Source organism: Aedes aegypti, chromosome 3 (assembly GCF_002204515.2).
Source record: "Aedes aegypti strain LVP_AGWG chromosome 3, AaegL5.0 Primary Assembly, whole genome shotgun sequence".
Classification (NCBI taxonomy): domain Eukaryota; kingdom Metazoa; phylum Arthropoda; class Insecta; order Diptera; family Culicidae; genus Aedes; species Aedes aegypti.
The window spans coordinates 17,248,845-17,320,933 of NC_035109.1; the positions used below are offsets into that span (position 1 = coordinate 17,248,845).

A 72,089-nucleotide genomic window follows, 5' to 3' on the forward strand; every position below is an offset into this window, starting at 1 on the left:
GCATTATTCCAAAAATTGATAGATTAAAAGTTTTGATAAGCAGTTATAATATAGATTTGTTTTGTTTAAATGAAACTTGGTTAGCGTCATCCAAATTCTTTCATGTGTCTAAATTTAATGTTATTCGTAAAGATAGAGATTCTTCGTATGGAGGAGTTCTTATTGGAATTCGTGATAATAAAGAATTTAAATATTCAGATTTGTCAATACATTCACAAATTCAATATATTGCTTTTTCTGTAAAAAAGGAAAAGTGTGAGTTTTCAGTTATTTGCTTTTATATTCCTCCTAATACCACCTTTTCTTTATCGCAAATTAGAAGTATATTGAACGAAGTTCCTTCCCCATTTTATATATTAGGTGATTTCAATGCACATAATTTTGCTTGGGGTAGTGAGAAAACGGATGGTACAGGTTCATTGATTATGGAACTAATTGATGACTTAAATTTACATATCCTCAATGATGGATCTTTTACTAGGATTGTTGTACCACCAAATCATCATTCGTGTATTGACTTATCTTTATGCTCTAATAGCTTGTCTATGAAATCTTCTTGGAAAACTATTGACGATCCTAATGGTAGTGATCATTTACCAATTTTAATTGAAATTCAAAATCCTGTCCAAGATAATTTTGTCCATGAATTTAATGCTCCTGACCTTTGTACAAATGTAAATTGGACAAAATTTTCTGATCTGGTATCTCTTTCGTTAATTAATATTGTTGAATTGTTATCTCCAATTGAAAATTACAATAATTTTTCAAAATTATTGATTGATTGTTTGCATAAATCTCAAAATAATAAAAATAAGTCATGTTCTATTAGAAAAAATCGCCCTTCTTTTTGGTGGGATAATGAATGTTCCATTGCTTTGAAAACTAAATCTGATGCTTTTAAATTATTTCGTCGATCAGGCTCCAGAAACCATTTCTTTCTATATCGTAAAGCTGAGGCACAATTCATAAGGCTAACTAAATCCAAAAAGAGAAATTATTGGAAAAATTTTGTTCAAAATTTAGATAGAGAAACTTCTTTATCTACCTTGTGGTCTGTTGCCAGAAATCTAAGAAATTATGATCCCACCATTCCTAATGTTTTAGAATATTCGGAAAAATGGATACATGAGTTTGCTTCAAAAATTTGTCCTGATTTTGTCCCACGTTCCATTAAATTTAAAAATAGTTCACTAAATTATTTTCCTGAACTTTGTGGTTCATTTTCATTAGCTGAGTTTAACTTAGCATTATCAATTACTAAAAATACTGCTCCAGGTATTGATAATATTAAATTTATTGTGTTAAAAAATTTACCGGATGATGGAAAACTCCATTTACTTTCAATATATAATGCTTTCCTAACTCAAAATATTATTCCTTATGAATGGCGTTTAATCAAAGTTATCAGTATTCTGAAGCCTGGTAGAGATCCGTCATCAGCTGATAGTAGGAGACCTATTAGTTTATTATCTTGTTTGCGTAAACTTTTGGAAAGAATGATTTTGAATCGTCTTGAATTGTGGGCCGAGAATAATAAAATTTTTTCATCTTCTCAATTTGGATTTAGGAGAGGTCGAGGTACTCGCGATTGTGTTTCACTATTAGCTTCACAAATTCAACTTTCATTCAATAAAAAACAGGACTTAGTTTCCACTTTTCTTGATGTTTCTGGAGCCTATGATTCTGTTCTAATCGATTAATTGTTCGAAAAGATGCATAATTAAAAATTCCCAATATGATTTCTAATTTCTTATGTAATTTATTTTCTTTCAAAATTATGAACTTTTTTCACAATGGAGATTCAAAGTTATTAAGATATAGCTATTTTGGACTTCCACAAGGTTCATGTTTAAGTCCATTTTTATACAATTTATTTACCAGTGATATGGCATCAATAATTCCAAATGGTTGCTATTTGCTTCAATTTGCTGATGATAATGTTATTTCTATCAGTGGCAAAAATAGAGAAGTCATTAGTCATTTTATGCAATGTGCCTTAAATAACATTGATTCATGGGCTCATGAAAACGGATTTTCATTTTCAGTTCAGAAAACTAAATATATCATATTTTCGAGAAAACATTCGAACATATCCATTAATTTGTATCTTGATGGAATCGAAATCGAACAAGTTAACGAATTTAAATATCTTGGTATATGGTTTGACTCTAAATTAAATTGGAACATTCATATTAAACAAATTCAAAAAACATGTTCGAAACGAATCAATTTTCTTCGTACTATTACAGGTACTTGGTGGGGTGCCAATCCATCTGACTTAATTACGCTTTACAAAACAACTATCCGTTCAGTCATGGAATATGGTTGTTTCACTTTTGGAAGTGCTGCACATACACATTTTGTCAAACTTGAAAAAATACAATTTCGTTGTTTGAGAATTTGTTTGAAACTTATGAATTCAACTCATACTCAATCAACAGAAGTACTCGCCGGTGTTGTACCACTTAAAATTCGTTTTCAAGAACTGAATTGTAAATTTTTGTTTAATTGTCTCTCGAATAATCATCCAATTATTGATATTTTGAAGTCACTATTCGAAATTAACCCAACGAGCAGAATATTGGAATCTTACATTATTTGTTCAACTGAAAATGTTGCACCAATTTCATATAATAGTTTTTATAATTTTGAAATTAATATTCACACTTATCTACCTTTGATTGATTTCTCTCTATTCCATGAATTGCAACAAATTCCAAATCATCTATACTCTCATTTTGCCAATATTCTATTTATGCGTAAATTTGATGGAATCACTTCTGCACAATTTTATTTCACAGATGGATCCTTAGTTCAAGGCATCGCTGGATTTGGAATATACAATGAGTATGTGGCTCATTTTTTCAAATTAAAATCTCCATGTTCCATATTCATTGCAGAATTAATTGCTTTATATTTTGCTTGTAACTTGATAAAGGACTGCCCACCAAATATTTACATTGTATGTTCTGATAGCTTAAGTTGCCTTCGTGCTTTGGGTACCATATCTTTCAATTTTAAAACTCATCATGTTTTATTCATGTTGAAAAAGTTATTATTTGATTTACATTGTCAAGGATTTATAATTAAATTTTTGTGGATCCCTGCTCATTGTAGAATATATGGTAATGAACAGGCTGATTCATTGGCTAAATTTGGTGTTGTTCGGGGTATAATTTACGATCGTGATATTTTTCCTTCTGAATATTATCCTAAATTGAAAACACATTCCCTTGATAATTGGCAAACTTGTTGGAATTCCAGTAATAAAGGGAGATGGTGTTATTCAATTTGTCCAAAAGTCAGTAATTTTCCTTGGTTTAGGAATATACCAGCAACTAGAAATTTTATTTGTTCATTTTCACGACTCATTTCAAATCATTATATTTGTAATAGTCATTTATATCGTATCAATATTGTGGATTCTAATTTATGTGAATGTGGTGAATCTTATGAAGACATTGATCATATTGTCCTTCAATGTTCAAGGTTTATTTTACCAAGGACTACATTATTTAACACTTTAATGAATTACGGACATTCAATACCAGTATCTATTCGGGATATATTGGGTACGAAATGTTATCAAATACTTAAACTTTTATATAGTTTTTTGAATGAGATTTCATATACTATTTGATATTTCTGCTGGTGTGTGTGTTTTTTTTTTCTTGTTTTTATTTGCAGATATGAAGATGGACTCTTTTTTGGTAGACCCCCTCCCTCATCCTGTTTTGGAAGCCACCCCATACCCCATTACTTCACTTGGATCCATGTTGCAGTTTATGGCTCTGCTATGGTTAATTTTTACCGTATGAGCCTTTAGTTTTAATTTTTCTGTTATAACGTTATAAGAAAAGATAAAGAGGTTTTGTGCCTCTTTGAGAAAGATTTCGAACAGATATCACTCAAAGGGGTTTTTCCCTCTTTCAAAATTTTGGTTAAATAAATAAATAAATAAATAAATAAATCAAGTGGTCTTCTACAAAATTGCAAAAAATGCTGTACGTAATTCGTTGCAGAACTCGATCTTAACAGCACTCGTCGTAATTATCCTACTCGGCAAGCCTCGTAGGATAAATTTACGACTCGTGCTGTAAAAACCATCATTCTGCAACTTGTTCCATAAACTACTATTACCGAACACATACTAAGAGATGAAACCCAAACATATTCACAACTATTAGAATAGCTTTTTTAATGATATTGAAAAGTTTATCGCTCTATTTTCTCCCAATTTTCTCCCAATGATATCCATGTCGGCGGCGAAGGAAACACATTGTCCAAATCTCGTGAAAATCGTGCCTCGACTGTTAAGTCCGGCTCTCCGCATGACACTTTCAGGTGCAATATTGAACAACAGACACGTGGTCGTGGTCAACGCCGAGACTAGAACGAACTGGAATGTTCGTCAGAGATCTTCACGCAGTTTTGCACACCGCCCATCCGTTGCTCTTGTGAGCTTCCCGGGGAAGCTGTTCTCGTCCATGATCGTCTATAGCTCTACACGGTCAAAACTATCTTATGCCGCTTTGAAACCGATGAACGGGTAATGCGTAGGACCTGGTACTCACGGAATTTTTGGAGAGGTTGTCGCACTGTCCGTTGTCGAGCGGGCGTCGATGAAACCGGCTTGATAACTTCCCACGAAGTCGTTTACTATAGGTCATAGACGACGGAGGATAATCTGGGATAGCAATTTGTAGGCGACGGGTGCAGGTCGTTAGGCCGAATGCCGTTAGACCGAATGTCGTTAGGCCGAAAGCCATTCAAGCATGTGAAAATTCACTTACTCACCCGAATGCTACCGATAAAATATCTGCAAAGTATCTGCTGCCACCGAATGTTCAGTAACTGCCGAACGCTACTAGGGTGAGCGCAATCCTGACGAATCGCAAACGATTGAGATAAACCGAAAATGAAAAGATATATGGAGCGGAGAGAGCATCTATCCGCTCTTAAATGGGAGACACGAAAGAACGCGTTCGCCATTCAATCACTGAATGCTTTCTGCGAAATGTACAGATTTTGCGTTCACTGAATCATTTCGCCTTATGTATTCCTAGTCAGTGAACGCTCTTCAGCTCTCAAATACGAATGCCACTCGTGCGGAATCGGAATGTAAAGAATCATTCGCTACTGCAATCGGATGCCTTCGGCACACAGAGTCAGTGGTGAATCATTCTGTTGCCGTTTTTGTCTAACTTGTCGTTCGGCGAACAAGAAGAAAGCGCATTGGAAATTGAAACACTCAGCTTGGTTGGTGAAACGCAATCTTGCTCTTGACCGCTTGTGGAAGTGAGCGAGAGAAACGCAATATTCGAGTGAATGTTTCCCATGCTTGGCCATTAGGCCGAATCCCGTTAGGCTGAAAGGGCCATTAGGCCTAAAGGCTTGTTAGGCCGAAATTGCATTTGATTGTAGTAAATCTATTTAAAATGGCAAACACATTCATCAGTGTTTTTTTCTTCTTCTTTCGATCAAAGGCTTTTCTATCTAGTTAGTTCTAGCTGTTAAATCCCTGGTTATCCTGATCTAACAACCAACAATCCATCCGACCTGTAAATTCAGCCAGCAGCTGCAAATTTTCCTGATCTACCGCCGGTAATTACCCATTCGACCTTACGGTTCATTAGAACTATCGGCAATTTTCGACCTAACGACTCTTTCGGCCTAACGGAATAGAACCTTAATGTACAACATAATTATGCATTTAAAAGAATGCATATTCGGAAGGGATATGTATCATTCTACCTGCTGGTTTAAGTTACACTATACTCAGCATTTCAAGGATCAAGTTCAAAGTCTCCGATGACCAAATTCTGTTTTTGTTTGCAGTTCTTTCTAGTTTTATACCTTTCCAATTAACAAAAATGACATTTTTATGTGTCTCTGGTAGATTTGGGTCTGCTGAATCTAGATCCGTTCTCAGAAATATTCCAGCACGTCACAATTTTTTGCTACATGTCACCAAAGTTGTATAAAACACTGGTTTCATTGATGTTTACATAAAATTTAAAAAATTGTGATCTGATCCATCGAGCATGTAAAGTAAAACGATAAAACTTTAACAGATATAATTTGGTTGAAATTCCACGAGAAAATTTAGATGAAATCGATTTTTTGACGACCTGACTTTCTAGCGTCACTACCCGCAATCATTGGAAAATTTCGTTTGTACCGGTATGCTTATCAAGGAAATGTTCCACTGATTCTTTATCCGACCTCAAAATTGACAGTTCCAGAGGTTCCTGTTCAGAGAAGATCCGCAGCAAGAGCCAATTACGTACGTAATGGACGTAGCCATACATAAAAAAACTTGAACGCCAAGGACTTTGAAGCAAGTTATCCACGAGCAGCTGAAGCCATTATTCGTCGCCATTACGTTGACGATTACCTAGATATTTTTGGAACATGTGAAGAAGCGGTAAGAATTTGAGACAGGTGAAAGGTATTCACGCTGAACTTCTTGTCCAACGATCCGTCAATAGCAGCTCTGGTCGGTGATGAATCACAAGAAGCTGAAAAAAGTTTCCGTGGGGAAACATGATCGGATCGAATCTGTATTGGGCATGACTGGTATTGATTGGGATGACACAATCGACGACAAGATCTGTATGCAATGAAAGAAGTGGATAGAGTATATTCCAACATTGGGGTCCCTTCGTATTCCACGCTGCTACATTAGTGGAGCTACAGAAAGCAGTTACTCCAAGCTTCAGATCCACGTATTCGTAGATGCAAGCCAGGCAGCTGACGCATGCGTAGCGTATTTCCGGGTATACTCCAGCCATTCCCCAGAATGACATTCTCCAGAACATCATTCCCCAGAATAGTACATTCCCCAGAAAACCATTTCCCAGAATGGGACATTCCCAAGAAAAAAAAATAACAAGAAATTTGTGGGATGTTAAAATCCAGGTAAATGGTAAATAATAAATAGTGAATTTTAGAAAAACCAATTTAAAGTTTTCGAGTTTTTAACGATTGGACTTCCGATTTGTTGCAGTCTTTCATTAATTGATTGGAGTTTTGGAAAATAAAATATTCAAGAAACTCATCGCATACCGCCACTTATTGTCGGCAATGTATTTTATTTATTTATTTATTTATTTATTTATTTATTTATTTATTTATTTATTTATTTATTTATTTATTTATATATTGAATCGTAAAAAAGCCCCTGGGAGTGAATCGTTTTAACGATTGTTATACATTTTGACTAGTTTCTTCTTACAAACTTCAAGCTCTCCTTAGAATTGATGGATTCTGTTCAAATTTTTACATTAGTTTATTGTAGTCTTACTAACATGCGCACAGACTACGATATTTTGTAGCTACAGTCGAAGCTCGTTATAACGACAAGTTTTATAAGGACAAAAGCTCTCCATAGCGACATTTTTCGGCCCCATGAACAATATATAAATGTTATATCTATTCTCTATAACGTTTTTTCTCTATTGCGACGGTCCCTTGCGATGTCGTTATAACGCGCTTCGACTGTATTAAGTTTTGCTGTAAACCTACGAAGAACAATATACTATGAAAGCAAAAAAAAAACAGAGTCGATCAATCTATTTTGCTCATAGAAAGAATCTTACATCAATACAAATCATTTTTTGAAAATACAATAAAAAAGAACAGCAAATTTTGAAACAAGGAAGAATAACTATGAAAACAAAAATAAATTCCAATAGCTTGGGTCAAGTTTGATCATAAAACATAGTATGACATATGTAAAGCTTACGTTAAACAGTTGTGTTACTTTTCTCCGAATGTCGGTTTCCCGAATGTCGGTTCACCAAACGCCAGTTCCCAGAATGCCAGTGCCCCGACACCTCGTTCTCCGCAAAGTTGGCGAACAAACCGGTCATCTGATATGCACCCTTCTTTACTTGATTGGCAATTCTTTCAGATTTCACCATCATCGGCATTTTTGGCAAGGTGTATTTAGTCGAGGATAACTTTATAATCTATTTTATCTTCTTGTTTTAATTGCTTATAATTCTTTCTAGTACAGCACCCAGTCGCTGAAGACTATTTCTGCACCTGTTTGAACTGCATCACTTTTCGGGGAAACGAGTCATTCGGGGAAATGTCTTTTGGTGAGCTGGAGTTCAGGAAAACGACAGTAGCACAGTCATGTTAAGCAGATGTAAAATTTTTAAACAGCATTTTCCCCTTAATATTTTGATTGGGTCTGGCCATGATCCACAGTTCTTTATTTTGCATTTTCAAAGCCACCTCCTTCCCCCTTCGTGATTTGTTGTCCGTATGAACGTTTTGAAATTTGTATGGGCTGTGGTCTTTGGCCAAACCATGCCCCCCATAGATGACTATGAACGGCCCCTTAGATGGTTTGCCTGAGACAAGGGAAGCAAACTCTCGCTTTTTAAAAGGTTTTTTTACTCAATTTCGATTTTATTCGCTTCAGATCCATAATGATGGTTTTGACAAAATAATAGGCGAATTAACGTCTATGTCCGGAGTTCAAAGTGTGGCATCCTGGTTTGAGTTAATAGATAGATGGGGGGGTTGAGTTGAGTGTGTGAACGACGGTGTAGAGGCAGGAAAATAAAATGAACATTGTTCGAATGTTTCAAGTTAATTCCTGGTTCTGTTATTAGTGAAAATACCGATTATCACATTGGCGATCCTAGCCATGATGATCAAGTATTCTGGTAGTGAATAAGTAGGTGGAATTTCGTCTGCAGAGTGAAAAAGGTATTTCGAAAGTTTTGATTAGGAGCAAAAGCAAAACAAAGCGTTGAGCCGGTGTAAGACCATGGCCAACAATCAAGATTTTTAGTCGGTGTAAGTGCGAGCCCAAAAAAAATCCAAAGGAAAACATTGAGCCGGTGAAAGACCATGGCCAACCAGAAGATGTTTGCATCCGCAAAAGATCGTTGCCAAACGAATAGAAATGTTGAGTCGGTACAAGACCATGGCCAACGATTTTTGAATTTCTGTGACTAGAAACTAGTGACTGATACTGGAAAATGTTGAGTCGGTGTAAGACCATGACCAACAATTTTCACAATTTATTCATTAAGGAAGCGCAAAAACAGTCTTCCCAAACGAACACCGAACACGTTGGTTCAGGCGATTTCGGTACTCTCCTTGTACTCTGTTTTCGTGTGCAAACCGAAACGCTCGAAACTGAACCTAAACCCAAACATGTGTAAAGTGAACATCGGTGCAAACGCCGGTTCGAAAACCGGTCCATTTGTACCTCGATTGCAACCGCGGTTCAAATTTTGGTGCAAATCTTCGGTTGCATTCGAGCTTCAGAACGATGACACAAACGGAGAGACAGAAAATTGTTCATATCCACGCTTATCAATTTCTACTTATCGTGTCTTGTTGTTCGATATAGTAAAATCCTTGGTTTTTCCATAAAGTTACCACTGAATGTTACTCTAAGTATTGATCTCAATTGATCTGCTTAAATGAAACATTTATTCAAGCCTCAAGGTTCTTGCGATTTGAACCAAGAAGTTCCATATATGATCGTAGAAATTTATCCGCGTGGATTTCAACCGTTCTCTGTCTGCCTGCTTTGTGCCATTATTTGAACCCAAGTTTGAACCGAAGTACACATGTACCGGGTTCGGTTTGATACACTGGTACAGAGACGAAGCGCGTTTGTGGTTCAACACAAGTTGCAATGTTCTAACCAAAGTTGCACATCGGTTCGGTTCATGGGAAGACTGCGCAAAAAAAAAGGGAGTTGAGTCGGTGCAAGACCATGGCCAACGTTTTAATGCAATGATGCTTAAGATAAGGTACGGTATACATAAAATACAAACTACTGTGCGGCATACGTGACTTTTCCTATCAGGTTAGTAAAAAAAAAAGTAATGAATAAATCAACATACAACCATCATGCAATTACTGATTTACTTATAAGAGAACTTTTCTGTTCTACATACTATTCTATATACTATTCTATATTCTATATTCTATATACTATTCTATTCTACAAGATGAAGAAAATAAATAATTGAATAATGCCATACCTGTATACCTATACCTCATTGCTAACAAGATTGTGGATCCTACACGGAGCCACAAATCAACCTAAATTTGAATTCATTTCACCCAACCCAGCTCTTCTGTGAGATAACCCAAATTTGGCTTAACTGGCATGTAGTATTGAGTAGGTAGTTTTTGGTTGACCACAGTAACTCAGTGCGACATTTTTTTCTAGCCTGAGTTAACTTTCGAAGTCTACCTAGTGGTTTACAAAAAAAAACCTAAAAATAGGGAAACTCGATAAAACCCTAATTTTACTTATTCGACGGGCATTCATCGCTGAGTCTCTCTTTTTTATTTTAAAACATTGCTATTGCGAGAGAGGTGAAAAATCCCAACTGAGGATAAAAATTAAATGCGGTATACTCAAATCTGAGATATTTATTTTTTTTTGGGTTGTTTGTTTTCTCCGTGCTTGTTTTGCAGATAATAACGTATGTCTGGTGTTAAACCACCAATGTTTTTTTTTTTTTAGCTGTCATCTTCTTGCATCATAATCAAGAACGAAAAGTGAGAAATTGTTTGGCAAACGGTATTCTCTAGTGTATCGAGAAATTAGATTAAATTCACGAAAAATGAGCGGTTATTGGCACGAGAGTGATGTTTCATCTTCGGATTCCGATCTGGATGGTAAATCAGCAGCGGTTACAACGAGTGAAGGAAAATCCAAAGCATTATGTGTTGCTGCTGGCTGCTCACCAAACGATGGGGGTCAAAAGCGAATGAAAGCAGAATGGTTATCCGGATCATGGCCATTAAAAGCATTGGACGGATCTCTACCTACACATAAACGGAAAGCGGAATGGGTGCGATTTCGGGACCAATTCGAAAGGATTGTCTCGTGCAAGGCCACTGTGGATCCTGTTACCAAGCTGACGGGTATGAAGATTTTTGCAGGAGATTATCTGTTGAACATCATTGAGATGCAGGAGAAGCTGGTGACAGAACAGGCAACCGATGTTTATGCAGGTACAATCAAAGCTCTTGATAAGTTCTTCAACCAGACGTGTGATACCAGCAAGGAGCGGATGATTTTTCGTGAGATGCGAATGGATACCACCGAACCTTTCGTCGATTGGGTGCTTAGGTTGGAGAAACAGGCTAAATTCTGCGAGTTTGGAGAAGAACAACGAAAAGAAGAGTTCATTCAGGCACTCATAAGGCGATCAGTTCCTGTGATTGCTGAAAAACTGTATGAAATGTCGCACATCTGGGATAACGATATGGAGAAGATTGTGAACTATGGAAAACATTTGGATTATATGAGAGCTGAAATTAAGGAAGCAAGTGACAAGGCTAAAACGAGCTCTAACGCTAATGAGGCAATGGATACTGACAGCGAGTCCCCGTATAAGGCAGTCAACGTTTTGCACAACCGAGGACACAAGGCGTTTTCGAATCGCTTCGAGCCATATCGTCGAAGGGAAGTCAACCGTTCGAGTATTCTTCAGCGTAGGACGAATCTACACACTGGTCGCAGAAGTGATTCAAGCCGAACTTCAAGATGCAACAAATGTGGAACATCTCATCGGCCCCGAGACTGTAAGGCGTTCCGAGCCAAGTGCTTCAATTGTGACATGGTGGGACACTTTGCTGAGTTCTGCCGGGAACCATCCAGAAGTGGGGATAGGTCGAGGAGCTTGAAACCAAGTTATCGTACCGACTACATCAAGGAGCAGGCCAGCTCAATTAATCAGGTATCTTTTGAAAACACCAATGACTAAATACACATGTACAATTACACTTTTTTGTTCTATTCGAATTGCAATGATCTATCTGAAATTGTATACAATATGTTATCAATAAACCGTAGAATCAATATCACGCATCCGTTTTCATTGGGTTATTTGCTTCGCTTGTTTTTCATTATTATTTCAGTTGATTACTGGCAGTACCATTCCTCCAAAACAAGATGATCCTAGATTTGTTCGGTGCAGTATTGGGTCCGAACAACTCAAGTTTTTGATTGACTCCGGCGCTACTGTCAATACTATCACAAGTTCGTATTGGCAAACAATCAAGCGCAACTGTCGAACTGTTATCCAAGATGTTACAGTTTATCCTGAAGATGTTCTTCAAGGGTACGGCAGCAAGAAACCGCTGGATGTAGAATGCTCTTTCAAGGCGTATATTTCGGTCACGGGATGTGTTAAGCCTATGCAACTGGCGAAGTTCTTCGTAATTAAAGGTATTTGTCATTGCTAGGTTACGACACAGCATGCAAGCTGGACATTCTGTGCATTGGACCATTCGAACCGATCAATTTTGTGGCGTTGAATACAATGCATAGTTCTGCTAAACCAGAACTATTCCCCAAAATACCTATTGATGCGGTAAAGTTCAAGGTGAACGATTCTGTTACGCCGAAACAAATTATCAGGTACAACATTCCTAAGGCATTTGAATCGGCAGCGAATCTACGATTGGCGGATATGGAAGCACAGGGAATCATAGAGAGAGCTGATAAGGAGCAAGACGTGATCTCTTTTGTGTCTCCTCTAGTGCTGGTTCCGAAAGGATCGACAGATTTTCGCATTGTCGTTGACTACCGCGCTGTAAACAAAGCCATAGTACGAGAACCCTATCCTATGCCGAGCTTGGAGAAGATTTGGACAACGATTCCGAACGGAGAAGGGACATTATTTTTTACGAAATTGGACCTGAAAGACGCCTACCACCACATCGAGTTACATGAGCAAGTTCGGCACTATACAACATTTATGACAGCTAATGGTTTAATGCGATTCACGAGATTGCCGTTCGGACTTTCCTGTGCACCAGAGCTCTTCCAGCGCACTATGGAAAGATTATTAGCTAATTGCAAAAATGTTATCATATATCTAGACGATATTTTGATTTACGGTAGAACCTTGGAAGAGCTGAGGAGTTGTGTGGCGGCAGTCAAAGTTGTTCTAAGAACCAGCAGTTTGACAATCAACGAGCAAAAATCGCAATACGACAAAACCGAGGTCGACTTTCTGGGATTCACTATCGATGGTACTGGAATTCTTCCAATGAAAAAGAAAATCTCGGATATTCTACTTTTCAAGCGACCCAAGGATACTTCCGAGTTACGCAGTTTCCTCGGAATGATGACATTCATCAGTCCCTTCATCAAAAACTTCTCGCATCAAACGAAACCACTTCGTGATCTCGTCACCGCAGATGCCCAATTCAAATGGGAAAGTTGCCACCAGGAAGCGTTCGAGAGCTTGAAGATGGCAGCTGAGAACCATTTGGTGAAAAGGGGATATTTTGACGAACGGGATAAGCTGATTCTGTATACAGATGCGTCACCGTGGGGCTTGGGGGCGGTTCTAGCCCAAGAAAAAGACTACCCATATGAAAGACGAATCATTGCCTGCTCATCGAAAAGCTTGACTGGTGCAGAAAGTCGATATCCACAACTACATCGAGAAGCGTTGGCTATAGTATGGGCCATGGAGAGATTTTCTTATTATCTGCTGGGACGAAAGTTTGTATTGCGCTCAGATAGCGAGGCCCTTCTGTTCATGACTAAAAAGGATCATAACAGAGATATTGGAAAACGAATACTATCCAGAGTTGAGGGATGGCTACTGAGAATGGATCACTACCAATACGAGTTTGAGCATGTGATGGGTAAGGACAACATAGCTGACGCGGCTTCAAGGATTGGTGGTAAAAGAGAAGATCAACTATTCGATAACGGCGAAGAGCTGCATGAAATTTGCGCTGTAACAGCCGACACGAAGGAAATCAACAGTCAGTTGCTGGCATTGACGAATGTACAGGTTAGAGAGGAGTTTGCTAAGGACAATGAACTTCAGGAAGTCGCTCAGTGGCTGAATGAACTGAAGAGATGGCCCAGCAACATTGCCAAGTACCAAGCTTTTCAGCAAGATCTGTACATGCAAGATGGACTACTTATGAAACGAGAAAAGATAGTGTTACCAACTGAATTACATAGTCGTGCTCTGTCATTGGCACACCGTAGTCATCCAGGAATGTCTACGATGAAACATTTCCTAAGGCAAGGACTCTGGTGGATGGGTATGGATCGTATGGTTGAGGAGTTCGTAGCGAGCTGCCCAGAATGCCAATTGGTTACTAAAACAAGCAAACCGCTTCCGATCAAGATGACTGAGCTACCGAAGAATCCGTGGGAGTATGTGTCTATGGACTTCGCATCGGCATCAGATTCCCACAATTGGAAGGCACTGGTGCTGACTGATAACTATTCCCGGTTCCTCGTAGCTATACCGATGGACAAAACCGATACTGATGCCGTAAAGAGAGTACTCAGGAGAATTTTCAATACTTACTACGTCCCAAAAACCTTGAAGTCTGACAATGGGCCGCCTTTCAACAGCACAGAGCTTAAAGAGTGGCTGAAAGACCATTGGGGTGTGAAACTGATCCACACTACACCATTGAACCCGACTGAAAATGGCCTTGTTGAAAGAAGCATGCAAGGCATAAATAAAATAACGGCTATTGCACATCTTCGGAAGGATAACTGGAAGGAGGCACTTGCTGATTACGTGGTGGCGTATAACTCGTGGCCCCATCATGTCACCAAAATACCACCGGCCGAGCTAATGTTTGGAAGACCAGTAAGAGGTTTGCTACCAGATATACGGGCTGATCATCAGCAAATGGATGATGACGAATTACGCGAACGTGATCGAATAGCTAAGTTTGGCCGGAATATTCGAGAAGACATTCGCCGAGGAGCTCATGATCTACAGATAAGTGTTGGAGATACAGTTCTTGTAGCCCACCAGAAGCGTGATAAAGCAGAGGCAGTGTACAAGAATGTGCTACATAAGGTAGTTAAAATAACTGGAGAAGGTCGAGCTACACTGGAAGATATGACGACGAACAAAACATTTGATAGGAACGTTAAGCATTTGAAGAGATTCATGGAAAGACCCCCAGCAAAGGAAGTAGTAGATAATGTCAAGGGTAAAGTATGATAATGATTGTTACTTTAAAGCATGGTCCTAATATTAGAGATATCTCATGTGTTTCCATTATTTTTTTTTTTTTTTATCCGCAGAGACACCTGAAAAACAGAAATCAAGCGACTCGGTAAGGCGGATGGATGAGAGCTGTGAAATGGAGGAAGGAGAAGTGGTATGCGATACAACGGCCGAGATTCAGGCTGAAGAATCGATTCCTAAACGCCGAGCATACCGGATTATCAAGCGTCCGCAGCGATACCTGAATAATGTGAATAATTTTGAAAATATGTAATACTTGCAAAACCATTTCATTTCTATTTTGTTCATGGGGAGGATGTGGCATCCTGGTTTGAGTTAATAGATAGATGGGGGGGTTGAGTTGAGTGTGTGAACGACGGTGTAGAGGCAGGAAAATAAAATGAACATTGTTCGAATGTTTCAAGTTAATTCCTGGTTCTGTTATTAGTGAAAATACCGATTATCACACAAAGCTTCTGGGAATTTGAATCAATTCAGTAGGTACATTTTTTAACGACAAAAAGAAACTAAATAATCAATTTTTTTTTTGACTCTTTAAAAACGTATAAAAACGATTCTTGGGAATGTCCTATTCTGGGGAATGGTTTTCGGGGGAATGTCCCATTCTGAGGAATGGATTTCTGGGGAGTGTCCTATTCTGGGGAATAAGATTCTGGAGTATGACTTTCTAGGAAATATCCTACAACCGTTCCAACGAGACAGAATTTAGCCGATGACGCAACGAAGTGGGGCTCGGGACCGAACATCAGTTCCTCTAGTCGATGGTTTCAAGGACCGGACTTTTTTCGACAACTTGAAATGTTCTGGCCAAGTGGATACGAACATATTGACTCCACGGAAGAGGAGTTAGTATCGTGTATCGTTCATGGAGCCGAGGTAACATCAGTCGTGGACATTGCCAGGTTCAGCAAATGGGAAAAACTCCTCCAATCCATTGCATACTTCCATCAATTCGTTCAGAACTTACATCGATCTCGTCACCAAGAAGAACGGAATCTGGGGGCTTTGTCGCAGGAGGAACTGGTGCTTGCTGAGAGATGGTTATGAATACTAGCACAAGCAATAGGGTGATGTGCTAGTATCCATCGTATTAAGCATTGATCAGTTAGAACTGCAATTTTCCCAGTATTGCAGTGAATGATGCTGATTCAAACCGATGCCAAACAATTCTTTCTCAAAACGGCTTTAGCATTGTACAATAACATTTTGATAAATATTGATCTCTTTTTGTAAATAATGCAAACAAAATGCATCTTACCGTATTCTCAATCCGTCGTATCGTTTTCAACTCCGTCGCAATCAGTCTTCAGATTTGTCTCACAACTTATGGCTCACTGTGTGTATTGAGTGGTTAAAACACAACATATCAACGCTATAATAAAACGATTTAATAGAATATATAGATCTACGGGCATCTCTCCATTCCTTCAGCATGATAGTACTAATACTAATTTCCTTTAAAACTAATTGTTCGTCATCAAAATTCATCCCAAACATATGAACACAATTCCTTTTGACCGTACAATTATGGCATTTGCTCACAGTACAGCGAAAACAACACAATCAAAGGAACCGTATTTTTACGTCGAGCGTCGCGCACACATTGATGCGCACAAGCTTTTTTTTTCTCAGTACGACGGATTGAACTTTGTTTACATTCTCAATTATACGCGGCGGTTGAGGAAATTTTGTAAAATTTGGTGATTTATAGAACTTTTACGGCGTGTGATTGGAATGAAATCCTTCAGTGATGAAGTACGAAGGTTTTCCATAGTGAAAATAAGTGCCTGGCGAAGTAGGTAACCCACGGGGGGCGGGAAGAAACTTGTGTTGGAAAGTGGTGTGGCTCAGTCGATCGCTAAGCATTTCTCTCAAATCGTGTTCGTCCATGCAATTTCGGTGAAAAAGTGCAAAGTGGATAATTGAACTGAAGTTATTTACCAAAATACAGTAGTTTTATTTCACGTTTAGTGTTCAAGTGTACAAACCATAACAGCTTTCACAAAATTACACTTGGATAATGGATCAATGTTGCAGGTAAGTTTAAATATCCACCGTGGTGGAACATTTAAAGTTTGATACGACGAATTGTAGCGCTTACGACGGAGTAGAACAAAACCCTACAACGGAAATACAGCTGTTGGAGAACACTAAAGGGATTCCGCACGGCGTCCACGGAGTCCTGCTTAAATCAAGCACCTTGTATAAGATGTGGCCGTTTATTGATGAAGCAGGGATGTTGCGGAGACGAAGTCGTCTAAGCAATGCAGATTGGATGGCGTTCAATACCAAATATCCGGTAATTCTTTCGCGTCAACACCCAATCACTTCTCTTCTGGTTGACTACTACCATCGTAGATTTTGCCACTCCAATTGCTAGACTGTTGTAAACGAGATGCGACAACATTATGAAATCCCAAGGCACCGTTTATTTGTGCTCAAAGTGACGGAGAAATGTATAACGCGTAGGATTCGCTGGGCCACTCCTAAACCGCCTACTATGGCACCTTCGCCTAAGGTCAGAGTGACTCCGTATGTGCGTCCTTCCACGATGGAAGGTGTGGATTATTTTGGTCCGGTGCTGGTGAAGATGGGACGCAGCATCGTCAAGAGGTGGATAGCCCTTTTTACCTGCTTGGTAATCCGTGCCATACACCTGGAAGCTGTGCATAGTTTATCCAAAGAGTCATGTGTTATGGCGGTCAGGAGATTTGTCTCAAGGAGAGGAGCTCCAACAGAAATCTACAGCGATAATGGCACGAATTTTCTTGGTGCAAACAATCTGCTGAAGCGAAAGGTTGAAGAACTTAACCACCATTTGGCGTCCACCTTTACCAATACAACAACCCGTTGGTCTTTCAACCCTCCTGGAGCTCCCTACATGGGTGGAGCATGGGAGCGCATGGTTAGGTCGGTGAAGGTAGCAATCGGAGGCTTACTGGAAACGCAGCGACGACCCGATGATGGGACACTAGAGACAGAAGCGATGATAAACTCACGTCCACTAACGAGTTTGTGTAAGCGGAACAGGAGTCACTAACTCCAAACCACTTCTTATTAGGAAGCTCAAACGGAGTGAAGCAGATGCCGGTGATCTCAACCGACTATCAAGCTACGCTGCGAAATGGGTGGAAGCTCGCACAGCATTTGTCGGATAGAATGAGAAAAAGATGTATAAAGGAGTACTTGCTGGTGATCTCAAGATGGTCGAAATGCTTCGATGAAGTGAAGGAAGTGGAAGTAGGAGATCTGGTACTGATCGTGGACAGTGCAATACGGAACCATTGGATGAGAGGAAGAGTGGATAAGGTAATCACAGGAAAGGATGGAAAGGTTCGTCAAGTATGGGTGCGAACAGCGAACGGCGTGCTGAGAAGACCTGTTGTGAAGATTGCCCTAGTCGACGTCGTAGATAGTGGAAAATTGAAAGTGAGCAACAGAGGTTTACGGGTGGTGAAATGTGACGACAATTTGTTCTGGTTCTGTTCTGGTGTGCCAGTAGGCAGGTGTGATGGGAGAAATGTCACGATGAAGAATGAGAGATGAAGCAAAAGCAATAGAAATTGAATAAGAAAAGAAGCGAACGTAGTAGCTATTGGAACTTTATTGAATTTCTCAGGTTGTTAAAACGGTAAAAACAAGTATAATTTGTTTAATTGAACTTGTAAAACCTAAAGTGAGTAAAATATTTTAAGAAGTTAATTAAATTTAATTCTAACGAGTTTCCTAAACTTAGATACTACAGAGACAATTGCTAATTGAAACCAGTGTTGATAGACTCACACTCAAAATCTCAATCAACACGCTCTCCCATGAGAGCAAACTCATTAGAGATCCGCTTCGCAAATCTCACGCTTGAGATTTTGATGCAAAATCAACTTAATCAACTCAAACCTTTAAAAGTGATTTAGTCACAAAACCCGGCAAGAACTCGTGAAATACAAATGTTGCTGTTTACGTTAGAAAGGATTACTATAATTTTACCAGACTAACAAGAAATTATTGCCGTGTGTGAGTAAACAGTGGAAAAACGAGACAATGAGGTCAATTTTAGATCTTTTGTTATCCTAACTATTGAAACACTTAAAATAAATCTAAATTTACAGCTAAAGCTGATCCCTACAAACTACGAAGTTTTGTACGGGCTGCTAAAATAACAGTTTCAACATTATGAACAGAGTTCCTTGTTTCATTGCTTACAATCTAAAAAAATAATGAAAATACCTTAAATCCCACATCGGCTATCGAACAATTTGGAAGTTATTCCATCGCTTCAGCAAACACATTGCGTACACAATAAAAAACCATCGTTCCCACTTTCGTAGGAAAGGATTTCCTCTCAGACAATAAACTGAATGCGTAAAGGGTTGCTCTGGAAAACACGTCATCTCTTCTAAATGCATCGTCGGCAATTCCAACTGAGGACATGCACATCTTATTTCATCTTCAGAGCTAGAAGAATACGCGCGGGATTATAACTCGTTTTGCATAAATTAATCAATTGATATGGATTGCGCCCGATTATGGTCGTTTTACTGTGTGAGTGTCGCTGAATCCGGTGACGACAACTGCCGTTTCGATCAAATATCAAGGCGCAGATAAAATTTGAATAGAGAGCATCGCCGGAGAAGAAAGGGGCAGTTTTTTTTCTCTATATCGGTTGGTCGATGAATCTCAATCCTTTCCCTTCGAATCTGGTCACGCAAGTTGGCAGCAGCTGGATGCAGTGCTGGGCAACGTCCTGCAACGCACAGCAATTACGCGGGAAAGGGTTCGGAAAGGATTAGATTAATGGTGACAGAAATTCGTTTCGATACCGAAATCAATTATAATTTTGTTTCGTCATAAATCGCGCCTGGGATGGTCCAAGTTGGAAGTGGAAGGGGTCAGAGTTTTGTTTTTTTTTTTTTTTTTTTTTTAAATCTTTATTTGAGTGTATTTTAACGCACGAGGGCTAGTTCTACACTTGTCAGAGTTTTGTGCTGGCAATGGCCGACAGCTGAACAAAATTATAAAAGAGTGATTCGAATAGGATTCTATATGCAAATAAATCAGGGTGGATTTGAGAAACGGTCAATGAAGGGTCGATACGAAATATTTGGGAGGGTGAAAATTATGAAATAGGACAACAAAACACATCTAGAATATTGTGAATTGCAATAATCATCAGCAGTTTACAAAACCAATATACGACATTCTTTATAAATTGTATGGATATGATTGTAAAATTTCTTACATTACAGAATATGGAAAATTAAAAAGTAAGAGGTAACAAATATTTCGATTGAAATTTGATTTGCTTCAATAAACGTCAGAATTAAGAAACACGTCAAGATTTCAATACTAGGCGTTTGCTTGCAGTTATGTTCAATTTATGATTTTTGTTGATGTTAATCGAAATTTCTTCAATATTCAGATACCAAGAAACATCGGCATCTCGATTTAGTCGTAATAGCCGGATCCGATAGTAAACCTCGTGCCGCTTCAATATTGCTTATTATATTGATATGCATAAAAATTCGATCCCATATATTTCGCTTCCTCCAGCCCAGCAGAACAATTTCGAATATTACCACTCAGTGCTGCGAATGCAGAGAAGCACTTTGGAATGGATTCGACCGCAGTAGTGACATTGACTTCGAAGAAATTTCTAATATAACCCCAACCCACACGTCCATCCGGGCTCTTTCTGTTCTGTTCTGTTTGAGTGCACAAGAATCATCCAGCATAGTTACTGCTCCGCAAGCAAGAAAGTATAACTCATATACGCTCCTTTTTTACGATCGAACGAGATGAAATTCATATCGTATTCAAATAACCGCTAACCCCCCTCTCCGGATGTCACCACCACAACATAGTGGTTTAAAACGAAAAAAAAATTAAATTTGTGTACGCCTTTCTCCATCTAGCAATACATAATTTTAGGACAGCGCCAGAAGCCAACGATTGAACTTGTAAAACCTGAACTGCCGTGAATCGCAAGTCAGTCCCATCTGCATTTTCGTCAAAATTGAGTTGAGTTCAGTTTTCAACATATCTTCCAATGCTCATCCAGCTGCAAAACGGAAAAATTACGAAAAAACATCAAGTCAAATTGTCCCATCATGACAAGTAACCGATTGATTGTTTTGCGTTTTGAACCACTGTGCATGCGCGATTCTTGCAAGCAATCTCCATCGAGAAGGAGTCAAACCGTGAAGAGTTAGATCCGAGACGAGAGCAGCACGTAAATGGCTCCGAAATGATTCAATCTAGTGAAGTGCAGAAAAATACGATCACTTTCGCTGTGTGTCGCAACTGGCGAGCAGCCCGGAGCAACTGAATTCTAATCCACTCCGTCAATAAATCAATGCTAATGATTCCTCCGAGCGGAGAGAGAGACTTCGAGTCGGGGGTCGAAACGAAATTGGCAGATAAAATTTCCATCGCATGAGAAAATCCACTGCCAGAAGAGAAAGGGTTGATTTTTTTTGTTTCGAGGGGAAATTACGACCCATACCATCATTAGGATTATTGCCATCTTGGGCAGTGGAATAAGTGAGTCGCATTTTAGTTGATTTCATTTCATGCGACGGAGTTTCGGAAACCGTTTTTACGATGCACGATCCATCCGGTCATAACCAAAATCGGACCTTAGGAAGACGAGAGCAAAAAAAAACTGGGACCCCATTTTGATTACCCTAAGCCCCGGCAGCAGCGACTTTCATAAATGTGACATCGCGATGTAGTTTTTCGTTCGGATCTTGTCCGAATGGTTTTATGAAATCCATTAGGGTACAATTTTAATTAGATTTATCTAAGCTGGGCTGGTTGATGGCTCGAAGGCACACAACGATGACCAAAACCGGGCGCTTTCCAAGATTAGGTAATGAGCAATTGGGCGGCGAAATCATCATTCGTCAACGGCGACGACGACGTAGGCAAGCATACCTACCAAATTTGGGCCACTGCGGCTTTCTTTTAATCAGAAAATAAGTTTTGGAGCGGATAACAAATATAAAAAGAACCACAACTAGGAGGGGTGTCTTTCCGTACTGCCGAATGTCTTATCTAAATTGGTTATATTTTACCGGTAGGTAGCATTTTGCTGGATCGTAAGGAGGTCGGAAGTTAAGCTTTGCTAGGGCATAAACCGTTAACAGACACTAATGAATTTTACGGATGCAGGAAACAATCGAAGTTGCATTCCTGTCTAATGAGCAAGGCGTCGGATTGGCAGTAGAAGTCAGCGGGTTCGATTCCAGATTCTGCTGAAGAATTTCATATGTATCATTTTTTCTCAAATTCCGAACAGTAACGAGACGTGGGGTAAGAATTTATATTTTACGATTCGTCCATTGCGGCTACATAATTACGAAGATTATTTTTTATTAATGAATCAAATTTACTTTATTTCACATTATTGAAAATTTCCCGAGATCCAGAAATTCCCCGAGAAATAACGATTTTATTTTCCGTTTCCAGGAAAGTCAAATCCTGGGAAAATTGGAAATTCTAGTGAGCATACTAATTACAAGAAACGGATTTGCAAGTCTATTGGTGCCTGCAATTATTGTTCTATTTCTGGTCGTCAATACTATGATATGATTGTACAACACTTAAGGGGACACGGGAGACCGTGTTATTTTCCCTATCTTTTGTCTCACTCTAACAATAACATCAAAATTTTGTGGAAGCAAATCTCGAGTTTTAGTGAACCGATGAAGCTGAAAATTTATCGGGTTGTGCACTACATATATAGAATCATAGTGATACATTTTCGCATCAATATATGGAGTGGTTCTTGGGATTTGCTTCTTGAAATGGATAGGGTGATTATGATGACGTCCCGTGCGGCCTTAAGCCACTGATGTTTTATCAAGGGCACAATACATACAATGTCAGTCGAACACCAATTGCATAACTAGGTTACGCTAAACAAAAGTGCCTATCATCGGAAAACTTCGATTTACTGGGGCACCGATGATTGAATTCATTGCATTTTGCTGACTCCGAACCAGTTCAATCGAAAAGTGCACAATCGACGAAAAGTTCGAGCAAATCAAAACAATTCGTCCACGCGAGCTGGTAGGTCCCACCTTGTTTACCGTTTGCCAGTTTAATTTATTTGATGTAAACTTTTTCGCCCACCGGACAGAGCAGATGTTTTGTTTGGAACGAAATTCGTAAACACCAACAAATGCTAGACCGGTGCCATACCCGACCACACAAATGAATTAAGATTGTTAAAGAAAGTGTTCTTCTAATATGATTTTTTATATCAACAGATGTTATAAAACATGTGCCGTTAGTAGTTTAAATAACAAAAATTGCAATAAAATTTGCACCGAAAAAAAAATAACAAATTCTATAATGTTGTATATTATTATAGAATTTGTTTCAATAATGTTACAAAACATCTTAAATATTTCAAATTATGTTAGTGATCAGAACATCGGATGTTGTTTACAACATACTTGCAAATGCAGTATAACATCTAACAAATGTGAATATTGTTAAGTGATTCTGATCGGGTAGTGGTGCACCTTACATAGATGTAAGCGCGAATTCGAAACAAAACCAGAGCGCCCAAATTAGGTCATATTATGAACGGAAAAATGATTCCGAGACATGTTCTATCGTCGTTTCGCGTTTAGTCAAGAATGTGGGTAAGCAAAGTGCTTCAACGAGACCCAGACCTGCATTCGGAAATGTGGACAGTGGCCAGCGCGGAATGTATAATGCGAAAAAACGGTACCCTTGCTGTTACAGCACAATCAAAGCGATGGTCACCTACGTTAAGGGTAACTGGCTCTCATCAGTGGGCAGACGTGGCGGATATTCGACACCCGTCATTTGCGTTGCATCAGCAAGGTTGAATGCAGAAAAATGGAATGGTTTTCCCAACTGCTGTTGTTTTGGTTGATGAACAGACCTAATTTGTATAGTTTTTTATATCATTTCAATCATTACATTCATTGTGTTAGGAATGCCAGCGATGAATGGTTTACTCATTTTTGGGAAGAGATCCGATTTCCAACAAGTACCACATGATTGATGATCCTGCATGACATGTTCACCGTCACTTCACTGCAGAAATGCAAATATCAATATTTCAAGTAGGTTCCATTCCGAATCCTTTCTTTCCGTATGTCAGAGGAACACGAAAAATCAATAATCCACAGAACTACAAAAGCCAGCTTCACGTCATACATAATCATAACCTCCAGACACGCATGCTAGCCAACCACAATGAGTGCAATGGTCCCGAAAAAAAATGTTCTCCTGCCAAAATATCATCATCAGCCAAAATTGCACGTTCTGCGCGCTGTCGATCCCTATGACGAGCGAATGCACAAGCGTTGAAAGATAATTTTTCATTTTTAATGATATGGTTCTGGTGGAATTTTGTATCCCATCGCTCCGCACCGCGCGCTTTCAACCCATTAGTGTTATCAATTTCAATAGAGCAAACACACAAAACTGTTTCGAATCCCTTTCTGGTTTCCTCTCTCTCACCAAATCTGAGCAAATGGACAGGCCCAACAATTCCGAAGAAAGCCCATCAGAACAGCCTGACAGCATCCCAATCCCGGAGAAAAGTATGACAAATGGAAAAAGTACATTGATGAAATTGATTCCCCAGATCCGGGCCCGGAACCCTTCCGCGCGGACTAAGGCTAATGTGATTGCCGGAAACGTTTCCCGTCTGGATGAGGAATATTTAAATCAACTCACGAATGTTTGCTCTTCTCTTCTTGCGTCGGTCGGCGGAGTTGAGGAGAATAAGCATTGATAGGAAAAAAAAAGACAACCTTTGTCATGCAGATGATCGCTCGGCTGTTGAGGAACAAACTTCCGAATCGACAAAAAACGACCGCTTCCGAAACGTGATTAATATGCTCGGGGTGCTGAGAAATCAATCGATTGAAAGTGAAGGAAGAGTATGTGACTCATTTTTTATCCATTAGCAGTTGGTTCCCATGGGATAGTTTGTTACCAGTTGACTGCTTTCAGGTTTCCATGGTTGAAAGCATCTGTATTTCAACGAGTCCTTTTATCATACGTTTACTAAGGTTTTAAGGAAATGTTACTCTTAAGTATAGGGGGATTTTTTGCCCTTATCGAGTACGCTACTTCAAGGTAAAGAAATCTTTGGAACTGAGGATGAAGAGCAGTGTTTGCTCCTTTAACCTTGTCGCTTGCTCCTGTGGGGGCGGGCGATGAGATCAGGGTCAAACATGTCGCGCGTCGTTCACGAAGTTAAGGCTCCCCCAAATCTACGCGACTTTTTACGGCGACAGCGACGAATAATCGTCGCGATTTCGTTGTTGTGTCGCTGCAAGCACTCTTCAGTGGAATCATCTTGACTAACACGATGCGAATCGCAGCAAAATCGCGTCGCTGTAGCTAAGGCGCGCTCATCAAACAGTGCATGCAGCGAAACATCAGCGAAATCGCTAAGATTTTTTGTCGCTGTCGCCGTAAAAAGTTGCTTAGATCTGGGGGAGCCTTTAAGTTAAAAAAGTGTCGCAATACATTGGTAGTGTATGATCTTATGACACATTCCAGCGTAACGCGACACCACGAGGAACCAATTTTCTTTATAAAATTAGGCCTGTTCTCGGAAATATGACTTGTGACCATGTGATTAAACAGGTTTTATATTTTGCATATTGAATGTACTTGAAGTTGCGACATTCATTTTGAAACATTACACTGTATATATAGTAACTAAAATCAGTTGCATTTCGTAATGCGACACCAACGCTGAAATGCACTTTTTCAAACATCACTCTATAATCGCCTATATATGCTCTGCTATAAGTTTTACTATCCGGGTTTGTTCTAGGCTTTCCTTCTGTGTATTGTTAAGAATCAAGTGTGACTTCATTGAATATTGAATATGAAATATTGAATAATTGCAGAATTTCATTGATTTCATTTTATGAGCGCCGCGTTACGTTTATCTTCCAACAGGGTTCTGCAAATGGTGTCGCGTTACGCAAAAAGCATTTTTAATTTTTTTGACAAAATCGGTAATGTTGCTTTCAGGTTTTGGAACAATTTATATCTAGTATTGTTATTTGTTTAATACATTTAGTTCTGCCTCACAGTGGAGTAATTTGATCCGACACTGGTTAAAATTAATGTAATGTTTCTGTGAAACCTTTTGAGGATGTCATGCTTAGTAAAAGCGTAGATGGCGCTTGGGGTCATCATATAAATTTGACTAAATTCTTTGCAACAACATATAGATGTTTCTGTGATTTTTTAAAAATGTTTTCGGTACAGTGCCTTCGGATGGCGGCGCGAACAGTCTTGAATTTTGACAAATGGTAGAATGATTGAATTTGGTTGTAAAATAAAACTATGTAAACCATTCAACGATATCCTTTCAAAAGTATGCTTTCAACAAAATCGACAAGCAGACGTTTATGGCTGTCGGAACTAGCTGAAATTCAATAACACAGTGGAGTTAATGGATCTGATAAATAGGTAAAATTATTAAAAAGATTCAATAAATTATATTATGAATATTGTTTTAGAAATTTGTAGAAGTCCATAATAGCTTCCTAATGATGGGACGAAAAATCTGTAGAGCTGCTGTACAGTGGGGTAATTGCACTTTTTTTTGGGTTAAATTTTTTAACCGTCCTTAGGGTAAGAAAAAAGCTCTCTCAAAATTTCAACTTAATTGGTTGCTCCACCAGCTGGCGCATTCAATCCAAAGTTTGTATGGGATATTCGTTTTAAATATATTGAAAATTGACCCTATGTCACTGTTTCGTTCCGTATACTAGTTGATCGAATTCAATCGAGCCCAAAAATACAAATACACTATCCTAATGAACATAATTGTAGAAGGTTTTATCTCAATTAAAGCTCATTTTCATTAACATTTCAGTTGTTAAAAATTAGGCTTTGGTCAGAACTCACGTACAATCACATATACACAATGCGCCTTGTGCACTAGCTCGCCCTGCGTCATAGGTGGCTATGATGCGCCTGATGGCTGCCACCATGCGGTTTTGAAGAAATACAAAGCAATATTAATTGTACTTAACAAATCTGCTTCAGATAGTTAAAACACCAACTTTTTCAATTTTAATCATGATACAACCTTCTACAATATTGTTCGCTATTATATCAAGTAGTGTTTTTGACATTCTGGGTTCAATTGAACGCAATCAACAATTTGCCTGACCCAAAGAGTAGACGACGTGCTGTTTCCCATATGTTTGAGCTGAAAATCTCATATTAACTTCAATTCAAATGCGCCAACTCATGGAAGGTGGTAGGTCATTTGGCATAAAGTCGTTTGGCATAAAGCCGTTTGGCATAAAGTCGTTTGGCATAATGGTCATTTGGCATAATAGTCGTTTGGCATAATGGTCGTTTGGCATAATAGTCGTTTGGCATAATAAGTCTGAAATCAAGAATTTCTTAACATGACATTCGTTTTTAAGTTTCAATTGAATTTTTCTGATGCCATCAGGCTTGTTGTAAGGTCAATTGATACAAAATGTCACTTTATACAACAACCATATGCTCTTGAATAAACTAAAGCATATTAGGAAAGTTATTGCCAATAGTATTTTATTATTTATCCAGAAATTACCCTTCTTTCAAATATTTATTATTTTTTTGAGTTCCGCTATTGGTATAGATTTTTGCACAGAAGATTTTGATATATTTAGCACAAATTTACCCTTCTTTCAAACTTTTTTTTTCTGAATATGATGTAACCATAATTATCGTCATAATCAAATCAGGTATATAAACTGATTTGAAATTTAAATAAATTTCACCTTCTTTTATACTTAGGCTGTTCTTTGGAGCTACTTTTTTTAGATATTGTTTTGCTTCCAACTGACAAAAGGGTGGCAAACGATAACATTGATCTGCTCAAGTAATCAGCGAAAAGAGACATCGATGATTGCAGTTACACATCTTCCCAGAATGTCAGTTCCCCGAATGTCGTTACCCCGAAAGCCAGTTCCCCGAATGCTAGTTTCCTGAATATCCCGCTTCCCCGAATAGCCTACTTCCCCGAAAAGTTTGTGGACTCATAATTATCGTAACTTTATACATTTCAGGGTGGTGAACGAACTGGCCATCTGATATGCATCCTTCTTTATTTATTTTGCGGTTCTTTCGAGTTTTTCCGTCTTTAGCATTTTCGCCAACATGTGTATAGCAGAAAATGACAGAATACATCCTTTTTTAGATTGCTTATCGTTCTTCTCGTTCACCATACAGTCACTGAAGGCTATTACAGCACCTTTTTAAACTGCACCACTTTTTGGGGAAAAGGGTCATTCGGGGAACCGGCATTCGGAGAAACGACATTCAGGGAAAAGTGTCAAAATCATTTCAATGATTTTTAACGCAATTATAATCCGTTTTTTTATGCCGCAATAATTTTTGGCATCTAATCTTCTATTGGTTTTATAATTAATTTTGCCTTCTTCTAATAATAGGCTGTTCTTTATATTTATACTGTTTTAAATTTTAGTATTTAGTTAAACTAATTGTTAACCTATTTTTTGTGTTTTATCAATTTTTGCAAGACGTGCTGTTGGAATGATAGTTAGAAGACACTACACGTTAAAAGAAGAAGTAACGTGCCAATATAGAATATATAGATAGAACGTGCCAATATCCATCATATTTTTTTTGTTTTGCAAACACAAGATTTCCTTTTGAGATATGCTGGAAAAAAATTCAATCACAATTTTTTCCTTCTTTCGATAATAGACAGTGTTTTTGATGTACACTTTCAAAATTGAAATTTATATAGAATCGTTCAAAAGTTTGCCACAAATATTTTCTTTTTTTTTTTTTTTTCAATAATTTGTTGTTCGTTTGAGTTATGCTGTGAGAAGATATTTTTCGTTAGAGCCTTATATATTTTATACGAAAAATAGCCTGCTCTCGTACTTAGGCTATTTTTGCAGTATGCTGCAATAATAGATTTATGGAAAAGAGCTTTTAATATTTTGAATATAAATTTTCCCTTCTTATACCAAATAATTTTCATCCAGTGTTACGTCCAAACTGGGACAGAGCTTGATCTGCAGAGAAATATTCTATGCGCGTTCCCTTTATTAATAACTGCGAACTTTCTTTGTTCATTGACTATTTTCAAATATGTATATCACAATTAGCTCAACGATACTCTATGTTCTGGGATGTTGATTTTTTTTTATTATTCCGAAAAGATCTTCCACCAGAACCGTCACCAGTTTTATTTAGTCATGCTCTCTACAATTTTTGACATTCATAGCTTGGAATATACCTGAACGACCACCACGCTTTTTTTTGCTATGGGGTTGGTGGTGTTGATCTCGGTAAAAGCTTCGAGAATGCCGATATTCATTCTAAGTCAATCATTATGCCAAACGGCCATTATGCCAAATGACCATTATGCCAAATGGCCATTATGCCAAACGACCATTATGCCGAACGACTTTATGCCAAACGGCTTTATGCCAAACGACCTTATGCCAAACGACTTTATGCCAAACGGGGTACAATCTCATGGAACGACCAAATGAGCTGAAATTTAGCTCTAACACTAAGGAACAAACGTGGAGGGTGCCCCGTGGAATTATACAACTTTATTTTTCTCCCATACTGAGCTGGGCCAGTCTAATGTATATGTGCGTTTCGTGACGATTTGCGCTCCAGATGCGTTAGTCTGGAGCATTTTTACCAGCTGTCAGTCGTTCCAACTAACGGGTTGGATTCGTTAGATGGTAGGCAGTCGTGTTCCCACCAGCGAATCCTCGCTGTATCGGGATTACCCATGGATTGGTAGTAAAAATCATCCAAGACCACTGTGCGTATTTTTTTAAATACGTGAAAAGTCATAATTATGGAACATATAATATATAAATTAAAGACCATCTTGATCACCGAAGTTTATTGCAAAATTAATCAAATTCATTAATATACAACGTAAAGGATGAATGTCAACATTGACAAATTTTATGACAAGACATCCAGAAGATTTGAAAAAAAAAACTACGTGTGCCTAAGTTGATTTTAACGAGATGACCATTTTTTCGGTTGCTCCAGATCCTCTTAGGAGCTTTATAGTGGCCACCTATATCCAAGAACAATCCCAATCATCCGTTATGTTTAGTAATTGATTTCTGATATGTTTGGAAAAAACCGCAGTGATCTCGGATGTTTTTTCACGAAATGATTATTTTTACGGATGTTCCGGATCTTTCAGAGGCCGTTATTGTGACCACTTAGGTCCATGAACAATTCAAATAATCTATCGCGTTCTACAATAAGAAATTCTGATGAGTTTGCAAAACATCGCAGCTGTCTTGGATTATTTTCATGAATTGACATTTTTTTACGGATGTTCCGGATTATCCACCGGAGAATCACGTTGTTTACCATCGAAGCCAAGTATTTCACAACATGTAAGAGACTATTCCTGAACTAAACGGCACCTGTCTGATAAGATTGTGGTCACTAGCCTCGTTATTCAAAAACCAGAGCAACCTGATCAGATTTGAGTGAAAAACAAGAAAAAACAGACATACTCACATCTCACAAAAACGGGGAGGGTTTTAGCGGGGCGGCACCAACGCTGAGAGCTAGTATGATTATTTCCTTCTACTATAAATCAAAAATTTAAGAAATCGGTTATAGCATTGTTGAGAACGAACATTTTGAAATTTGTAGTTTCATTCTGAAAATTTACGGTTAAAATTAACGTAACGCGACACCATAATTTTGCACCTAGTGTAACTTTTCGAAGAATGGTCCGATTTTAAATCTTTTTTTATGGAAACACGTATCTTGACGAGTAGGAAGAGAATCCAAAATATGAGAGTTCTATAAGAAGTATTTATTTTACAATGTCAAAAATTAGGCAATTTTCGTAACGCGACACCATAATAATGTGACTATTTGAAAAAATACGTTTTCAAAGAATTAATAATGCGTTTGAAAAAACAAACCAAAACATAACAATGTCATCAAAAACCCTTCTAGTTGACAGATAAGACAGTCATATTACACTTAATAAACTATGATACAGGGCTTTTGTAAAAAATGTTGTTGAATGTCTCAATTTCTCACCAATAAAATATACAAACTTCATATAACTTTTCCGGTATGATTTTTACTGTATTTTCAATCAAATTTTTGTTTTTTATACAATTTAACAAATACTTGATACTTGTTGGCCCATGTGCACAGCCTACTCCGAAGTCTATGGCCTCGTCCAGGTTCTCTGTTGAATATTTACCTTGCTTGTCGTTCTTCCGCCATACGGACAACGTGACCAGCCCAACTCATCCTCCGAGTTTTATACGCTTGATCCACCTCTTTATACTCTTGGTACAACTTGTTATTCATGCGACGCCGCCAAATGCCATTTTTTTTTATTTACCGCCGACTATTGTTCGCAGCACTTTAGCACAGTTCCGAGCACTTTTAGAACTGATTGCGCAAATTTTCTTCTATCTCTTATGGTTACAGAGTTATCATAAATTTTCTTCGAAAAAATTGTTGTTTTCAAATGCCGATACAAAAATCTCCCAAAGGCGCAATAATATCTTTCTCTGTTTATGGTGAGAAAATTGTGAGGACAATTTTTGTTTGAAATGATTGACAAAATTTCAAAAATAATATGTTTTTAAACGAAAATCGTCCATAACTTGAAAAATAATCGAGATAGCTCTTTGGTGCCTTCAGCAAAAATGTACAAAATTGAAAGTTCTGAAAGTGTTTCATACGAAGTATTCATAAAAAATCAACGCTAAAAAATATATTCACCAAAAACCGAATTTTATATGGTAAAGAGAGCGAAAAAAGAGATATTTGCTGGAACAACCGAAATAACTGTATGTAAAGTCATTTAGAATTGAAAATATATGTTATTATATAAGATCGATCACAGTAAGCGAAATCTTAAGAGTTAGGGGTAGAAAAGTTAATTGCTGAAGCAGTTTTAACAGTGATCCATGGAACATTAATCCATAAACGAAGTCTTGTTATTTCACGCGACATAAAGTTTGTCCAGCTAACCTATGACGTGGTTGGTTATAAATTGCTACCACTTCGGCTTACTAAGCAGAAGGTCATGCATTCAAACCTGTCCCGTTTATTATATTATCAACCCAAAACGATAACAAAACGTATATTTCGAAGAATTCCTTCAAGTTACCAAAACCTTACTTCCCGTGATATCCTCTCATACAAATATAGAAGTATCTGCTATTATTCTATCTGGACATCCAACAAATATCTCTTTTTTCGCTTACTTTACCATGTAGGGTAAATGATGGCTTCGGCACCCTGAGGGTATTTTCGGCAGCACTAACTTATCGTCCTTGTTTAAATTTATCTACGGAACAAGAGTTAACTTCAATGTACCCACCATATTCCTTGAACTATAATCTTCCATGTGAATCTCATCTTTCACAAAAATATTATATTACATGGGTTTAATCTTTAAAAGAAAAAAAAATGCTTACGAAATTGTCGTCATTCGTGAGCTGCCGAATAAAACAACACAAGAACAGCTTAAGAAAAACTCACCACTTTAACGGTCCAATTCTCCGCTTCAATTCCAATTTTTTCACAAAAGCAACGCACCGATCACTTATGCACTATTGAACTTTCGATTTGTATATAAAGAACTCCAAAATACTTAATTTTAATGCTTCAAATCTCAAATTGAAATTAATGCACTTTGATTTCCTTGGCAATCACTTTTTATTACTGGACAAGGTTGCCAGGAAACCATATTCAATTGCGATGTATTTATTATTCACAATTTAAACTCATTGAAAAAGTCGAACACAACTAATCAATTTATTGGAATTAGGCAACAAAGCATGCATTGGTAATAATTGAGCCTATCAATACTTTCCTTATCTGCGTATTGTAGCGCATAAACATCAATATACTGAGAAACATATAAAATATACGTCTTTAAAAAGGTTAACTACTTTGGCAACACTCCTGTTGTTCTGCAGGCAATTCGCAACCACGAAGCAAAAAGAGATTCCACAAAGCACTCGCACCAACGGAAAACCTCGTAAGGAACTGTCATCATGTGCGTGAAGAAAAAGCAAAAAACATCTCTCCTTGTTTTTCTCACAGAAAATAAAAGAAAACATCAGCAGCTTCGTAGTCGCGAATCAGTGGATGATATTTATGTGTCAAGTCTTAAGTAAATTGATTTGCAAAGGGTCTATTATGATTTTCTCATACACTGAGAATAATATGAACGCAAATAAATTTTACTGGCACAGTTTGGATTTTGATCCGATCAAACAATATTCGGAGAGTGCTAATCATAAACTATCAAAAAATCGTGAAACATCGCAACCGGATTTTTTTTTTAATGTTACCATTCACTCTCTCGGTAATAACATGGTGATAGAGCATTCAAAAGCAACATCCTTTACAGACCACAACCATATCGAGCCATTCAGCGAATATTTCAATTCACGGTGAAATTATTTACCTTTTGCATTTAAAGAAATTTGAAAACAACTGCGCAAGTACCGTCGTTGGGGGTGAGATTTGGCCAAAAATGCGTAAGTCCTCATTTATTTTTACACAACTTTCGCAATTTGCATGGTATGTTCGGCTAAATATGAGAATACTTTGCAAATGCTGAACAAATTATTGAAATTTGATTATTTTCCTTCAAATAAGAAACCTATGAAAATTGGCACAAACTCACCCCTTCGAGGGGGTGACATTGGGCCAAACATATTACACTCAGGAAAGTGAACTATCGATAAACATAGGAATCCCTTATGAAAATGCGCCTCAAGACATCGGATTGAAATTCATAAATTTACGTAATAAAACCGAAATTTGAAAACAAAAATAGTTTTCGCGGCATCCTGGAATCGAACCAAGAACCTTCCGATCGATAGGTTTGTACGCACTCCCCTTGTCTATCGACGCCTTAATGTGGGGTGATGCTAAAACGATACCTCCAACTTTCGTATTGCAATAATCGTTCCATCATTCTTAAGGCAAAATATATGAATTTCTATAGTCCAGTTCGCTGCGTGTAGAATTGATACGTAATAAGAACAAATCAAGAGAATCGTTTTCCTTTCAAGTTTTCCAGAGCTTTCCAATATAATGGATGATACGATGGACAGGAATGTGAGATTTCAAAATAGTATTCGTACACTTTAAAGCGAGATTATCTTTGAAGCCTCAAAAGTGACAATTTAAAAAGGCCTTTTTCAAGCTTTTTTCGAAGATGTATTAAAAATAAACTACTAGTTCCATGAATCTATTATTTTGATGGTACAATCAAGCTTCGTTCGTTGCGCTAAACCTATAGCCCACTTAGTGCAAGACTTTGACTAATCGGGCTGAGTTTCGAGCCTTCAAATAACAAAAAAACGGAGATATCAACATTGATAAATTGCGTCTTATTTCAGAAAATGACGTTTGCTTTCTTTTTTGGTGGGCTACAGCCCAACTAACGGGAGCTCAATTGAAACGTAGCCCACTTACAGATAGTGCAACAAACGAAATTCGACTGTCGTTGTAGATAATTTCAAGGACTAACGTTTACAATATTGAGAAGGTGATATATTCCGAAAACTGACAGCTACTTGATTACGTCATTCCTATCTATCTCGAACAAATTTGTGAAGAAAATGATTTAGTGGTCCTAATGGTATATAGTACGATAGAAGTGACGTCACATGTGTACAACCAAATTCGAGTTTACACCAGTAAAGAGCCTGCCTTGTTAATTGTTATGCCGTGAGGAATACTACATTAAAGTTTTTTTTAATATGCCCAATGCTTGCTGAGATATTTCAGATTATAATTTGGCCTAATGTCACTCTCGACAACAGTACCTGTAAACTTTGACAGGCACTGGTGCCGTTGTTTTCCGTTCTTTCAAAGGAGAGGAAACCAGTGTGTAGCGAGTAATGAGTTACAGTCGTCTGCACTAACTAGAGGACAGTATGTCCATCTTTTCCTCTTTTATGATTTCTTCCTTTCGTGACGACAAAAGTCATGCGTGTTGTTTGAATGCGGACGGATAGTGTGGATCAGGAGCGAATAAAAGGGATAATATTCCGGCGCTAATTTTAAATCAACATCAAGCGGTGGCAGTAACGCGCAGACAATATAAATTATCCAATAATTAATTGCGTTCTGTGGATTTTCCTTGCAGAGCATAATATTGTGAACCAATTAACAATGACGTCACGCTGCAAGTTCTTGTTTGTTTGGTTGGTTCTTGGTTAGAATCGCACCTGCTGCAAGTTTATAACCATGGCATGTCAATTTTCACAGCCAAAATGCTGCCACAGTGAGACTTGATAAAACAATATTCGATGAAATAAATGGAAACGAAAATAGGCAGCGTCCATTTAGGGATGGTACACAAATTATGTCACGCTAAATTTCGACTTTTTTGACCCCCCCTTTTTTCACGTTTTTTTATATGAGTTCTTCGAAAAATTTTGTAAGGCTTGACACACTCCCCCCCCCCCCCCCTTGGAGCGTGACATAATTTGTGCATGACCCCTTATGATGTAACGCTAAACTGTTCAATTTTCGACCCCCTTCCTCCTCCGTAACGGTCTTTGTATGAAAAAAAATGTATGAGCCGCAACATTTGAGCGTACTTCACATCCCCCTACAGCGTTACGTAATGTGTGGATGGCACCTTAGTCTGCAAAAAATTAACTGGCGTTGTGCATTCAATTTGATTCTCTGTTACTGTATTAATAACTGCAACGCTGTTTTCAGTGCAGTCTGTATTTTTCTGCATTGGCCCTTTCAACGAGTAGAACATAATGAATGACGTTTAATTTCAGTCATTGTCAACACATGCGAAAAGTAACCAATACATAAGCTAGTTTTTGCACAGTTTTGGATTGCCGAAGAGAACATTTTAGCTGCCGACAATAGTAATTGCATTGCCGATAATAGAACAAGTGCCTCGTGAATTTGGCGAGCAAAAGCAGATGGTTTAGAGAACACAATAGTGTTTCGTGTATAATAACCAATGAATAAAGAGTGCTCAAGTGTATTTCAGGTGTCTCTTGCAAATTCTTGTACTTAATTGTTGTGTTTAATTGCCTTTTTAAAAGTCAAGCTGCTTAGACTGCCGAGAATACGTAAGTTCCCCTACATTTTGGTTTATGGTGAATATATTTTTTAGCGTTGATTTTATATGAATACTTCGTATGAAACACTTTCAGATCTTTCAATTTTGCACATTTTTGCAGAAGGCATCAAAGAGTTATCTCGATTATTTTTCAAGTTATAGACGATTTTCGTTTAAAAACATATTATTTCAAAATTTTGTCAATCTTCTCAATTAAAAAAAGTTCCTACAGAGATAATCTTTCTAATGGCAACAAAAGATTTAAAATCCGTTTGCACCTTTCGGAGATATCAGCATTTGAAAACAACATATTTTTCGAAGAAAATCTCTGATAACTCTGTAACCATAAGTTTCTTCGGCAAAAAGTTGCGCAATCAAAAGTTCTAAAAGTGCTCGGAACTAAATTTTTGCGAGAAATTATCGTATAAAAAGTTATCGAGAAAAAAATGATTTTTCAGTACCACCCTAACTTTTTTGTTAAAAAAACCATAACTCGCGAACCATAAGAGATATGAATTTGGGTTCTTCGGCAAAGTTGCTCCAAATCAGTTGTTATAAAACATTGTAGAACATTGTGTAGGCCTAAATACGTCAGCAAAAAAGTGTATGTGCTGATCTCGTAAACCATGTGGGCCACCCTAATTTCACATAACTGAAAAAAAAATTCTGAAAAATATGGAGAAACTTTGCCAAACTCACCGTATATCTAAAATTTAGGTGCAATCATTTTTGTCTTCCTAGAAATGGCTTTGGGACCAATGTGCAATGACTTCGGATCAACAAACGTATCCAGTAAACTCCTGAAGAAAAATAAATAAATTAGGTTTATACTCATTTGAGCTCATACAATTATGTTGTTTACTGGGTTTCTAGGCTAAAAATTGGACTCGGAAAAAATGCGACACAGCCAAAAAGGTTAATTCGTCGAAGTGGTTCGTCCAGCAGACCATCAAGTGGGCTGGGCTATGTGTTTAAAGGTCAGGAAGGCGCCAAACCGGACTGATAAGCAAAACACGGTGGCCAAATTGCGTGCGCGGAAGCTGCACCGTTAGTGGATAGTCAAGTCAAACTATCTCGTCATGGACAACGATGAATTGGTACGAAGCGAAGGACGTTAATGGGGTCCCGAAGGAGGTGAACCCGCCAAATACACCAGAAATCCGTCCGATCGAAAAGTTTTGGGTGATCATGAAGAAGTAGGGTAGGTGTACCAATTACGGACATAATGGTTCCATATTTCGCCACACGTGATAATTTGATTATTTTCAAACTTTTAATCATTCTGTGTGTTTAAGTAGTTTGATATCAAATGAATCTTGATGTTAAAACATTCAAAAATATTAAAAATGAGAGAGTTTTTGAGAAAACACATACGGCAAATAGGGAACCACTATAGCCATAACTGGTACACTTTCCTTAGTTGAAGAAAAACAAAAAAAACTTGCAAAACCGATGAAGCTTTGAAGATAAACTGAGAGAAATTAAGAAAGATGGGCAAAGCCTCACCCAAGATGTCGTGAGCAGTATTGAGAGATACGTACGAGCATTTAGCTAGGGGGAGGAAATTTGATAAATAAATAGCATATATAGTTATTAAATCCCTAAAAAATTGAGAAGTATCAGACCTAAAATGAAATTTCGGTGATCATTTTTGTGTGTCTCATTTTTTAAGTTTTTTTTTCGGTCAAACCGAACAAACCCAGGTCATTTTGGACAAACCCAGTAAATTCCGGCTCCATTTAAATTGCAGTTTTTATGGCTTTCGATACGCTTATTGTTAAATGTTCTTGCATTCGTATTCTTCTTATTTATGGTATATTTACAATAGATCTTGTCTAAATGGAAGACATTAGAAAATCTGTGTGAATTTATGATCTGTACTGAACAAATTTTTCAGATAACTACATGTGGTTTGTTTGTTGTTGATAAAAGAAGTGTTCTGATATGACCCTTTTATTCCAAAATTATGATTTTCTTTTGCTTACCATTAATACGGGGTGTGAAATATGTAAAAATGTCTTGCCACGGACCTGGCCTTGGATGCATCTGCATCTACAAGAAGAATCTTTGATTATTTTTTGCATTTGACACTTGTTCACGCTAGCAATTTAAAGATTATGATTATAAAGCTACGGAGAGATGACTGTAGCGTAATCTATCGGATTATTCCTCCATAAGGTTCACTATCAGACACCAACCTTTATCCCAGACAACCAGAAATCACATGAAAGTTCACGTTATAACTCGTTTATTCATACAAATTACATCAAACCCGTAAAACACCGTGGATAAACTCGTCAGATTGATTAGTTTCCTCGCATAAAACACTTCTTTTCTGAGTTCATTTGAACATTTCGTTTCGTCTCGTACACTCGTACAAAGTAAGTCGAATCAATCCGTAGCAGCTGTCAAATCAACATTTGTTATCATAAGTTAAGTCGCAGAAGATCACAGGTTAGTTCGGTAGAATATTTATACACTCGCATTGTATGTTATTATTCATCACATAATATATGCACGCATATCGCCTCCACTTTTGTAAGTAGAAGGTCTTTTCGCGACATCTTATAAGTGAAATTTTGCACATATAAAGCCTCCAGGTGATTTCGTTATACGTACATTTTGGTTGTCTGGGATTTTTGTGTATCGGAGATTGAATAAAATATTTAACTGGCGTTACCTAGGTGTTGAAATCTCGATCAGATTTTTCATGGCCAAATAGCCCTTGAATAGCTTGATCTTGAGGATCTTGAGATATGAAACATTGAACTTGTGGCTAGTATGAAACATTGAACTTGTGGCTAGTATTATTTTCCAGCACAAGATAGCCCTTATTATGTGGAACGGCTTGGCTGAAGATACCGACCTCCTAGATAGAAAAGATAAAAGATTTAAATTTACTAGTGCTACCTGATTGATGAATTCCCAGTCAGACACTTCACCGCCAGATATATGAATATCTTTGCCAAGGACTCCAACCTTTTAGCTGATACGGATCTTGAGCAACGATACTGTTGCATATTGTTGCTGATTTGCTACGGTCATGTGTCCAATTAGAGTTAAAACAGCCATTTCAAGTTTTATCAACGTTTCTAAGTAATCAGCCCTAGGCCATGGCCGTAACGATTGTGCTATTTTTCCCCGAATGCCCTTTCCTAAAATGACCCGTTTCCCAAAAGTTTAAAGCACTTCAAAAAGGTGCAAGAATTGTCTTCAGTGGTAGGTTGGTGAGGAGAGCTATAAAGAACGAAAACCAATTAAAAGAAGGAGATATTCGGTCATTATTTTTTTTTTTTTATTTATTTTTTTTTTAAGGCACTCCGTGCTCGTGGCCACTACTGTGCCGGAATCAGTTTTATCTGTATCTTCCTTACCGATACAGTTCTATTTTTAGATAATCTATATTTACATCTGCTTTCACTCTCTTCTACTCTTTTGCTCTCACACCGAGCAGGTAGGAGAGTGCTCTGCTGTTGGTCCAATCGATTTCCATAAGCCATAGTCAATTGCTCTTGCGGTGGTTCGTTTTGCCGTATTCCTGAGTCGTTTGAGGCTAGCTGTCTGCGAAGTGGGTCACTTTGTCTCAGTCACCATCTGATACTGACGGAGGATGGGTGTGTTCCCCTAAGCACGGTCCTCCGTGCGGCGTCTTCTGGTGGCTGGACGGGTTATTTTTTGGAGGGGCTGGGAATTGAATCCATGACCTTCCGCTTATGAAGCGAAAGCGTTACCTCAAGGCTACGGACCCCCCTATTCGGTCATTCTTGACTGAACACATATTGCCAAAGATGCTGAGCAGGGTGAACCTTGAAAGAACCGCCAATCAAATTAAGAAGGGTAAATATCAGATGACCGGTACATTCTTCATCTTGAAAGCTGCGGACTTATTACAGTTAAGTGTGCTAAAAACTTTTCGGGGAAATGAGCTGTTCGGGTAGACGGGGTATTCTACGAACTGGCATTCGGGGAAAAGTAACACAACCGGCCATAACTGTTTGAATAACACATTGCACAGTGGGACGGATTGGGGTTTTAGGAGGAAAGATGGAACTCACGCCTTCAATTGCGATTTTATGTAAAAATGATATTCTACAAAGTTGTTTCTATTGTAAAAACAATTTTTTTGGTCGGAACGAAAATTAGGGTGGCCCTTTGAAAAAAAAGATAACCATCAAAAATTTTTTATTTTAAGGAATATTAATATAGTTTGTTCTACAAAGTTGAAGATCGGAAAATTTTTCCTAGCTCAAAAATTGAATGGTTTAGAGCATTTTTCGTTATTGGGTGGCCCATCAGAATTGTTTTTTGTGTTTAATTTTTATTATTTTAAGTTTCTCAGCAAAACTGTATTCCCATCATTTTTAGAACTAATTGAATCGCAAACATAAAAGATATAGCTCATGGAAACAAATAGATACAAAAGTCTTTTCGTAATGAAAATTTAATTTAATTCCTTGGACATAAAGTATCATCGATACTAATACATACGATATACGAATGCAAAATGGCAAATATGGCGAAGAAAACTATCAGTTGATATCAGTGGAAGTGCTCTTAACAACAATAACCTGAGAAGTATGATCTGTTCCAGTGGTGACGCGATGCCAAAAATAAAAGAATATTGGTACAATTTTTTCTGATGAAAGCTTAAAGACTTTTTAATAACAAAAAAGAGAACATTTTTTATATGTTTGTATAATTGAGAAAACAAAAACAATCGTGTTGACATGACAATAGTGTTTCTCAGCTTAAAAATGTGAACAAAAAAACGTACTATTCTTCGGCGGATCTGTTTGCTAATGATATGAGTGGTTCGTATTTTAATAACCGTGAATAACAGATTTTTAAATGAACTCCCAAACTTACTATTGAGTTCAATTTTTAGGCATGGCTTTCTCTAAATTATAGCCCTAATTAATCAAAATATCTAAACATGATCAAATAATGTAAATAGTTATTCTCCTTAATCTAGGCTTGAAACTCAGCGTCATAATCAGAAATCGTACTCTAGTAATATACTGTTTCAGGTACGATATATCTCCTACGGTGGAAAAATTACTTGTTAACGGATTTGCGGCAATTAAGCATTCGTTACTTTCAATCTGAATGTTTCCCAAAAGCCTGGCAAATCCCAAAACAGAAGTATTCGGAAGTTTGGAAGGAGCCATGCCAGGAAATTCAATTTAGAAGATATTTTCAAATGACTTTTCTCCTTATTTATATTGCTGAACTCCTTTGACTCTATTCGGAAGTACGTATATAACAATATGAAACAAGTTAGTTTCATATTCAGATTTAAAGCCGAAAGATAATTATTGTCATGCAAAAAAAAAAAATCTTTTTTTTTGCCCTAACTACATTTACATGTGAAAAAACTTCTGTTTTTCATGAAAAATGTTTATAACTATTCAACGACAAAATTGTACAGGCATCAAAATATTCGTCACAGTCGGCTTTAAAGATGAAGAAAAACAACTTTGATGAGAAATCTAAAATAAAAAAATAAATAAAACACAATAACCTATTTTTGAAGGGCCACCCTACATCAATAGCGAAAAATGCCCTGGAACGGTCAATTTTTGAGCTAGGAAAAAACTTTTTTTGTTAAATCAGTTTAAAATTTTCCGATCTTCAACTTTGTAGAACAAACAATATCAATATTCCTTAAAATAAAAAAGTTTTGATGGTTATCTTTTTTTTTCAAAGGGCCACCCTAATTTTCGTTCCGACCAAAAAAAATGTTTTTATAATAGAAACAACTTTGTAGAACATCACTTTTACGTAAAATCGCAATTGAAGGCGTGAGTTCCATCTTTCCTCCTAAAACCCCAATCCGTCCCACTGTGCATTGGTAGTAATTTTTGATCTGCCATACATAGGCGCCAATATTTTTCTCTTCCAGATAACCCACAATCTGCTAAAAATCTTCGCTGGAGAGATACTATATAACCTTGAGACAGAGAATATTGGAGTTTTATTTTTACAAGAACCACCTAGCGGACGAATTCCCAATCAGAGTCTTAACCACCTGATAGCCTTCAATCTGCTGAACAGCTTTGCCGTAAACACCAATCTTCAAGTTTATAAAGATCTTGAGATACGCGCGATTGAAGAAAATGTGTCGCTAGTGCCACCTAGCGGGAAATTTCTCAATCAGACTGTTCACCACCAGATGCTGGAGGGGTCAAGGATGATGTCTCACCCAAGGATTGTAAGACCAAGTAACCGCATTTAATCCAAAATTTATTACAAATCAATGGTTCTACTGGTCTCCGAATTGTGGCCGTTTAAAAGTTCAAGACTCGTCTTGGGCTTTCAATGGTTAAACTCAAACAAACATAATATAGCGAGCTTTTGAGCAAACAATTGCTTGCGGCTATTCAAAACTATTTTGAGTACAATACTGCTTATCTGCTCTCGTAAATCTTTTGGTGAATAATACTCATCATCAGGAAGGCTCATACAATTATGTGCAATTTTGTCTTGAATTCAACTACTCTTCCAGGTTATCCATGAAATCCAACGAATATTAGCCTTCACATTTCTTAACAAATAGTCTTGATCCTTATCCCCGAGTAGTCTTGACCCTTATCCCCGAGTAGTCCATTTTACCAAAGAGTCGTTGGCACTCGTAATTGTCATAAGTATGAACATTTCACTCTTCTTTATTTAATTGGCGATTTATTCGAATTCCACCGACCGTTGTGGATGGATTTCACGCCAACTCGACAAAGGGATTGGCAGCACTCCTTCAGAATTCTATGAAACTTTCTGGGTGTGCAGACTATGTGAAACTAAGATACTTTACATACTTTGTTTTTTTTTTCAGAATCGATCTTAGACTATCATTTGGAAAGGGTCAAAGTTTTTTTTTATTTTTTTTTTATAAACCCGTATAACTCAGAAACGGTAAGTCCTACAAAAAAGTGTTGTATGAGGGACTGTCGTGAAATTTCCTGACGTTCTAGAAAAAAAATATTGAAGAAATAAAAAAAAACATTTTCTACACTGAAAACATAAATGATTCAAAACTTTAAAGTTGATTTAAAAAAACGGTCACTTCAGATTTTGATCATCCTTAAGCAAAAAGTTTCGTAATTAAATTTACTGAAAGTCGTCCAAATTGGGCATATATTAGAGAATTTTTTTTTTCTAAAATCGAATTTTTTTAAGTCCAAAATGAGTTTTTATTTTATTTTTATTTCGCTTTAAATAGTCTAGTATGATCATATTTTCAAGCGATAAATGAGTTTTAATCACAAAATAGATTATATTTGTTTTATTGGGAGTAGTTGAAAGAAATAAAACGGAATAATACAGAGTTTTTTTTAAATTAAATTCAATTGATCTCGCACCATACCGCTTATGAGAAAATCAACTCCGTCTAACAATCCGACAGATTTTTATGGTTTGATGTAAGATATTCAGTGTATTTTTTTCTAAAATTTCAGGAAATTTCACGACAGTTCCTCTAACACCACTTTTTTGTGGGTCTTACCGTTTTTTAGTTATACGGGTTTATGAAAAAAATGTAAAAAAAAACTTTGACCCTTTCCAAATGTTTAGTGGCGCGGGAAGTGGGTGGGACAGGTAGTACATGTACTACGCACGAAAAAACCTGGGTAGGACAGTCAAAGGATTGTCCTACCCACGATTCAACTAAAAAAAGATCAGCGGAAAGATTGAAACCAACTTTAATATACATTAGAGTTTCTCCTGAAAATTGTTTTTAGTATACTTTCAGGGTTTTCTTCCGGGGTCTCACCAGAAATTCCTCATCCGATTCTCCCAGAAATTCTTCCAGTGATTTCAAAGGATGGTAAGAAGAATTTCTCTACAATTTGATCAAGGAAATCCATTGAAACGCCAAAGTAATTAGTTATTTCCTCAGGTATTGCTTTGATATTTTTCTTATACTATTCTAGAATTTTCTCTAGATATTTTTACACTAATCTTTCAACCGAATTCACCAGTTGTTACTCTAGGAGATCTTCCAAAGATTTCTACAGAATCACTTCCGAAAAAAAATCATAAAGGTTTAGTCCAGAATGTTTGAAAACAATATCTCAAGGGTTCTTTTTTCCAAGAAACCCTGCAAGAATTCCTCCGCCTGTTCATGTAGATTCCTTCAAGAATTCATCCACGTTTGCTTTCAGAAATCGAAAAAATGCAATCTTCAAAAAGTTTGTTTCAGTTTTCCCACTAGTTTCTATTACAGCAATTTTTCAAATTTTTCCTTCGATTATATCTTCACAAATTTCTATTGAGATTCTGTCCAATGTTTTTCGATTATCTTGGCAAATTATCAAGGAATCCTTCCTCAAGAGCCCAAAAGTTATTTCACAGAACCTTGCTCATCAAGGGTGACTTTTAAACTTACCCCTGTTTTACCAGAGGTTAGCCTAGGATTTACTTTTAAAATACCACACGGATTTATTTTCCAGAAGGAATTCCTAATTCCTCGAAGAATTCTTGAAAAAAATTTTCAAGGCTACGTATGCTGTTTTGCTCATCAAAAGTAAAGAAATCCTTGGACTGAATGGGTCAAGAAATTTGTTTCAGAGAGGGCTATTTGTAATTAAATATCTTCTAAACTGCGTACAGCGATCAAAGAAATGTGATATTCTTGAACATGTTTGGAAGAAAATCGAGATAGGCGTTTACTTTTTTTTCATCAAATAAGCGATTACGTTTCTTGTCATCAACAAACCAGCCTAGGTTAAATCTTTCATATATCCTGGCTTTTATAAATTATGGTGAAGTTATTGATTGAATTTTGGAAGATGTTTTAACGGCAAAATTGGAGGATGTCCCAGGGAAATCGATGGATAAAATCTTGAAGGAGTTAGGACTTTCTAGAGAAATTTCTCAAAGAAATTTCGGAGGAATTCAGATGATTTCTGAAATAATCTTTGAAGAATTTCCATTTTTGCGGTTCCCCTTGGGAAATCCTTATTGAATTTTTGAGATATCCCAAATAAAATTCTTAAAAAGGAAAATTAGTGGACAAATTCATTGAAAAATAATCACTACATAAATTTCTTTAGAAATTTCCCGAGTAATATCTGAACATTTGGGCAAATACCTGAACAAATTTCTGATGAAATTTCTAGTGAAAATCATGAGAAAACACATACAGTAATACTTGTCGTAATGTCACTAGGAATTCTAAAAAAAGTATTTAATCTTAGGCAAATGCCTGCTCTGACATTATGAAGAATTAAACTTATGTCTCCTGGCTCCTATTAGGTTAAGTTTTAAAAAAAACAAAAGAAAGTAGTCGATCTTCTAAGAATTGTATTGCTTTTTTATTGAGCGAAAAAATCACCTGAAAATATCGTTAGAAGGCTTAAAAACAGAACAATTTCCTCCACTGAACTCCAAACCGACCCAAAATGTCACTAACATCCTCATTTTCATTTTCTAGTCCAGGGTTAAAAATATTTATTTGCTCACTGTGCAAAAATAGTTGCCAACACTTGTCCTACCCATGGTGGCGAACGTGGACGCGCCTCTGCAAATGTTAGTCCAGATCGATTTTGAAAAAACAAAATATGCAAAGTATCTTAGTTTCACATACTTTTGACATCCAGACAGTTTCATTGAATTCTGAAGGGGTGCTGCAAATCACGTGTCGAGTTGGCGTGAAATCCGTCTTTGGACAATATGTGTTTTGCTTATCTTTCTTTCTAGTATAACACTCTTTTCTGAAGACTTTCATGTTTTGGAACTGCATCGCTTTCTGGGGAAACGGATCATTCGGAGAACTGGCGTACGGGAAAATGGGTCATTCGGGGGGAATGGCGTTCGGGGAAATTACATTCGAGGAAACGACAGTCGGAGAAAATTTACACAATCATATAAACGCTGTTCAGAAACCTAAAGGAGAGCATTGCTTATGCTTGTAGATCTAATCTATGTCCAACGGTGTTCTGGCTGTCATAGAACACCAAAGTAATTTCGCGTATAGCAGACATAGTTTTTTAAAAGCTTGTGAGCTTGAATCTCATTTTTAGTCCATTAGATGACGATCTACATTTTCATACAAACTGAATTTCGAGGCAAAAATTCTACTTACTTTATATAAATTCCATTTACGTATCCCTGGGTCTGGGATACGTGAATAGAATTTATATTAATTTAGTAGAATTGCGTAAATGGAGGTTCCAAATATTTCAAATCAGCTAGGCGTAGAAAAAAAATACAATTTTTAATCTCCACAGAACAAAGTTTGAATCTGATTCGATTACGTGTATAGCTGTTCCATTTGTGCAATCCACTTTGGCGTTTCCATTCATATCTACAGAGCCGTTTGTCAGTTTTATGCAAATGAGCCGAGTTACCCTTCGTTCGCTTATGCTGTTGTGGATTAAAAAAAAAACCGAAACTAGCACTCAATGCATCAGTTTTCCCACTGGTGGCAATCGACATCTGTTCGCTCGGTTCAGGTTCAATTCACCCTGATGGATTCCGTTCTTTAGAAGCCAAGAAACCGAACACAACATATGTATGCAATGTACAGATGAACATTGGCTCCGTTGTCGAATTCGTAGTCGTCGTCGTGCAGCCGATTGCGATATTATCGTGATAGGGAAGAAGATCGTCTTCGGAGATATCGATCACCCCCGGGTCGATGCAAACCGAAATTCTTGGTTTGTCTTACTGTCAGCCGGCGCTGGGTCCGAAAAAAGGTGTAATTAAAAAAAAGCAGCCCATGCGAGAGATGAGGTGTAGCGATAGCGGATTCATAAAAGTAACCCCCTTTTCGTCCGTTGTCTTTTGTGAGTTGTCGAGGATAAGTGATCTATAATTGTATGCACCCCTTGCCGGTTGTGTCTCGGAATGTCTTGTTTTGGACGACAAGAAACCAAGACGATGTGTTCGTTTCTAGCTCCGATGTAGCAGTCTGTAATTTCGATGAATTGATCGAAATGTGGTTGATCGACGCAAATTAGACACGAAAGTACATTCCCCACGCACAGATGTTGTTCAATTTATGATGATCCTTCGTCATTAACGATCCAATCGGTCGACTGTATATCATTCATCAATTTTGATCATACAATCGCAACGAAGACGATGATGACCGAGGGTGGTGCAGTCGTTTCTTAATCCAAAAAGCATACAAAAGCAAAAAGTGACGAACACCCAACAAAGAACGGAAGTATGAGATATCCACACACTTGGAATTCATTTCTTTCAATATTAACGTTGCATCAATCCGGAAAACTCCGACACTCAACGTAGTTCGGCGACTGTTATGTTTCCTGTTGCATCAATTCGAATGTGTCATCGTTTATTTAAAAACATTTTCTCAGACAATAATCAACAAAGAAGTTCCATCGGAATCGAACGAAGTGCTACTCCGATCGCTCGATCAGAACAAACACTTCCGATTGCAAGCACCTCGCTTGAACCACCAACCGGCCATCAACCCCTACTGACAGATCCGTACCGTCGCGTCGTCAGCAGCATCGCAACAGATGCAAACCCATAATTCATCCATAATTCAAATTTGAAAATCTGGAAAAGAATCCCGCTGCCTGCTCACCGATAGCCCGGATCCGGAAAATGAAACCAATCACCGAAAGCAGCCGCTGCCAATTCCCGGATTGGTCTTCAAGTGCTTCCAGCAGGCATCGAAACAATTAATTGCTTTGTTTGTTTGGAATCGCATGATTTATTGCGCACGATATACACTTCCCGAAAGCCTAGGCGCTGAACCGAACGAACCGTCCAAGTTCACAGTTAATAGCTTTTCTATGCAAATTATGCAACTTTTGTGTGTAACTCCCTGCGCGTTTGTCTGCTTGCTGGTTCTCTCTCCCATGATAATCATCCTCGCTCGTTTCGTTTGCTAAATAGCGGTAATGCAACCAAACGACCGGCTCGATTCGAGTCGACGGCATGTTTTTCCGAAATTCAACTTGTTGGTTCTCCTGCCGTCGTCCAGAGTTCCAGGTTGTTCCGAATCGTGTTCATGATGTAACTCAATACGGTGGTCCTCCTGAACTATCAACCGGTGTGTGGAAGGGAAGCGCGAGTGCCAAGCGTAAAACTAGAGCTGCCTAGAGGCGACACAAGTTGGGCCATAAAATGCACATAAATGAGGTTGGTTTTCAGGAGCAAATTATTAGCATAAATAATAATGGGCAGCCAAAGAGTGAGTGAGTGTCGAGTTATTTTGTGCAGATTGATGCTGGGGATGTGCAAGCGGAACCATTGGATGAGTTGAGAGTGAACGGACAGATTCGCGAGGCAAATAGCAAAGCTTTGTATATCGAAATGCTTTCCAATTCATCAAGACCTTCACTACAAAATTGTCAAAGATTTCCAAGGTTTTACTTAAAAGTTCATGATTTCAACAACGTTGAAGATCAGTGCTACAAAGGGCTTTTGGAGGTCGTCCGGGGTAATCTAATAATTCCACTAATAGTCCCTCTAGTAATGCCACTACTTATGTTTGAAGAAATTTGTTCAAGCATTCCCCACCAGAATTAATCTTTCTTTGCTGAGTTATTTTCAGTAATATATCATATCAATCAAACAAGACCACCCACGATCAATCATCACATGTCAAAAAGATCCAATAGCGACGGTATTAAGCAGCAGACCTAACCTGAAACGACTAAAGAAAAGACCTACAGATAGATTCTGTTCATACCAACATTATCGCAACAAATAAAGGAAATTGTCTATAGAGACTACCCAATAGGAAGCACATTAGACTTTTGAATAATGGTGACATATTCATTTATTAAGTTAACATCTAAACAAATAACACTGAATCAACAATTTCACGGCACAATACTCAGCTCGTGGCCGCATTTCTCCATCCTCGGTTCTGCCCCACGCTCGTCAAATCGATACGCACTTGATCCGCCCACTAGCTCGCTGCGCTCCACGCCTTCTTGTACCAACCGGATCCAAAGCGAACACCATCTATGCAGGGTTACTGTCCGGCATTCTTGCAACATGCCCTGCCCATCGTATCCTTCCAGCTTTGACCACCTTCTGGATACACTGCCAAAGATCATCCTGAGCACCCGACGTTCGAAGACTTCAAGTGCTTGCAAGTCCTACCCGAGCATCGTCCACTTTTCATGCCTGTAGAGGACTAACGGCCTTATGAACGTATTGTACATGGTACATTTGGTGCGGGTGTGAATCTTCTTTGACCGCAGTTTCTTGTGGAGGTCATAGTAGGCCCGGCTTCCACTGATGATGCGCCTCCGTATTTCACGACTAGCGTTATTGTCAGCCGTCAGCAAGGATCCAAGGTAGACAAACTCGTCGACCACCTCGAACGTTTCCCCGTCTATCGTAACACTGCTTCCTAGGCGAGCCATGTCGCGCTCGGTCCCACCAGCTAGCATGTACTTTGGCTTGGTTGCATTCACCACCAGTCCAACTTTTGCTGCCTCGCGTTTCAGGCGGGTGTACAGGTCTGCCACCTTTTCAAATGTTCGGCCGACAATGTCCATATCATCCGCGAAGCAAACAAATTGACTGGATCTCGTAAAAATCGTACCCCGGCTGTTGAGCCGGGCCCTCCGCATAACACCTTCTAGCGCAATATTGAACAACAGTCACGAAAGTCCATCACCTTGTCGTAGATCTAAACGAACTTGAATGTTCGCCTGAAACCTTCAATTTCAATTTTGCACACCTTCCATCGTTGCTCTTATTAGTCTCGTGAGCTTCCCGGGAAAGCTGTTCTCGTCCATGATTTTCCATAGCTCTATGCGGTCGATACTGTCGTATGCCGCCTTGAAATCGATGAAAAGGTGATGCGTTGGGACCTGGTATTCACGACATTTTTGGAGGATTTGCCGTACAGTAAAGATCTGGACCGTTGTCGATCGGCCGTCAACGAAGTCGGCTTGATAACTTCCCACGAAATCGTTTACTACAGGTAATAGACGACGGAAGATGATCTGGGATAATACTTTGTAGGTGGTGATCGCTCGAAAGCTCTCACAATCTAACTTGTCGCCTTTCTTGTAGATGGGGCATATTACCCTTCCTTCCACTCCCCCGGTAGCTGCTCTTTTTCCCAGATTGTGCCTATCAGCCGATTCAGACAAATGGCCAGCTTCTTCGGGCCCATCTTGATGAGCTCAGCTCCGATATCTTCCTTACCAGCAGCTGGTGAATGGCATCCTTAACCTCCCTCAAAGTGTGGGCTGGTTGGTTTCCGTCCTCAGCAGTACTGACAAAGGCATTTCCTCCGATGTCCAGTCTTTCATTGCCTGTGCTTTCAGCACCACTCAGGTGCATGTCGAAATGCTGCTTCCACCTTTTGATCACCTCACGCTCGTCCGTCAAAATGCTCCCATCCTTATCCCTGCACATCTCGGCTCGCGGCACGAAGCCGTTGCAGGATGCGTTGAGCTTCTGATAGAACTTACGTATTTCTTGAGACTGGCTCAGCTGTTCCATCTCCTTGCACTCCGTCTCCTCCAGGCGGCGTTTTTTCTCCCGAAAGAGGCGGGTCTGCTGTTACCGTTTCCGTCTATAACGCTCCACGTTCTGCCGCGTACCATGCTGCAGCATGACCGCCCGCGCTGCATTCTTTTCCTCCAGAATCTGCCTACATTCCTCTTTGAACCAACGGTTCCGTCAATTCCGTCCCATGTACCCGACGTTGCTCTCAGCTACATTGTTGATGGCTACCTTCACTGTTCCCCAGCAGTCCTCAAGAGGGGCTTCATCCAGCCCACCCTCTTCCGGTAATGCAGCCTCAAGCTGTTGCGCGTATGCCGCTACGACATCCGGTTGCTTGAACCACTCTAGGTCATACCGGAGCGGCCGTCGGCACCGTACGTTGTTAACGACGGAGATTGGACGCAGTTTAACCATCACCAGTTAGTGGTCAGAGTCGATGTTAGCACCACGATAGGTCCTGACACCGATAATGTCGAAGGAAGGCTGTGCTGGAAGTAGGTGCTACGAATGGCCATATTCTTGGAGGCGGCGAAATCAATTAGTCGTCAGCCTGGGCGTCAGGTGGGCACTGAACTTTCGAATCGTCGGTCTGAACTCCTCCTCCTAGCCAACTTGAGCAGCTTGGGCAGCTGTCATACTCGCATTCGAGCTGCGCGTAAAAAGCATCTTTGTCATCATCATTGCTTCCGGAGTGAGGGCTGTGCACGTTCATTATGCTGAAGTTGAAGAACCGGCCTTTGAGCCTCAACTTGCACATTCTCTCATTGATCGGCCACCTCTCGATCACGCGCCTCTGCATCAGGCATTGAAGATGTGAGCGAGCTTGATGAGCATGAACTTCAAGCAATCAAGGCCACCATATTTTGTGAACGAACTGTGCCACTCAATCAGAATCTAGTTAGTGATCATGAGAGATCACTGTTGAAATAAACAATGAGCTTGTAATTTCACTTAGCAACAGTATTCCAACACTAAAGCGTATCAGTATCACGACTTCTGTAAGGTATAAACAAAGCAAACCAAATGTCACTGTAAAAATCAATTTTTAGCAATTCCTCATGGTAATACGCTGTTTTTCATCACGACAATCTGTCATGAAACGGCCTTCTTTCCTGCACTGAAGTATGGAGTGCGGGAAAAGTCATTACACAAATGAAACCAGTGCTGTGATTCATTACGCAACGCTTTCTCATTGCGCAACTGTTTTGAGTTGCGTAACGAATCATTACATAACAATTTATCAGAAATGGTAAAATAATGGTGAATGCATTCCGATATAATTTCTGATACCCTCAATTGGTCCTCGCGAAATTTCAAAAAAATGTTGTACGCAACTCGTTGCAGAACTCGATTTTTACAGCACTCGTCGTAATTATTCAACTTGGCAAGCCTCGTTGGATAAATGTACGACTCGTGCTGTAAAAATCATCATTCTGCAACGTGTTGCGTTAACTACTATTAAGAACTTCAATCTTTAACGTTTGGAAATTTTTTTCTTACTTTTCCATCCAATATCCATTCCTATCTATTTAATAATAAAGGTTTGTGGAGCATATCAGTAAGGAAACGGTGGCATTAACAAGCTCAACTCTAGAGCAGTCGTGTCATCTGCCACCATCAGCAGAACCAGGTGCTGCGGCAAGCATGTTTTTTTCCAGACTTTGTGTACAGTGCAGAATGCAAACAATCTTACAAATATAAGAATAAGCAGCGTTCATTAATCGATATTACTCAGTGTCTTCAATACAATTGCAACCTTTCTCCAACTGCGCGATGCAAACATAGGGAGCAAGAATGATGGCACTTTTAATTGTCTTCGGCAGGGAGGTTTTTCGGAAGCTATTGAGCTCATGCTTGGCCACAAAATAGATTGTATAGATGTACTTTCTATTGCAAAATTTCGAAAGTTCGGCTCAAGAGATGCCCAAGTACTATTTTACCCAAATGGATTGCAGTATTCGCTAATTAACACATGTCCTCTATAGCAACATTAGATCCAGAAAAAAAAACTGAAATATATTTCAGGCACTGTTAAACCATCCAGCAATAAAATTGTTTTGCCGAATAAAACCAAATTTGTCCGCCGCATTCAGGACAATAAACTGATAACTAAATCGAAAACATTTTATCTGCCTGTACAATTTTAGAGCAATGTGACTCGAGAAAAACATGATTCCTCAATACACTTCAATTTGGTCAAATAACTGCCATGATCAGTTGATTTCTGTTGCTGATCTGCGCAGATCACAAAGGGTTTGATCATCGATCGTCAACGCTCAACGAGTTTGGCAAGTCACGGCCTACCCCTTAGGTGATCATCAAGTGTGCCTGAAATAGACTGATTTTTGCTTATGAGCTGAGCATTTTAAATACCTGCTCTGCATATCACCCATCACCATAAAAGCTGTGTCCAGCTCGTGTGTGTTGCCACAGCTCTGGTTACCTCTAAACGTTCGCACCATTGATGCCCGATCCGTTCAACTTTTAGTTAAAATTTGACATTTCGGTAGTTATTTTCCCCTAAAATGGTTAAATTGAACTTAGCGGTCAACCCATTTGAGTTTTGACAGTCGAGTAGTATTTCAGAACAAAGTTGACAGATCATTAGTTATTCTCAAATCACTGGGAGCAGAAAATAACATTTGAAGTGTGAAGTTTAACCATGCTCTAGTACAAGGTTATTTTTAACCGGAGGAGAAATAACTATCGCACTGTTAAATTTCAAATAACAGTTAAACGATTCAGTGAAACGGTTCACAGCCTAAATAGCAGCACTGGGAAATGTTCAGATAGATCAATTTGAAATCGAAGCAAGCCGGGTAATGAAATCGAGGAAAAACAAATTGAATTTTCATTCTGTTCCTGTTTGTAAAATAGTGAGCAATAAAAAAATTCTGTTGCAATGCCTATTTTATTTGCTTTGGCCAACAGGGTACTTGCAATAGTAAGACAGAAAATGTGAGAAAGTGAGTTTTGTCTTGAAGTTTTTTTATTGGAGCGCGTGATAAGGAAGAGTTAGAGTCGAGCAATGATGGATGCCACAAAAATGAAAGCGACTGGCATACTATACATCATTCTATATGAACCAATTCAATCGTATAGAATGCATGAAAAGGCTATATACATACCAAAGTGGAGGCTATATGCGTACTTGGCTCGACTTTTTCAGACTTTCTGTGATCAGAAATACGATGCCACAAAATTTGGATGAAAAAAAAAGTTGCCAGCGAGTCTCGAACGCGGGACCTCTGCATCAGGAATCGGACACCTTACCAGTGTACCACTGAGGGTTACATCCGATGGGTGATTATTTGCCAATATTAATATATGTTTCATGTACAGCGACACATACTGTGTTGTTCTTTGAGGCCCATCGTCAGCAGATACCAAGTTTAGGTGGCAATGTTTGCTAAGTTATTGCAATTCCATACGATGCTTTCTGGATTGAAATATGATCTGTCAGTTTATATAACATAACGCGATTCTATGTTGCACTATTTACGACATGTTTCGTTATCAATACAGATTGTCGTTTATGAATCGTATTGGGGATTTATATACAACTTGTATTAACATTGATAACGCTTAATTTGGCATCTTGTGCGATTCTGATTTTGGACGCATGAATATGTGATTTTTAATGCACATTCTTATACGATACGTGGTTCACTAGGCAAGAAATTGTCAAGGATGAGACTTCCGGAAGGAGGAGACATGCGTCAAAATTGTATGGAACTAGGGATTTTGTTTGAGCGGATCGTTGGGTGTTGTTTGGATGAGGCGTCGAAGGGGCATTTATGCTGGCCAGCTTGCCAAGTTCTTACAAGAACACAGTATCGGCGATACAAGGGCGCATGGAAGTATTTCGAATAAACTTTATCAAAACCAAACTTTTGGAAGAGTTCGATCGTCGCACGGAGAAGGCGAAAACTGAGAAAGTTCCGATCATCTGATGAGAAATTGTGACTTGTTGAAGAATTGGATCTTTCTCATCGTGCAATCAGCAAAAAAGCTGAGAAAGGTAAATTCTACGGTGTCTCGTGTTTTGAATCGGTACCACGAACGTTTGACCATCGAAAAAGGATCGATAAAGGATACCAAACGGGTAGTTTAAGCTTTCAAGAGAAATATCAACAGTTCAGTTCGAGATGTTGCGAAGAAACTGAATCTATCCAAAACATTCGTGCAAAATACGAAAAAAGTACATACGAAGTCTAAATCACGATGAACGGCAGATCCATACCCAGGTGTTGACGAAACCACATTGCCTCGTTATGGATGATGAGACGTATGTAAAAGCAGACTTCCGGCAGCTTCCGGAGCAACATTTTTTTCACTGCTCATCATAAATTCGATATCCTTGAGGACGTCAGAAAGCAGAAGATGTCAAAGTTTGCCAAAATATATATGATTTGGCAAGCAATTTGCTCGTGTGGAAAGCGGAGCACCACTTTCGTGACAAAAGGAATGGTCTATGGTCAGGTGTAGCTAAAGGAATGCCTCCAAGTGTGTCTACTTCCTCTTCTGAGGTCACACGGTTGTTTTTTGGCAGGATTTGGCCTCGTGCCATAACTCGAAAAAGATTTGGAGTGGCACAAGGCTAAGGTGTTCAATTTCGTGCTGAAGCAATTCAGCACTTTAGTGTCGTGTACTTCTGCTTCTTGGCATTAACGTCCCCACTGGGACAGAGCCGGCTGCTCAGCGTAGTGTTCTAAGACCACTTCCAGGGCTATTGACTGAGAGTTTCCTTTGTCAAACTTGCCATTTTCGCATTTGTATATCGTGTGGCAGGTACGATGATACTCTAGGCCCAATGAAGTCAAGGAAATTTCCATTACGAAAAGATCCTGGATCAACCGGGAATCGAACCCAGAAACCTTCAGTATGGCTTTGCTTTGTAGCCGCGGATGCTAACCACTCGAATGAGGGAGGCCCCTACAGTGTCGCGTACTAGACTGTGAAAAGTACCAAGTCGAATCTAGTACACGACACTGAAGACGGCTTTACAGTTAAGGTCGAAATACGCGTATCTGTCAAATAATGCGAACTCCAGTGGAATTAAATGATATAGTACTGAAATGTGTTTTTTTTACTTATAGGTTTAAAAGAAGGAAAATTTTCCGATGAATGGCCTCTAAACCCTAGCACACCGTTAGTAACCCAGATACGAACCAAACAAAGCTTAGAGTCTTGACGCGAGCTCGTAACTGATCGTTTTAGTTATTCTTTTGCAGCACTAATATAGCGACAAACATGACGTTCGGCCACATCATAAAAAACAACAAATTAATTGGCTGATCAGTTATTGGGCCACACTAATGAATCCTACTCATCAGCGTCGAAGTTTTTTTGTTCTTAAGGTGAAGATGCATCGAAGCCAAAGTTCAAATTTTCGAGAGCACGGATCTGAAGAACCAAACACCCGTTTGAGCTGGAAACCTAGTGACCAATCGATTAAGTTTTCTGCTTAAACGGATGTTTGGTTCTCCAGATCCGTGCTCTTGAAAATTTGAACTTTGGCTTCGATTCATCTTCACCTTTATTTGACCAAACGGCATTCGGCCAAATAGCCGGACACAATTTCAAGGCGGAGAACGATCCGGTCATCTAATATGCACCCTTCTTTATTTGATTGACGATTCTTTCGAGTCTCTCGAGTCTAACAGTCCTCAGCATTTTTGGTAAAAATGTCTTTAGTCGACCCCTCTCTTTGATTGCTTAACGTTTTTCCTAGTTCAGCACCCTGTCACTAAAAACTATTTTTGCACCTATATGACATGCTTCACTTTTCGGGAAAATGGATCATTCGGGAGAATAGCCATAAAAAAACGGGTCATACGAGGAAATGGCATTTGGGGAGACGGTTTTCGGGAAAAAAACATTCTGGAGAAAGTAGCACAAACACCGATACTGTATAATGTCTTGCATCAAATATATATGCTAAAACTTAATAAAGTCTGCTCCACTTCAAGTTTTACCGCACGAAATGAGTGATTTCTCCACGAGGAAGAAACGTACAGCAAATCTTGTCCTGTCATTTTGTACCATTTTTATTTGTTTAAGAGAAAAAATATTTATCAGCTTTACAGTTGGTTTTTGTACAGTACCATGGATTTACTAAGCTATCTCTTTACAAGGAAATATTAAGCAGGGAGTGTTTCTATTAATTTGACTTATTTCTTAGATTTTGCTTGGTTATTGCCCACAATTATTTGACCCGTTGAATATACGGACATTTTTGTGCTAATACCATAGACGCACCATACCATACCATTTTGTGCCGTCAGGTCTGTAACGGCAACTAGCTTAGTTGGGTCAGAACTTCGAGGTAGCTTTGTTCGATTGAATAAATGGAAAAATTATATTCTAAAGACACCTTTCTTTGGAAAATTGTCCATTTTGTTGTTCCAGTGATAAAAACACAGTGATGTTTTAATTACATAACAGCAGACCCCAGGAAAGATTGATAACAAAATGATAAGAAATTTTGTAACCTGATTTTCATGATTTGATAGCTGATTTTGTTATCATCTTGGCTGAATTCCCGAGCAGGTGGAAAAAGCTGACCAAGATCATAATTTGTTGTTCTAAAGAAATAACTGACGATCATAATAAGAGATAAAAGACCAAAAATAATATCAAATATTAATATGGAGAAGTATTCAACAATATCTTGTGAAAATATGATAAGATCAAAACAATAATCCATTAGTACCCAAATAGTACTTTAATTCGCCCTGAGTGCTAATATAGTGCTACAATAGAGTCAACAAACTTAATACTAGCCGTATAATAGCCCTATAAGGCCAAAAAGCGAATAAGGGACCGTCCATAAATGACGTAGCATTTTTCACTGATTTTTACACCCCCTCCCCCCTCGTAGCATTTCGTCACAATAGCTGGTACTCCCCCCTGGAAAATACGTAGCATATCAAGCACCCCCCCCCCCATAATATTTTTTATTTGTTTTCCTTAGTGACGGGGTTGAAACAAAAAATTGGAATTGAGAAGTTCAATACAAAGTTTGATATTAATTACTGACTGAAATGTAAGGATAATCTAATCTAACAGTTTGATATACAGTAGCGCTCAAAAGTAATTTGGAAAAGTTTTAAATAAACATTTTCCTTGGTGTTGGTTTCCAGTTTCATATAGGCTAAATTATATTACTTTTATTGTTCTTACTATAAAAAACAAGTTTACTATAAAATATGTGAAAAAAAAAATTTGATTGGATTGATGAAGCTTGTTACTGTCGAGTTAGGGTTCAATATATTTTATAATATATTGAACAAAAATTTCGTTAAATTAAAGGATTGTTTTTTTTTAATTATTCGTTGTTAGGAAATACAGTCGACTCTCCACATCTCGATGTTTTACATCTCGATATCTCTCCCTATGTCGATGATTTTTTCGGTCCCTTCATTCTGCATACATTTTCACTTTCCATATCTCGATATCATCCTTATCTCGATATCTCCCTATCTCGATGTGATTTTCGTTCTCAATTTTCTCTCCGTATGTCGATATGCCCATTATCAAAGGTTACTAGACTAGATTTTGGAGATTCAAACCAATTTGCGAAGACGAAATGACATCTGTTTGTTTTTTATTTTCCTGGCAACGGAGTGATTTTCAATCTAGTATTCGTTTAAAATTTGTTCTATGTCTCGATCTCTCCCTATCTCGATGGTCCCTACGATATCATAATAATCTCTATTTATATTTGAGTTGAATTTCATTATCGTTTCCATACTGAAATAATGTTACACAACCTATAATTAAACAGTTAAATAATAAAAATTCTTCAAATTACCGACTTATTAAGAAAATTTAATGATAGGGCAATTTTGATAACATTCGAATCTATTATCCTCATCAATATTCAGGCTATTCCAGCAAGAGCATTGATATATCAAAACAAATGATGCGTTGATTTGGTGGAGATCTCCTACAACATTGAAGGCATAATTCACGGAATAAATATGTTTGTAATATTTGCCAAGAATGGCATGTTAGAAAATAATTTCTGGAACAAATAAAGCCCCAACAGAAAATATGGATAATACTAAAACGGCTGACTTTATGTCATGTTAACAAATGGCAAAAAAAAAGTACTCCAAGTAGTTAGAACATTGATTTTTAATCAATTTATTAAACTTTTATTTTGTTTATTTATAAATTTATTAATCATTATTTTATAACCCAAGTTTATAAGTAAAAAAAAGAAGTTTAATAGAAAATAATTGTGTGCCTTATTTTTCAGCGCCTTTCTTTTTACGGCCTTGATTCAAAATGCTACTTCCACTAGCTAGGACCCCTCCCTCCCCCTCGTCACACTTCGTCACAAATTCGTAAATACCCCCCTCCCCCTAAAAAGCTACGTCATTTAAGGACGACCCCTAAGCGGGCTAGTAATTATTTGGGTATCTGGCAAGTTTATTGATTGATCAACAAATCAATATCACAATATGATCTGACAGAGGGCGAAGAATGATAATAATCAAAAGCCGGCAAGCAGGATGGAAGCCTCTCCAGACAACCAGAAGTCGCATAAAAGTTCACGTAATAACTCGTTTATTCATACAAATTACATCAAATCCGCAGAACACGATGGATAAAATCGTCAGATTGACGAGTTTCCTCGCATAAAACGCTTTTTTTCTGAGTTCATTTATACATTTTGTTTCGTCCCGTACACTCGTAAAAAGTAAGTCGAATCAATCCGTAGAAGCGGTCAAATCAACATTTGTTATCATAAGTTAAGTTGCATAAGATCCCAGGTTAGTTCGGTAGAATATTTATACACTCGCATTGCATGTTATTATTGATCACATGCACGTATATCGCCTCCACTTTTGTACGTAGAAGGCCTTTTCGCGACATCTTATAAGTGATATTTTGCACATGCAAAGCCTCCAGGTGATTTCGTTATACGTACATTTTGGTTGGGGGACCAGATAGCCGTAGCGGTAAACGCGCAGCTATTCAGCATTACCATGCTGAGGGTCGTGGGTTCGTATCCCGCTGGTCGAGGATCTTTTCGTAAAGGAAATTTTCTCGATTCCCTGGGCATAGAGTATCTTCGTACCTGCCACACGATATACACATGCATAAATGGTCAATCGGCAAAGAAAGCTCTCAGTTAAGCAGGCTTTGTCCCAGTCGGGACGTAACGCTAGAAAGGAGAAGAAGAACATTTTGGTTGTCTGGGTTAACTTTCAGATTAATACACAGAGATGCTAACCATTCGGCTATGCCTATCAAATGGAAGATCATGGGAATAAGAGCATCATTTTCTTTGCTTACTGAGACTACTTTTTGCTCCTAGAAGTTGTCCTGATGTTACACTGTTCCGTCCCGCCATTTTTCTGTTGAATATGTTTCGATTCATGTTTGCAATATTAAATTGAAATATGAGAATATAATTTGTTCGTGACGGGTTGTGATTTAGATTTATCCGTCTGCCCGGGTTGACAATCAATATAACAAAAATGAGAACACAAATTTGTTCGTCGAATAACAAAGTAACAACAAATTCTGTTATCACTAAGTTCAAGTTGATAACTAAATGTAATCATAATATTTTTTTGTATGGGGCAAAACCACGGAAAACTTTTGAGAGCTAAGTGTTCTGGCTTGAACTTACCCTCAAAACGCTTCCAAAAATTGTGTTCAATGGAGAGGCTACATAGTTTACTAACACACGCCTTATAAAAATGTTATGGAAAAGATGTGTAATAACATATTTTGTTATCAATCTGTTATCAAACATGTCTGAAACGGATACAATGATACCGTCAAGTCACCAGATGCCGCGCATCCTCCATTCACCGTGCACATAGGCAGATGACTACAGAACATTCATACAATTGTTCTAAATCATTCTTCTTTTGGTCATATAAGGAAAAACTAATCAAATAAAGAAGTTCTTGACACAAAACAAACTCAGTTTAAGCAGTCAAATTCTTGTGAATGCTGTTTAGTAATGAGGCTTTATAACACTCTTAGTAGAAACGCCAATTTTCACTTTAGATACTTTCAAAAGGATGTATTTCATCAAATGACACCAACAAATTTATGAAAATTACAGTGTTTTTTTAACTTACCCGGTACATCCACTAGCCAAATACCTATTAGACTTTACATGAAACACCTATTATAAAAAGGCAAATGTCATAATCTCATGTTCTCAACATCTGAGATAATATATAAACTGCAAAACTGCACTCGGTGCATCCCTATAGCGTTTCTGCTCAATATTTCGCCACTTCTGCCACTAGATTTTCCTATCGTTCCTGAATAGTTAAGTGCAGAGATGAATCTGCATACAGCATCGGTATCGATTACAGTCGGATATAAAATATCATTATCAGACTTTTTCAATTTGTGGAAGTGCCACATTACCATCGCCACCTTCCACTCTAACAAGCCTCATTCCCTACGAGCAGTACAAAAAATCGAACAGAAGTTTGTTTGACTAGAATCCACCAGCAATGCAAATCACGAGAGTCTTTGATTTATGTTCTCAATTTCGCTGACTTTGAAGTGGCTTCTGTTTGGATCCCACCGCAGCGCAGCATTATTGGTCGCATGTAGGCGCCGACAATATGCAAATTTCTCTTCATCCCAATGATTGAATCGTATTCTACTAGCGGAGGGTGACGATTTCAAACTTTCAGTTTGGCAGTTGGTCGGATTATTAACTCAACACATGTTTTGTGACGACATCGTTGGCCGACGAAAGCATCGGGGAATAAACGGGACCTTTGATCTCGTGACTTCTTGCGGGGAAATGGGAATCGGATCTATAAATGTTGAACTTAAATTAACAAGTGAAAGACAGTTGCATGTAAGTAGTCGTCGCATCAAGCGGTCACTCCCAAATTGGATTAATTATTCGTTTATGAGAAGTAATTAAGCGATCCGAACTAGGCCGGATCTATCTGTTTGGCAGTGGAGATATGGAGTCCGTCCGTCAAAACTGTCCGCCGAAAACGGTTCGAAAGATGGAATGATCAATTAAATTTAATTAAACTTTACATCGTAATTAGAAATTTGTCGTTTCCTTGTGACGTTTGGGTCAAGCCGATGCGACGAATGAAAAAAAAAATGTGGTCAACAGCATGCGTGTGAGTGAGCTGTCAGCGCTTGATGGCTGCCCCAAACAAAGATGGATGGCTTTATGACCGCCGAACAGTTATTCCTAGCAAATGTAAGACGTGGAACATGGCTGGTAAAAGGTTACTTTTGAGTGTTGATGAACTGGAAGTTTGTGGAAATGCATTAGTTTGCAGTCTCAATACTGAGTATCTTGTTCGTTTATAAACATTTGATAGACAATATGGTAATACACTTCAATCTCTTTCAATGGCCGAAATGAACATAAACGATCGTTTCGATAATTATGGACCAATGCACGAGTTCACTAATTTGACGTTTGCGCAGTGCTATATTCACTCGTTGTCATGGTAAATAACACGGCAACGCTCATATGTCAAATAATGAACTCATGCATTGGTGGACCATGGACCGATGCACGAGTTCACTATTTGACGTTTGAGCGGGCCGTGTCATTTACGTGACCATGGAAACTAGTGAATTTGGCACCGCTCAAACGTCAAAATCGTGAACTCGTGCATTGGTCCATTGCACGTGTTCACTAATTTGACGTTTAAACGGTATCGAATTCATTCGTTGCCTTGGTAACGTAAATAACGCTTAATGTCAAATTTCAAAAATGTATGCAACCATGAAAATGATTTTAAAATTAAAGCAGAATGGCACTTTTTCCCAACCTCACATGGAAAAGGTCCTTGTGATGGTATCGGTGGCAACATTAAGCGAATGGCTAGAGATGCTAGTATTAGAAAGGCAGCAGAAATTAATAATGTCAAACAATTTTTCGACTGGGCTGTGTTGCAAAAGGTGAAAGAGCAATTTAAAAAAGATTGGGAATTTATCTATGCAACTGAAAATGACTATTCAGAGGTTGAAAAATTTCTTCAGGAAAGATTTTCTAACCTTGTTCCAATTCCTGGAACAAAAAAAATATCATTCATTTATACCAATAGACGAACAAAGCATTTTTGCTATTGAATTCTCAGATGCACATGAAAACCAAGAAAATACAGCATGCTTTGTTCTAAATAACACAAAGAAACGAAAATCTTCTGGTGTTAGCAACCAAAGACAATCTTCCCGGTTGAAAAAAATAGATAGTATTAAGATGAAAATGTAAGTTATATACTGAATAATTGAATGAATAAAATTAAAAAAAAAATTATAATAATCTTATTTGTTCCATAGAAAAGAAAGAATCCTTTTTCAGTGTAATGAAAAATTGAGGCAGAAACAGTTTTTTTTCAGTTTTTCTTAGCGGTGTAATTTTTTCATGAAAAATATCATCCATTCCGACTTATACTTCATTAAAACCAATCCCATATCTTTTTTCAGATGTTTTAGAAAATTTGCAATTGCTTTGATAAAAAATCTTTGTTTTTCCGATGCTTCGATTGAAATATGGGTTTTCAAAGAAAAGGCTTATATGGTCATTTTCCACAAAATTGGCCATAACTCAAAAACGAAAAAAAAAAAACATTTCAAAAATTTCAGCGATTGAAGCTTATGAAATTATCTTCTCAAAAATATATTTTTGAAAGTTTTCCACTAATTGGAACATAGTTTTTCCGGCAGTTCTTTACGAATTTTCTCAACGGTGGAAAATTTTGTGGAAAACTGTTTCCAGTTTTTTCTTATTCCTGAGAAAATTTGCTTTCATTTTCATAAAAAAAAACTTTGTTTCTATGATGCTTCGTTCTTGAGTTATGATTTTTCAAAGTAAGTAGTGTCAGGGGTAAACAAAAAAAATTCCAACTGAGTTTTCCGGGAAAATAGGCGACCCTGAATTTTTCTCAATTTTTTTTTATTCATATATTGATGAGCACTGCCTGTGGAAAAAAATTTCATGAAAATTTGAGACCTTTCGGCCCAAACCCGTACGGAAATAAAAAAAAAATCCCCAATTAATAAAGATAAAGCTCAACAAAGGGCATCAAGGTAGTTGCCATCTTCAATGAGATTTTATTGAACAAGCTGTTAGCATCTCTTCATGTTTCAAACATAATGAAATAAAACCCTTGACCTCAAATCCCAAACAAATTCGTTTCATGAACAACTGAGTCATAAATCAACCTACCGCAAAACACATGTTATCCATTTTGCAAAACACTGATGATAGGGCCAAAGGTCACCACGCCAGCCACTCTAATTTCTCTCTGGTGGCACTGTTTATCGCTCGATTAATTGCTTTCCCCGACAGCGGCCCGCTTCCTCTCGCAATTTAGAACCCAACCCAAATCCGTCGAACAAAACTGCTCGCCATAACACTCTCCGAAGCCGCCCGGAAGCGATACATATTGAAATGAAATAATACATCGGGTCCAACCGCGAACACGAGAGTCCAGCGCAACCGAAAAGTTAATAAATCATAAAACTCTATAAATATAAATGTTTCGCGTGGGTGTCCGCGAAACACCGAGCAAGAGCTGATTGTTTGCTGTTGGAGATGGCACTGCATTAGATGTGGAATTTGTAAGCGTACTCCAACACAGTAGCTATCCGTTGTCTGAGAGCTGGAAACTGAACTACGGACAAGTGGATACGCGTGCCTCTGAATCAGGACTTGGGATGAGCAGTGAAAGTTTACAAACACATTGGTAATGGGCTGGCTGAATGGAGAGATGATGGTGAACCGTAGTTTAGGTGATGACATAAATTGTTCGTCAAAATATTACGCGAATTCATAGGTTTATTGACCAAACAGTTGGTTTGTACTAGTGATGAAAGGATCTAGCAGTTTGAAGTCTACTTTGTTTCAAACCAGTGCGCATCGTATTCTGATGCTGTGCATACTATTTTTCTACTAATTATTGATCCCTTTACGATCCTTGTTTGGACCCGTGCCTTCGATTTTACTTTGGACCCGTAAGCGAAAACTAGCGGTGGTAATCCTTCTTGGATACCCTCTTTGAAAAAAAAAAACCCTTAGAAGGTTAGCACGTTTATCCGATATACGAACTTTTTTCCAAGGGTGAAATGGATAATGTTGTTAATTGCATCGAAATGAGCAATCAGTTCGATGCTCTAGACAAATTTTCCGAACACTAAATCGAAGCAGTCTCTAGCCCAGGCTCTTTGATTCAAGTGAGGAAGCAAAGAGTGCCGCCTATCGTGGTCAGTTGTTCCGAATTTGGGGGATTTAGGCAAGAAATCTTGAACTCCATTAAGGGAAACAAAGTTTTCTTTCCGAATCGCACAGAAAGGAGATTCGCGTTTTGCCGGAAACTCTTAAAGATCGCAAACTTCTTTTCAAACATCTTGAAGAGAAGAAGCTCAAATTTTTTACTCATGACGACAAAACTTAACATTTATTCAAAGTCGTCTTGAAAGGTCTCTCAAGTGACTGTAAGTCACCTGAAGAGATCAAAAATGGTATAAATGATTTACTTGGATTTTCCCCAGTCTTAGTAATCATCATGAAAAAGAGAACCCAATCTGGCATTGTTCGGAAAGGGCTTTCTCAAGAATATTATTTAGTTCACTTTAACAAAAAAGATTTAAACAATATTAAAGCTTTAGAAAAAGCAAAACTCATGCTCCATATTCGTGTGACATGGGAACATTTCCAGAAACCTGGAGGAAATTACCAGAACCCCACTCAGTGCCATCGGTGCCAAAAGTAGGGCCATGGAACAAAAAATTGCCGCATGGATGCTAAATGCATGATTTACGGAGGTTTTCTCACGCTGAAGACGTCTGGCCAGTTAAGGAAGATACCGATAAGTTCATATGCGCCAATTGCGGGGGCAATCATAAGTCAAATTGTTGGGCGTGCCCTTCGCGTAGGCAAGTCTTCGAGGCTCGTGCAAGGCAGATGAAAGATAATATCCGTTACGATAACGGTCGTTTCCGGAATTTCCCTGGTAGAGTACCGAACAATGCTCATTTTTCAGTAAACGATCGCTTGATCATGAATCATACCCATCAGGAAGATAATAAACATGCTCATTCACAAACTAATCAGTCAGGTTGCCGTTCGAATCTTTTTATTTCGAATGTATCTACCCAAAGATAATCTCTTACCGATATCGTAGCAAGTAATTTGAACTCCTCCTCTTTTCCGTTCAAATTGTTTCAAATCAAATGGAAAAAAATCCTGCCGCCAAAGGAAACTTCTAGTCCGCCTCTTCGTCTACCGAAAATTCCAACGGAAAATCATCAGATAATGTGCACACTTCAAGTGATATGTCTGCCTATGATCTTAATTTTCTAACTGAACAATTGAATCTAATGATTGATGCAATGTTCAAAGTCACCACTATGGCTGAAGCAGTCCAAGTTGGTGTAAAATTTACTAATCAAATTGTTATTGGATTACGATATTCTAATGGATCCAATAAATAATAATTAAAATATTATAAATTGGAATGCTCGTTCTTTGAATGGTAATTTTCTTACAGCTAATAACGTGCATATAGCAGTTATTAACCTATTAAAACCTATTTAAAACCTGGATCCAAACTTAACAAAGATCCTAACTTTTTTGTTTATCGTAATGATCGACTTGATGCGGCTTGTGGAAGAGTTGCAATCATCATTCACAGGCGTATAAAACATCAACTGTTTTCGTCATTTGAAACTAAAGTTTTTGAAACTTTAGGTGTTTCTGTTGAAACACAGCTTGGTAAATATACTTTTATAGCTGCCTATTTGCATTTTCAATGCTTTGGACAGCAAGTCAATTTAATCCAAATTGACTTGCAAAAATTGACTCGCAATAAGTCAAACTTTTTTTTTCATTGGTGACTTTAATGCCAAACATCGGTCATGGAATAATTCTCAAAGTAATTCTAACGGCAGAATTTTATTTGATGCGTGCTCCTCAGGATATTACTCAATTCAATACCCCGATAGCCCTAGATGTTTTTTCCTTTTCAAGAAATCCATCTACGATTGTTTGGTCTTAACCGACTCTAGTCATCTTTGTAGCCAATTAGTTACTCATGCTGATTTTGATTCTGATCATGTCCCTGTTGCATTTCAAATATCCCATGAAGCGTTTCTCAATCCTATCAGCGGGTTTAGGACATTTTGTCGAATGACATTTGGTCGAATGACGTTTGGTCGAATGAAATTTGGTCGAAAGTACATTTGGTCGAAAGGACATTTGGTCGAATGACGTTTGGTCGAATGACATTTGGTCGAATTACTTTGGAACATTTATTTTGGTCCAATGACGTCTAATTGAACGAAAATTTGGTTGAAAGCTTATTTTAAAATGGTTTATTGAAAGATCATTCGATCATTATGCCAAAAATCTTGGATTTCGATGATTACACTGCGGAACACGTTTTTGTCTCAAGCACCAAAATACCGCTATTAACTTAATTAAGGATTGCTGAATCCATTGCCATTTTCAGAAATATAATAGCACGTCTAGTTTTAGAGATATTGGCTGTTGAAAATGCAAAAATTGACTATTTTAGCCAACTTGCATGCAAGTTTGCCAGCTTGTATGGCAATTTATTTGCTTAATTTGCCGCAGAATTTAAACTTTATGTGTATAACAATACTTATCGGCAAAGTTTATAATACTTTCGATGTGGAAAAGTTTTTTTTTTTTGATGGTTTGAAAAGGTATTGTATTTTCCCATATAATCGAAACGAAGAATTTTGTATGGAGACAGCAAGCGTGTTGAAAAAATCGGTTTTATCGAAATTTAATCGCGCAATTTCAATCAAATTTAATCCAAAATGAAAGTTTAAGTGCAAAATTATATGTTTGGTAGATTAGATCACAAAAAAGTTTGATAAATTATACCTAAAATCTTATGTAAACATCAATAAAACTAGTGATTTATGCAACTTTGGCGACCTGTAGCTAAAAATTGTGACGTGATGGAACATTTTTGAGAATGCCATCAAATTCAGCAACCCCAAATATACTCGAGACACATAATTTGATCCTTGAGACACGAAAAAATGTCTTTTTTGTTACGCTGTGTTATTCAACTGAACTTAAACTTTTAAGAAGCAGTTTTTTGTACATTGACTGAAATATATAGCTCTAGTGAATTTATTATTCTTTGAAAATATCATCATTCTTCGACTGCTCAACAAGCTTTTATTTTATTACCCAACGATGTGAGCATAATGTTTTCATTATTTATTATTCTTTTGAAATGCCAACTTTCTTAATAATGAACACCTGATGTTAATTTGATGAAAAATTCAGAGAGAGTGCTCGGGATCTTTCTTCGAATTACGGGTTTTGCAGCTTGGGTAAGATTTTTGAAAGCGGAAATCAAGATTGAAACGCCAGTGAAAAAATGCTTTAAGGAAACCCTTAAAGACGAAGTAGTGGTGGTACCTCTACTTATGGCCAAGTGGCTTATTGTGACTTCCAGCTTAATAACTTTCCTCAAGCAAATGCTAGCTGTGTTGATGACCTCGGGTAAAAAAACAGAGTTTGCTGGAGAAGCTATGTATTATTAAAAATGAGAAAACGGGCTAATTCTATGTATCGGGTGAGTAATACGAGTTGACTGAGGAGACAAAAGTCGGCTTGCTTCCATTTAGGATCAGCTTATCTCGAATCGCAGAACATGCCTGACCAAAAAAGCAACAGGAATCATTAAAAACCCAAGAGCTTAATCAATACACGGTGTGCCAGAAACCGTTATTAACAGAAAAAAATGTCCATGAATTCGGCACCTACCCTTCGAAAGATATAGTATTCAAGCATCTTCTCCGTGAATTTGAAAATATTCTAACGAGGGAATCGAAAGTTATAGTGATTTGAAGGTTTTAAGCTATTTTGCATGGGATATTCACATGCTTATAAATATTCCTCAACGGTGCATCATTATTAACTTGTAAACAAGCCAAGTAACCATCAACTTTGCATTAAGCATTCAAAACATGTGATATCCAAGCATCTCCCCTGTAAATTTGAAATCATAACGTCATAAAATCTGAAGTTACAGTGATTTGTATATTTACCATTATTTCTATGAAGTCTAAATTAGAGCTTTTTTATGGCTTTTTTTATATTAGTGCACAGAATTTACAAATAAAACTGTCTACATGACTGACACTCGGCATTCAAAAGATGATTATTCAAGCCTCTTCGCAGCTAGTCTGAGAATACTTTATCTAGAAACAAGACTACTCAAGTACTTTGAAGTTTTGGACCTATAATAAAGTAAATTTTGAGTATTGAATTACCACGTTCAATGTTTTTACCACTACTAATTGCAACAAAATCTTATCAATATGTTGATCAATGTGATTTCATAGCGTGATTGACCATTTATTGTTGCTTCTCCGTTATTACAAGAGCAACTATACATGCACAAGGAACCAACGGATGTTACTTAGGATTAGTCGCTGCACTCTCAGTGTGTAAGTAATGGAATTCTCATTCCTTGTACTAAGCAATACCGCGTCCTGCTGCGTCCGAATACATGTCAATTGGGGTTATGGAATAAGTATTTACGTGATACTATCTTTGAGGAAGCCGTTTGAATCCTCTGCACATCCACGAGAAGTAAATGGGAGTTTGGAAAACTGGAAGTGGTTATATTACAGATTCGTCATGGTAAACAAAACGCTTAATTACAATAGTCCTAGGGATCATCACATCATTTTCACTGGTTATATCCTGTTATACCTCTCTTAAAACATAATGAAGTCATCAACATAATGAATAAAATAACATAAATAGTAATCCTTTTATATGCACAAAACATGACTGAATCAATGTATAAGCGATACCTTCGATGACGAACTATTCAAAGATTTCGCATGATGCAAACCATGTAGCATCAATCCAAAAAGTAATCTATCAGTATCTAAAGGAAAAGTCGACGCTTATAGTATCCAATAATTCTAGGAACTTAACAAAATATAAGGCTTGTTGCTTTTACATAATTGGCAAAACAAGAAACAAAGGTAATTTCTACAATAAACTCCTACTAACTATTAATTGAACAAACACATATATAAACGTATCCCCTTCGCTGTCATGAACAAGATGTGAACCATCATATTTAACTTATTTAAAACACTAGCATAAAATGATCTCACTAGTTGATAATCCAACCTTGACTGAGCAACGTGGTGCCACTTTCAAATTGTTCAGGTTCGCCAATATGCTTATTTGGGCCATAACGAAACACTGCCCCGCAAACGCGCAGAAATGAAACAATTTTTTTTTTAAAAACGAACCCATTTGCTTATGATTTAACGAAACACTGCATTTCTTCACTGTAAGATATAAGTTGAATGCAAATCTGTTAAGATAATATGTGTCGAAATTATTAAATGCGTGTTGCGAACACTATTTTAGACGATTGAAAAAAAATCTTAATGACTCCAAAACTTCAAAGTACTCTAGTTATGTTGTTTTTGGATAAAATAATCTCAAACTAACTTCGAAGATAATTGACTACTATATTTTTTGAATGCCGATGGTCAGTCCTATAGACATTTTAAATTGCAACTTACGGACACTTTCATAACAAAGGCATATAAATCAGCCCTAATTTAAACTTCACATAAATAATCATAAAATACAAATCACTGTAACTTCAGATTTCCTTGACGAAATGATTTCAAATTTACAGAAAAGCTGCTTGGATATCACATGTTTTGAATGCTTAATGCAAAGCTGTTGATAACTTGGCTGGTTTACAAGATAATAATGATGCACCGTTGGGAAATATTTATAAGCATGTGAATTTCCCTTCCAAAATAGCTCAAAACTTTCAAATCACTATAACTTTCGATTCCCTCGTTAGAATATTTTCAAATTCACGGAGAAGATGCTTGAATACTATATCTTTCGAATGGTAGGTGCCGAAATCATGGACATTTTTTTCTGTTAATAACGGTTTCTGGAACACCGTGTAATATGTTGGGAGGGCGTCCATCAAATTGGATAACAAAATGTTGCTTATCGCATAGAGATTGTTGGTAAAATAGCTGATACTTTTTCGGTTACTCAATCACTCTTGTATTCGCGCCAAAAGGCTTTGGGACATTTCTTCGAATGACATTTGGTCGAATGACGTTTGGTCGAATGACATTTGGTCGAAAGGGCATTTAGTCGAATGGACATTTGGTCGAATTACTTCGGTACATTTATGTTGGTCGAATGACGTTTAGTTGAACGGTAATTTGGTTGAAAGCTTATTTTCAAATGGTTTATCATTTGGTAAAATTGATTATTTTTTTCTAAGTTTTGCAAAGTTGATAAGATAACCTAATCATTTGAATAATCAGAATCATCAAATGTTGTTGAATGAAAAATGAGACATTTTATGTACTCTTATTTTTAAATTTCATACATCCTTCTATTTGTAATTTAAGATTATGTCAAAGAAGAATTTCAATGATTGTTCAATTGAACTTTTTAGAAGTAGTTTTTTTTTGTACATTGACTGAAATATTTAACTCTAGTGAAATTATTATTCTTTCAAAATATCATCATTCTTTGAAAAACTGCTCAACAAGTTATTTTGCTATTCAACGATGTGAACATAATGTTTTTATTATTTATTATTCTTTTGAAATGTCTTCGTTCTTCGTAATGAACTGCTGATCTTCATCCGATGGAAGCGAGATCTTTTTTTGAATTCCGGGTCTTACAGCTTACGGACATTGCAACTAAACATTTCGACCAAATGTCCATTCGACTAAATGTCCGTTCGACCAAATGTACTTTCGACCAAACGTCATTCGACTAAATGTCATTCGACCAAATGTCATAGATTCACGCCAAAATGTTACTCTAGAAATATTCTATGCTTTCTGTTGCAACTAAACCTTTTCGACCAAATGTCCATTCGACGAAATGTCCGTTCGACCAAATGTGCTTTCGACCAAACGTCATTCGACTGAATGTCATTCGACCAAATGTCTTTCGACCAAATGTCATAGATTCCCTATCAGCTCCACTTTCAATTATTTTCGAGCCGACTGGAATATATATTAAACATATATTGACTCTAATCTTGATGTTAACATTTTGATATCAACAATGCTCTTGAAACATTAACAAATTCCATTGTTGAAGCCAGGAGCATTGCAATTCCCAAATGTGAAGTAAAATTTGAATCCGTGATTATAGAAGATGACCTTAAACTCTTGATCCGTCTTAAAAACGTGAGGAGAAGGCAATTTCAACGCATTCGCGATCCTGTGCAGAAAGATATCAAGAAACGTTTCTCACAATGAAGAAACAAACATTTTGAATATAAAATTTTTCAATTGGACCCTGGCTCTAAGCCCTTTTGGAAATTATCTAAAATTTTGTAAAAAAAACCTCAGAAGCCAATACTGGCAAAAAAAATGATAACTAACTAATTGCGAAAAAGCTCAAAACTTGCGATTCAGTTTGAAAGCGTACACATTTTTTATTTAGGACTTACTAGTCC

The 72,089-nt window shown here is 37.8% G+C and overlaps 1 protein-coding gene across 1 annotated transcript; it reads left to right on the top strand.

The window, feature by feature from the left end:
• The first annotated feature begins 13,619 nt into the window (after nucleotides 1–13,619).
• LOC110679843 (uncharacterized protein K02A2.6-like) lies at nucleotides 13,620–14,993 on the top strand. The gene has a single exon (XM_021855666.1). It carries the CDS (start codon nucleotides 13,620–13,622, stop codon nucleotides 14,991–14,993), a length of 1,374 nt encoding a protein of 457 aa, XP_021711358.1.
• Nucleotides 14,994–72,089: the final 57,096 nt, after the last annotated feature.

Coding starts and splice junctions, on each gene's coding strand:
- LOC110679843 (XM_021855666.1), top strand. CDS start 13,620: ATGGATCACTACCAATACGAGTTTGAGCATGTGATGGGTAAGGACAAC.